Source organism: Fistularia commersonii, chromosome 4, assembly GCF_037954325.1.
Source record: "Fistularia commersonii isolate RoL2024-O1a breed Wild chromosome 4, RoL_Fcom_v1.0, whole genome shotgun sequence".
Lineage (NCBI taxonomy): Eukaryota > Metazoa > Chordata > Actinopteri > Syngnathiformes > Fistulariidae > Fistularia > Fistularia commersonii.
This window is the reverse complement of record NC_141287.1, coordinates 7922710-7994798: the sequence shown is the minus strand read 5'-3', so window position 1 is coordinate 7994798 and position 72089 is coordinate 7922710. Positions and strand designations below refer to the sequence as shown.

Below are 72089 nucleotides of genomic sequence, written 5' to 3'. Positions count from 1 at the left end.
GGAGTATTTTTAGACATTGAATACAATAATACGATGTCTTCCCTGGGCTAGCCTGAAGAGTGGTTAACACATTATGAAAACTGAGACGAATCTATAAGTATTCAAAGAAATAGTTAAAAGATCACAAAGTAATAATAATCAGGATTATTAAACATTCATTTTAGTATGTGTAGTTCAAGTGGGAAAATGAAATTATTTGTGTCTTAGGAAATATATTTATTTGTATAAGGAAAAAAAGCATATTCAAGACAATCATGAGTCAAATAGGTTTAGTAAATGTAAATGCAATATACAGGTTTTTTTATCTGGTTTTATTTATTTAGAATCTAAACAAATAGTTCTTTGAAATAATTTAATTGAAAGGTATTACAGAAAAGAATTTATGATCAAATAATAAACTTTGTATATGTTAATCAATTTAAAACACTTTAATCTCAACCAAGCCTGAAAAACTCAAATTGTTTGGGCTATAAAAGAGTATTCTGTAGTTATTATTTTATTACCTGCAGCAGAGTAGATATACTGTCAGTTAATTTGGTTTTGAGAGCCACCATCTTTTAAATTGTTGCCGGAGCACAGCCTGTCAGAGCATCACCAACCTTGAATTTTGCTGCTGCCACATTGTGGTCACTCCCAAGGCTCGACAACTACAGGCCTTAGCCAGCAGCTGGTCTCAGTTTGCACTCCCTCTCGAAGTCTCTCCTCTCTAATTTTTAATGACACACTTTGTTATGTGGGTCCACAGGGGGCCGTCAGTGGCAGAGCTTTAATAAAGAGAGTTTTAACTGCTTGTTCTCCTTTGAGGAAGCTTCATTAAACTTGTGATGGAAAAAGCCCTTTGAAGTTAAAGATTTGAGTCCATCCAAACTTTATATTTTGATAACCAGCTGTCTGTATATTTATAAGTGCATTTTGATTTTTACTTCAAATGAAAATAACAAAACTGATATTTAGGAGGACAAATGATGCAGTGCCCTAGACATTTCATAAGCTGGTGAGTTTGTCTGTGATCTGTGTGTGTGTGTGTGTGTGTGTGTGTGTGTGTGTGTGTGTGTGTGTGTGTGTGTGTGTGTGTGTGTGTGTGAAAATGTTGAGTGGGGTGAAGCAGATATAGTGTTGGCATGGTGAGAGAAGTTATATACACGTTCCCCAAAGGGTAAGCAGACTGCAAAGTGTCAATAACTGAGTAAACACCGAAGTGGTTGATCAGGTAAAGCTGTCGAAAATCCATCCATCCATCCATCCATCCATCCATCCATCCATCCATCCATCCATCCATCCATCCATCCATCCATCCATCCATCCATCCATCAGGGGATGCTGGAGCCTATCCTAGGTGTCATCAGGCGAGGGGCAAGGTACACCCTAGACTGGCTTGCCAGTCAATCGCAGGGGCAGTCGAAAATGTGATGTCGGAATGTCTTAATGGAGACAAGTTGAAGTAAAATGTAAATTAAGAAATAATAATAAAATAAAGTGCTGTCCCTGATAACAGATGGAACTGCAATTAACTTGCTACTTCTGTCTGCCTTTTTAATTTCCAGTTCAAAGAAATTACACTTCGTATTTCAATGTAAAGAGTAAAAATAGCCATAAAGTTGGAGCTGTGATTATTTTTCTCATGATTTGTCTCTGATTGCCATGTGGCACAATATAAATGCAGCCTCCTTTTTTCTGCAGCACGGACCACAAATCACACACAATCATTCTTTCCTTATTAATTTTCTCCTCATAAATCACAGAAATTTCAAATGTCATTTGAGGATATTACATCTGGAGTTTGATATCCCCACACAACAGGTGGGGTTCCACCTCAAAAACAGACTAGAACAAAGAAACAACAACAGAGCCAACAATATGTATCAGGAGTAAATAGCACAATCTGTGTTCTGCCAAGTCACATGGCAGAAGTGCGGATGGGCGGCTGCTTTGGCCGAGGAGCTAAAATCCACTGCAGTTGAGACACAAACACGCATTACAATGTGCAAACAGACAAACACACACACGTTTTGTGATCCTTATAATAACAAACAAAAAGTATTTTCTTAGTGGGCCCAAGGTCACCTTACAAAAATTAAAGAAAGAAAAGATAAAAGTTGGAATTAAGATTACAGAGTAGGCAATTTTGAAAAGATGGCTTTTGAGGTTTGACTTAAACGGAGGGTCTCAGATAGATAGATAGATAGATAGATAGATAGATAGATAGATAGATAGATAGATAGATAGATAGATAGATAGATAGATAGATAGATAGATAGATAGATAGATAGATAGATAGATAGATAGATAGATAGATAGATAGATAGATAGATAGATAGATAGATAGATAGATAGATAGATAGATAGATAGATAGATAGATAGATAGATAGATAGATAGATAGATAGATAGATAGATAGATAGATAGATAGATAGATAGATAGAGTAAGAAAATATGACTTTGTCCATGCCCCATATGAAAACACATTGCTGATCTTTTAACAAGCCTGTCAACATACTATTTTCAAGTGAGTGAGATGTATTGATGAACACTGACAAATAACAATCTGAAAATACTGCCTGTTATTTCATCCTGGCTAAAGGTGGAATTTTGACAGAGGTCAGAGCAGGCTGAAACAGTGTGATGTTGAAAAATAAACAGTTTTGATCCAGACACCTCATTTCTTTTCTTGACAAATGAGAGCGTGTGACAGTTTACTCTTCCCTTTTATCCTTAGTAGGATCCTCTTTAAAAATACACCAGATAATCTGGTAATGTTGTGAACAATGTAATAGCTCTATTTTTTGAACCTTTGTGGGATCATGCCTTGTCGGTATCAAACATTAAACTGAACCCTACACTGTAATTTTCATGTCAATTCAGACTTGTGGCTTGTCAACATGTGCTTGACATTGACTGGTTTATTAAACATAGCATATTTCACACGGCAATTTGGATTTCTAAACATAAATCTTGGGAAATATGTGAAATCATTCATACAATTTGTCACGAGAGTGCTTCAGAAGTGCTGACATGAATCATACACTTTTGTTTAAAGAGGAGTGCATTAGTACAATTTGGTAAAATGCAGGGGTCTAATCATATGCGCTGATGGCTGGGACTTTTTATAAATGAGCTCAGATGCTGGACTCGAATGTCAGGATGTCCTCTGCAAGTAAATGTTCATTTCGCTCAATGGTATTTAGTTTTGCTGCTTTTGGCAGACCACTTCATACTACCATAATATACCTGCCACTACTGTATATATGCTTACATTTTAGAGTTACAATTTAAACATTTATTGTACATAAAGTGAGATGTGGTGGAGCAGTGCTTTCTACCTATGAAACATCAACAGAACAAACACATTACATTATATATTCTGCATAGTGGGTGAAAATTTAGAAGAAGCCTTGTTACTTTCTATCAGTGAATGTAGCAGTTTTAATGTTGCTCTTTGCCAGCTTTTTACAGCTACTAAGCTTTGATTTCTAAACTCGTGTGCTCCTTATTCTTTCTGTCGCACTTCTTCAATGAGGTTCCCTAAGTACTTTTTTGTATCCCTAACTGTCTCTGCATTACCTACACATTTTATTTATTTGTTTGTATTTGTAAAAAGACTGCGGAATAATCATTGTACTATTTTATACCTTTTCAACATTTTTTTTTTTACTTTAATGGCCCTATTTCATGTTGCAAAGGTAGTGATTGGATGGAGCCTTAATGTTCTCTATTGACCAAGTGCAACTGGAAAAAAAAGCTTAGCAGCTCTACTGCTATATGTTAAGCGTGGTCCAATTACAAGAGGCTATGAAGCTATGCCTCTGTAGCTCCCTGACAACCCCCACCTCAACCCACCAAAAGTTCAGTTGTTCATTATGTCATTGCAGAGGGCAGCTAACCGCTGTTTCATCTGCTTGTTCACCTTCATCTGTCTACCTGTTGCGAACCTTTGCGCCGGCTTCTCTCAGCCTCTCTTTACTCTCCTTTGACATAGATTTAACAGAGCGACCTCCACTATTGACTACCAACCAAAGACAATCCGGAAAGCTCCAGGAATATCCTCTGTCTCCTACCACTCGGCAACGAGTCTGACTAAAGCAAAATAAGGTAAAGATAAGTGCTCTGTCAAATGTGCTGCAACCATCAACAAGCTTTTGCTGAAACACGCTCACATTCCCATGTTGTCATGTTGTCTTGCTTATATAAGGCTGTTATCATAGCAGGGCGATTAATCCACTGGATCATTAATCCAAACCAATAATTTTAAGAATGAAAACCAATTACTTTATGCCAGCTGCTGTGTTGCATCTTTGTTTGGCAGGAGGTCATCAAGTTTAGGAAGAGCTGTTTATCTTGGCAACATACATTATCCATGAATAATTTCAGTATTAATGGTGTATAAAAAAATGTCAGCTTTGACACATCCACATTTAATGACAAGTGGGAATGATTACATCTTCCTTAAGTTATAAGAAGGGATCCTTTTTGCAAAATACCTGAAAGGTCAGATATAATATGTTGTCTTTACATTTAATTATGCCCCACTAATACACATTAGCCATGAGATATTCAAGCAGAAAATAAATTCTCAGGTCTCAGGAGGTAACCTTAAGACGGGGCTAATATTTTGTGTTTGAATTGTTACAGTTTAAAGTAGTATGGTCGTATGAGTAGACTTTAAGAAACTGCGTTTTGAGCACTGTGCTTGAGCACACACTGATGATGTTTTCAAATCATTGGTGATTGTGTTGTTTTTGGCAACAAATGAATCACAATCCCCAACATTAAGATTAAAAAGAGGGCTACTTGTAAGAGTGAAGAAATTCTAGTTCTTTCAGCATCATTGCAAATAAACCTGAAATTTCTTAGTTTTCAACCAACCTCAGTTCTTACCTGTTACTTGCTGCTGCATAGTGTTGATTTTAAACGGGAATTGTGACTCTTTCTGAAATATAGATCAGTTTTAGTTTCTCTACCATAAGTATAACAAAGTCATAAAAATAGACTGATTAATGTGCTGTTTCAAAGTCGCAAGACTATTTCAGAACATGTTTCCATGGTAGCAATTAACCCCTGACAACAGAGAAAATGAGAAAAACATTCTGTAATCAGCTCCTCCATCAGATGAAGCTACATGGAATTATTTCAGTCTTGGACCCATATATGTCAGTGAATATGGTACAAGCCATTAATGTACCATTTTATGTTCATAGCTGAAGAGTAGACAAAACCATTCTTGGGTAAATACCAGAGAAATTTACTTTTGAACTGCAATTAACCTCAACCTACTTATAAATTACATGAGGCAGTTCAAATAATGTAAATGCTTTGGTAAGTAACCCCCCCTTTTTTAACATTTAATTAAGTTGTCATTTGAATCCACTTTGAAAGTCGAGAGTAATTTCAAAAACGATAACAACACAATTATTAAATTGTTGAATTGCAGATACACTCAGTTGAATTTCTGAAGACTGACTGCTCTCAGATGCCTCCGTGATTTGCAAGGCATATATCCACTGCCATGGAAACATGCAGGATCCTCTGAGGTGTGTGTGTGTGTGCGTGTGTGTGTGTGTGTGTCTGTGTGTGTGTGTGTCCAGTTATGCTAAATGTCTTCATGTACAGTGTGATAAACCCTTCATTTTATATACTCTGAGTCATAGCTATCATTCCCCATGTTTATTCCTGCTAAAATGGGCAGCTAATGACAAATGACGTATGGCAACTGCATGCCGAGGCACCATGGGGAATCTATGGCTTACAAAATACAGCACAGAGGAGAAAATTCTCTACACTTCGAAAAAAAGATTCTTCCCATGCATCTCTAATTTTTCCCTACATACATTTTATTGCCCCATTCATAATACCTCAGCACCCCCTTTTGATCTAAGACCAACAGTTGAAAACCACTTTAAATATAAGTGAATAAGGTACCCAAAAGATAAATCAGCAGAGCATCACAGCTATAAACACAAAAACTTGTTCAACATCCTCCACCTTGAAATCAATGTTGTCTCCTATTAAACCACCAGAAATTAAAGCTGTTGCTTTATTGAATCTCTAAATTTAATAAGGCTCATCCTAATTAGATAGACTTAGCCAGTGCTCCTCATAATAATACACACAATTTTGTTAGGATACACAGACTAGTTATTTCTATATTGCAATAAAGACTTGTACTACTGCTCCCTGCCAGAAAGAACATCTGGCTCTTGGTATGTTTCACTTATTCAGAGGAAAAAGGCAGCTGTGCAATAAGTTTATTTGTCAACATATAAATATAGTCTGGCTGCAACTATTTTAATTGCTGAAATTGATTAGAACATTTATTGAATCTGTCTCCTTCATCTACTCTCATCTGTGAAAAAATGTATTTTCAATTTCCCACATCTCTCAATGAATCTAATAATTACAGAATAGAGTCATGGAAAAACTATCTGAAGGCACTCAGTAATTTGGGGGAAAAGTCATCATCTAAGATTTGGTCAACTAATTGAGCCAAAGTAAGGCTCATGAATGCTTAAACTGCCCATTGGTAGACTTATTTTTTTTAATAACATATGTAAATCCCCAACAGGGCAAAGAAGAAAAAAGAAAGATGTTTGAGGAAATATCCAATTAAATTACTTTAATTCATTTCTGCTCCAGTTTGGAGCAATAACAAATTAGCCGGCTTCATAACTTCAAATCACATACAGTGAGGATACTATAAAGTCATATTTCAATTTAAAAATGAAATCAGAGCTTCATATGAAATGTCTGCGACAACATGGACTGAAAAGTGAAATCTAAAGTCTGCCATAAGTTGCTAGAATAAGGAGGTTGCTATAGTATGACAAATAATAAATAAAAGACTTAAAACACTTTAAAGCATTAACTTTGACACTTTATATTTTATTTGTTTTTCTTGTTCCCCCTCCTTCCTACTATTATCTATTATTGTTATGTTTTACTTGAAACTCTGGCACAACAATTTCCTTCGGGATAAATAAAGTTGTTCTTATTCTTAAATAAGTGTAACATTTGTCATATTTATGAGTTTGTGTGTGTGTGGTATGTTCCATGTAAAACATAGTTTGCATCATCAATGTTGTAAAGTTTTGAATTTTTAAAGATGCAATAAGTTCATTCTGTGCAGTTGTCACATCGATGCGGCTCGTAAAATACAGGGTTTTTTGAAATCCCTACAGTGAGAATGAGCTCAATGTACCAATATGGTTTAAAGTGAAACAGAGGATTTTGCCAGCAGCAGTGGGTCAGAGGAGATCAGACCTTGTCTTTATGAGTTAGAGGAACACACCAAATCAAGACTGCCATTCTTTGTCTTAAGCTATGCATCAAGTGGAAGCGCGGGCCCACCCTTTTTATGTTTTTATTGCAAATCGAAGAATTTCCAGCACCCTTTCACTTCAAAATTCTTTACTTCCTTAGTGTTCATGATTAACCTTCACATAATCACTATTTGCCTGAGCCATCAGAAGCATGTATGTTTTTAAATAAGATAGTGAGTGAAAAAGTGGTAGAAACCAGACAAGTTTTTTTTTTCTTTTTTATTTATCTTTACACCCTACAGTGTAGGGTATAAAGATTCTGATGGTGATGATGTATGGCCTACACCATCAGCTTCCTAAATGGTATTGTATACAGGGATTTTTTGAGCTAGTGTCTAATACTTGAAAGAAACACAATGATCTTAAGCACACCTCTCCCTTTGAACAAGTTGGTATGCCATCAAAATGAATTTCAAAACTTTATACTATAATTCTTGGACGTTACTACAGTCACATTTCTTGTACTGTTGTTAAACATATCAATTCTTTTAATATAAGCACAGTGTTTCATAGCACTACAATCAGTGTAAAAAAGAGCAAATATTTAACCTGTAATTTTTAATTGCACTTGTGATAGACACTGGGTGACATGCACAAGCTTTGTGTGTGTAGTCCAGAGGCAACGTTCTGAGTGCATTTATATTGTGATTTTGTACTCCCTCCACACAGAAGGGGAAGAGCTGATTACAGTGTTCTCGCTGTCTTTTTCAATAAGCCAAGCACTGTCACCTTCTCTTTCACTCAAACTCATGTGTGGAGTGACTGTCAACCTGCCAAGACTTATTCATTCCAGCACACACCACATCCCAACTCCCTGTGCTCTGTCTGCACAGCTAAGCCACAGCTCACTCTCAGCTCACAGTCACGTTCCTCAGCTTTGAACTTGAAATTAGCTCATCTCTAGTCTCTACCCTACAGTCCCCTCCCATATTCCTGTCCCATCTCTCCTCCCAATCCCTTCCCTCCAGCTCCACTCAGGGCTACACGATAACACACTTTGGAGGGAACCGCTTTTCCCCAGAGCACCCCAAACTGTGAGCATATTCACTCCATCATAACAGCACTGTAGCAAAACTGCTGTCACGCTGAGTTTGCCGTGCTAATGTGGCTCTAGGCACCACTACCCTGTCCTCAAAATACTGTGATGTAGGTGTGAAAGTGTTTTTCAGGTGGAGAGGAGAAGGGAGGGTTGCTTGAAAAGTATAGGCCCAAAACAGGAAGGAAATTTACAAAGGATCAACACCACCCGACTCCTCGCCCCCGAAAAAAATCAAGATTCTGGTGGATTTCTCAGTTGCATTTGACTGACCTGCTGTTGACCCTAATCTGTACTAAAAGGGGAAAGTAAAAGATTTTTGCTTTTAGCCTGGGTGTTTATAAAAGAATTAAAAGAGACTAGCTGGGCCTCTTGTTAAAAAGGAATGAGAGCTTTATCTGATTTCAGTCTGTCTCTGTTAAATCCTATATGAGTGTAGTGAACCAAAACCCTTGTACACACTTTCAAATGTGGAACACTCCCTTGCAATGAAAGTACCTTGTGTAGAAAACAAATAAAATATTAATCAGAAATTATTCTTGAGATTGAGCCTGGTCACTTTAAATTCAAATTTAAGTCAAACTTGCTCTCTTTATCTACTAACCAGTCATGAAAAATACTAAAATAAGATTTGTTTTGAGCATAATGTTTATCTTAGAAAAGTGGGGGCTCATTTGGGGAGCATCCCTCCAATTGGACGATTGGCGGTTCAATTCCCAGCTCCCCCATCGGCATGCCGAAGTGTCCTTGGGCAAGACATTAAACACAGATGTGATATTGATTTGATATTAGTGTATCAGTGTGTGTGTGTGTGTGTGTGTGTGTGTGTGTGTAAATAGGTGAGTGCTTACTAACCTAAAGCTCTAAAGGAGTGAAAGTGTTGAATAAGAGGTAACCATTTTGGTGGCAAAAACATTGATTCATTGATTAAACAAAATCAGTTCTTTAATCATGACAATTAATAATAAATCATAATCAGCTAATCTGAGAGCAAGGTGTACTTAAATATACAAATAATGTCAATACAATAGTCATTGTTTGATTTCTTCAAATTGCTCAAATCTTAATGGTCGTCTTATTATTTGCATGTTGCTGTTATGTTAATAACACCAACATCCCCTGTTATTATCTATGAACAAACTGACCATGAGCTTTTTCCCTTAAGTATACCCAGGACTGCCTGCACACCTTTTTTAGCTGAAATGCAAAGCCAGGGGTTGCAGAAAATATATTCAAATGACTATTAATTGCCTGGATCTTGTCACTCTCAGCCCCCAAGCGAACTCAAACACCCCGATCAGCACATTCTGGGTATATGTGAGCATGTAAAGTGAAGTCACATAACACCATGAGGCAAACTGAGAAATGGACCATGGAGTCCTCAGTCCCAGATGTTTTTCATTGAGCCTGTCTTTTGCGAGGAAGTGATTCAGGTTTACTTTTCCTTTTACCAAAAGCAATAGAATTGCGGTCCCGTCAGAGCTGAAGTGGACCATCCATCCTTTTTCTGTAATGCTTATCTTGCAACCAGTGTTGCTGGGGGTTGGATTCATTTTCAGCTGACTTTACAGGGTAGGTATTGTACAACCTGGATCAGTCACTAGGTGATTGCTGGGCTTCTCTAAGAGAAGTTCACAATGCAGGCATAAAAAGAAGCGACTTTTCATTTATGTTGGTTTACTTTTCGGTCCACTTTTAAACAAGTGGGTTTAGGTTCTTCTTCAAAGGAATTTTTGTGAGTTACATAATGGCTAGGCATTGTTTTGTTTTGTGTCTTTTCGGTGTGTTTAAATCGTGCATAAATGTTCAACGCAGCACACAGATTACTAAGGGCAAATCTCTTTCGCAAGCCCCTGACTTGTTGTGGGATCCAAGTGACTTCACTTTTTGCAGACAACAACATTTTTGCAGAGCCCTTTTTTTTTTTCCATTCAGTTTATACTAATTTCAGAGGAGCCAATGTTTTAATGGGGTTTTACATCATCAGCACAAAAGGCAGATAGTCCAAGATATTCTCCTTTCAATAAAGTCTCATGTCACCTCTCTTGGATCTTTCTTCAAGTTCTTTTTGGATAACAACTGTGAATGGCATTCCTTGTGCTTGTGCATGGTGTTAGATTTTGTGCACAGGGGCATCATTCTGTTCCCTCAGTCCTATTTTACCTGAGCCCTAATCTAACCCTAACTATATTCCCCGTTTCAAAGCACCATAAGGACATAGATTCTAATTTTAATGATCTTATGATGTACAAAAGATAGTTTTAATGATCTTGTATAATCTTGTGAGAGGAGATCGGGCTGTAGTGATGAAGAAATGACCCTGTCCTGTATTAAACCCATTAACCAACCACAGAGTAAAGCAGTTGAGCAGAAGCCCGTAACCAGCAAGATGACCAGAACATGAGGTAGGAGTTAGCCGGAAAGAGTATCCTCTTTTTTTCAGAAAGACTTGGCACAGTGCATACTGCAGCACTGTTGCACACAAGCAAAAATCACAGTTGAACACAATGGAACGGTGAAACTTAATAGAACACAGTCAACAAATATACAGCAGTTGGCAAAGAGGGTACCGTGAGCGTATGGAGGAAGGGGTGCTCGTGAAAATCATTCACATCAAGGATAAGTTTGTAGTTGAAATCGTGCAAGGCAAAATGTGCAAACAAGTTTAGTTGGCTCACTCCTCCTCTTCCTCCATCTACCCTTTTAAACGGGTGAGAGAGGATGCTTCAAAGGGCCTGACTGGCACCTGGTAAAGCTTTGAACCCTGTCCTTTGACTGTCATGTGAAAAGACAGACCCTTCCTTTAATCAGCCACTTAAATACTTGATGTATTGAGAAATACAGCACAGGTATATAGTCCAATACAGCAAACGACATTTCCATAACTGTTCAAGAGGGTGCAGGCTTACATACACACACACACGTGCACACACATGCACATACACGCACACACACACACGCACACACACTGCAAAGATTGTCAGCCTCAGGTCAGAGTATTGGGCATAATTAGAAAAACTGAATAAAGATCTCACATTCTTCTGACAGCACTCACACGCACGTTAGATCACTGTAATATCAGACACAAAATTGGATATTTGTTTGTTTTAATACTTTGCGTAATTAAGTTACCAACATGAATATGAATAACAACATGCTCTGCTGTTTCTTTCTTGATTTAAAAAGCACAAAAATGTTGATGGAAGTTATCCCCAGAATATTTGAGAAATATTGTGTGGGGTTGGTCCAATATCTGCAATTACCATTTCATCTCTTTTGGATAGGTCACAAGCTGAGCTTCTTCTAAAAAAATAACTCTGAACCTTAATAACTTAAGCATTAGAAGTCTGAACATTAACTCAAAGTCATCAGCTCAGCCATATCAGCTCTTCTGCTTTACTACTCTGTTGCTTAAGCCTTAGAGCTGAAGAGGGTTTATGCCAATATCCAGTTTAAATCTCTGGTTTGTCTCTGCTTATTGACTAGAAGAGCTAGAAATCATGCAGGATAGGTTCTTGCATGTGGCTCTTGTGTAGGGCAGGCTGTTGCCTCTTTTGATAACTCCTTTCTCTGTGGGCTAGTTGAAGTTGTCACTTCTTATGTTCTCATCATGTGTTTGCAGGATATAGAACCTAACCAGCCAAACCAGAAGCAGGTCAGGAGTGAAATTTACCATCAGGTTGATGGTGGGATGGAAAATGGATAATTTTTAATTCATGTTTCTGATGAATAAGTGATTGACTCCAGTGCTTGAAGCTAGGCTTAAAGGCATGGGGCATATGGGGAATGAGGAAGGGCACAGATGCTCCTACGGGCCAGAGGGCTGATAGGCAAACATAAGAGGGACACAGAGAAAAGGCACTGGGGCAACGAGGAGAGACAAAAAGGGGAAAGGCAGACCAAATGGGACATGCTTACCCTGCATTGGAAGCCAACACCACTCCCTCTATGTAGATCTAAACCCCCTAGTGAAGGCCCCGACCCTGCATAAAGAGACGCTGATTTAAGGGGTGCGCTTCTAAGCTTTGAGCCCCGTCTTTCTATGACCTCCAAGAAAAGGAAATTGTCCATCTGATGAGAAAGAGCATCTCCATTTTAATCTAGCCAGTTTTCACACGAGACAGAAACACGAAAAATGAAAAAAATCTACGAAACCCTGCTTGGAAGAACAACCCCTGGAGCATTGGGAGGATCTCAGCTCCATCTACTGGCTGCAGTTTGAACAAGCCGCTACGACAGACGAGGAAACAGAAACACCAACACAGCTCACTAACATTGTTTTCTCCAGCATCTTTGCCAAACTTCATTCCTCCCAAACCTATCTGACAACAGTGATAATGATCAGATCCAGTTTGCAAGTGAAATAGCTGCATCGTGAATCATCCAAACATCAGGCTACATGGCGATAAAGAAGTTCGTAATTAGTTTGCCTATAGATGCTATAGATCAGGCATTCAACAAAGTCATTCTTGTTTCAAAACTTACACAAAAACGGTAATCCTATTGATGTGCTTCGTGTTATTATCAACTTCCCTTTAAAAACTTGCAAGATATGAGCAGAGACTATACTCAGAGTACATACATATTTAGACAAAATACAGTATTTTTCTATGGCATGAATGTAACCATCGGCATGCTGGAGATCATTTTCTTCTGTGATAAATTTCAAGGCAATTTTCAGTCAATTAATTCTAAAATCCTTTGGATTTCAACAGTTTCATTGAAAAACAGGGCATCTTTGTGCCAAGTCATCACAATACTAGGAAGCATATAATGATCATAATTTAAATGAATATGCATTAGCAGAAATGCTGATCATCATATGCTTCCGTATTTGCATGTATGACACATCTGCCACTGGTTTCGCCTTGAAATGAACTCCTCCGTTATTGCGAGAACTCTGTAGATGTTCCGCTATTTCTAGTTAGTGTCAGGAGGAATAGCTAAGAACAAAGCCTACAAAAAGAAAGAAAAGAAGAGGGCCCATAACCGGGAAGACTAAAATTTTAGCACTTAGTGGCAAACAGAAAAACACTCAGCATAATCGAGATAAAACGTTGATGGATACAAAAGACCCAAGTGAAATGCAAAAATGATTACACAACACAAGAAAATTGTGCAACATGAGGACAGCCAACATTGTGATTGGTTACAAATGAAAGCAACAGGCAGCAACAAGGAATATTTACTGACAAGGGATAACAATGAACTTATGGATAAGGACAGGACATAAACACAAAACACAAACTCTCTAATATAAACCTGGGATGCAAAACAAAATTCAATGTGACACACAAACATTCAAAACCAGCAGCAACTTGAAAACGAAAGTCCACAATAGAAGGGCAAACATACGTCCAGAATGGAAAATCAACATTAAATACTGTGACAGATTCTGCCGGCAGTGCTTTTCTTATTCTTATCACTGCCGAAGGCTGAATAATAAACTGTATTGTGTAGTTACTTGTAAAATTCTCTCCCCAGAAGCAAGAGCTGGCAGAGCATTTCCTGAGATTAAGTTTTTTTCAGTTGATACAAGGGAAATATTACTCTTTACAATATTGAGGTTTCTGATAGTAATCACTAAATATATACACAGGTAAAGTGAGGACAAAAAAGCGTTCTCTGAATCAGCAAGCCAGTCTTGTCTCAGTAAATGACATGTTTTGAAGTTGTCCCCTCTTAATTATTACAGTTTGACAAATCAGCTTGTTATCAAAATCGAAGTCCTTGAAAAATGGTAATAAAGTACACTGAGTACTAAAGTGAAACGACAAATCGTTTTTTGGGGAGCATCTTTTTAGAAAACACCACAGGGTCCCCCTCCGTGTCATTGCGCACCCAGATCAGAAAATAATTCACTAATGTAGAATGGATTCCTTTATTCCTCTGATAATTCACCTTCAACATAGAACAAAGAGTACAGAAATACACTGGTGGTTATTCACATGTAAAGGGAAAAAACACCAGACATTCTTATGGCATTGTGCGTGTTGTTGTTTTCTTTTTATGTAGTTATATCTTAGCTAATGTGTGTGCACAAGATGTTTTTGTTTACCGATGAAAAGAGCATAATGTGCTGTTGAAGCAGTAATAGTCCTGATAGCATTAAACTACATAGACAACACGCATACTTAGTTACAGTGAGAGGTTATGAGGGACTAATAACCCCTTCAAGGATGAGATCTGACCTAATTTGCACTATGCAAATTCTGAGTAGCAGCTTCACCTAGAAGACTACAAAAAAATCTTAGCCTGTGTTCATATTAGGTTTTGTGAAAAAAAAAAAAAGTATATATGGCGAGAAAAAAATGTGAAAACAGAAATTATGAGATTAAGAGTGGCTAGTCTTTTTGATATTCAAACGGTGACATCCTGCATGAGTGTGAAAAGCACCAGAATCATTCTTTTCGTCTTTTATTTATGAATTGTGGGACATCATGACTTACCCTCTAACTGCTCTGCTCCTCATCAAACTCTTTCTCTGCCTCTCACTAACATTCTTACTATTCCCTCATCTCTTCCATTCCATGCAATAATTCTGATTGCACTCATGCATTCATTTTATATGACACTTATAACGATATATATGTGCAAGATAGGGATTAGCATACATTTCGTTATGATAAGGAATGCTGGTAATTCATGGCTGATAGTAAAACACCACTATCTCAGGAAATTAAGTTTGAGAATTTCTGTCTCTTTTAATTTAAAAAAAGCTTGGGTCCATAACCCAGAGGTAGAGTGTAGAAAATTAAAAATGATAAAATGTTTACTGCCATTTAAACTATGTGAAACTTCTAAAATGTCTAAAGAACATCTGGATTTAATTACATTACATTAAAAAAAGCTTACAAACACATTGCAAATATCAAAAGGATAATGGACTTGATGTTGGAACTTGCTGGCCTTTGACATTTGAAACTGCCCCAATGAGCTGAATGGAAGTGGCAGGAAACAGGGGTTCTTTATCCCATAACTGCTTTGGGGATCTGAGAATAAGCCACTGTCATGCTGTGCAGGACACGGCCTTTGGGACAAACTTCTTCCACGATCATGTTACAGGTCATCCGGTCTTGTTCATAGTTCATGGCATTATAGTTTGATTTGCTCAGTTTACTTTTGGCTCATGTACTCTAGGTTGTCATGGCATACCTTGAGTGTTGATGACTCTAAATCATGTCAGACATAGAACACTATGTTGGTTGATAGCCATTGGTTAGCTGAACTTGTGTGAGTGAAGACTGAAAATTTATGCAATGAAATAACTTCTTTCTCCACATCATTCATTTACCAATTGTTGAGAATTCTTTATGTGCTTTTATGCCACGCATTCTTCACATCTACAGAGCCATTTACAGGTTTAAGACGCAGTTAGATAGTTACTACAATATGCTATCAGGATTGTTAGTATAATGTGGAACAGTCCTCAGATCCTGACAGTGGAAGCCAATTCTTAATTAATCATCTTTGAAATATTGGTATTGAGGTTTAAGATATTTATCTGATCTTAAGACTTATAATAAACTTGCGACACTCTACGCTTGGATGGTTTGGAGGTTCTAGTTGTTCTAAGCAACTTCAACTTACTTTGACAATTTACAAGAAGACTTAAGAACAGAGCTAGAAATCCGGCAGCTTGTTTAACCCATTTTTTGTCCACAATTAGTTTATTTTATTTGCATTCTATTATTGCTGCTAAGATTTGTATCGAATAATTTCTATCCATCTAACCCAGGTTTGAAGAGAAGCACGACTGTAGCTGTGTCTCAATCGAGGTAGCCCTGACCTTTTAATACACTGAAAAAACAACATATAATCTGAGGAGTCATTTGGACAAGATGTTGTATCCTCTAAACTGTCATTTCAGCTTCAGCGCAATTTGCTGAGTAGCCTTAAAGCTTTCATCAGGTGAAGCTTCACCCATGTGGTAAGACAGCTGGCGAGGTTGACAATAACTGGGAACAACGCCATGCCTGTATCTGCTCTGCACTGTCTTCTGCCTAACCTCTAACCCCGAACACATCAACAGGACAGCACTTACTTATTTATCCCCAACTGTGACTTAAGACACAAAGAACATTAATTTCTTATATTGACATATGAGATTTCCATTATGTTAAATATAGTGGTTTCCCTATTAATGCTTCTGAATATTTCATATAACCTTAAGTCATGTATGTATAAGCAGTAACATCCCATTGCTTTATAAGTGTTTAGAATGCAGCACATCTCTGCACAGGTCAGGCTAAGCCAGATGCTCATGAATACAGTTGTAACTTGTAGGCCTGAGAAGTTATCTGTTGTGAAGTTTTGAACAGCTCAAGGTCACTTCCTGTTTATTTGCACTAAGCTCCATCCTCACTGTCTATCCTTTGCCTTCCTTGCTGACCTAGCTGTTCTAGTTGTGGCAGACCTCATTATCACATCTCAATGTAAAGGTTAAAGCATCATCAGGTGACGATTAAAAATCATCTTGCAAACTCACAAAAAAATAACTGTTATCCATTGCCCAAGGAACAATCATAAATTGTTTGCTGCTTTGGAATTCTTGGAGCCACTAAATCCAGTTTGTAAAATACAATTTTATGCTTTTCAACGAGTCAAACAAAGTAGTGGAATTCAATTAAGTAAACATCTTTCATTCATACTTTATTTTTCAATACGTCTGTTTCCCCATGCTATTCCATTAGAAAAGCACTTGTATAAAAAAGAGAAAGGTAAAAAAAAAAAGGAAAATAATTCAATAAAGTCAATTGATCAGGCATGCCATCGAACAAGTCACGTTGGGCGTCTCCCTACACTGTAAAGGAGGTCAAATGGTCATTCATTTCAATTTGTAAGCCAATTTTCAACATTTCAAATTTTGTATCATGATCTCTGTGCATTTTGAACTAAAACTTGTCTTTGGCTCCCTCTAATCATTCACATAGTGCTAGCATTTCTTTAGATATGCTGTACTTTAATGCAGGCAGCTTAAAACACCTGCAGGTCAGATGCTTTTAAACAAATTAAAGCAAAGTTGAACATTTTGGAAAAGTAACTAATTTGCTTTGTTGTTGTGAGGATGGAAAAACTACTCTATCCAGAAATTATGAAACTACCACCTACAGCTGGAGACAGCAGGCAGCCTCGCTCTCCTGACACAAAACCTCTTAAAAATGTATCGCAAATTCTGCTTTAAAAACAATCTGTCCCTACAACATGTTAATGAAAGAACTGATTTCCTTCTTAAAACCAAACAGCAGTAACAATATTGCAGCGATTAACGAATGTTGGGGTTTATGTCGATGCTTGTTTTCTATATGATTTTTGGGGTTGCTGGGAATTTTGTGGGTGTGATTTGGGATGCAATGAATTCAGTTTTTGTTTGTTTTTTTTTTTTTACCTGGACTTGAGCGGGAACAGGCTTTCTGGCCTGGCTGTGGCAAACAACAGCTAATGCTCATTAAACAGACATTTTACTGTCACATGTGTGTTTCCCTGACTAAAACTCTACAGTATGATGAATCTACATATACAGTATGTAGAATACCGGTATAATGTGCCTTAAATCGTCACATAATGGAGAAAAATAAATATATGCTCAATATACAGTGTGTGTGTGGGTGTGTGTGTGAGTGAAATTGTATTTAGTGTTCAAGTAATTGTAGAATAACTATATGGTGAATGCGCTTTACTTTTCCTTTTCTCTATTATTTTGCAAAATTTATAATTTCAATGGAATATTTGCTGTATCAGTGCATTTGCTGCACTGTATTGTCCTGAACATGCATATCTAGAATGTAGTTAACAAACTCAATAAACGCTACTTACTTCTGAAAATTGTTTGTAACTTTTCCTTGAAATGCATTTTGGTGTCATACAATGGAAAAAAAAAAAAGTTCTCCTGTTCAATTATTTCCAAGTGTGTCAAAAAATAACTTTTTACGTTCACGATCACAGTTCATGTCCCAATTTATATATTGATTGATCAGTTTGGTAGACAATGATTGGATCAATTTATTAACGTTCCTAAAGAGGTAGAAAATGGCCAACGACTGTCTTATATTTAGTATCATACGAGACAGTCATTCATTCATATACAAAAGGTTAAATAGCCTGCTTATTGATGTACAGTATCTTCTCGGAATGGAAAAAATAGTATTTTCGCAGAATGGGGGGAAAAAAAGTATTTTTGCGGATTGTACGGTTTCAGCATGCTGCTCTTGAACACACCATATACACGCGCTGCCAGGAGCCGATTTCATTGGTCAGTTTCAATCTACGTTCGTCTTCGAGGAAAATGGGTGACGATCTGGGAGAAGAGTGGTGGAAACACGAGTCGGATTCAGGTATCTTGTCAATCTCCCGTGTCTTCTGCCTCTGTTGTGGCTGACAATCGTGCGACCTGGGTTGTATTTGTATTTGGATGAGCGGACACTTAATGTTTGCATGTAGCTCTCCTGGGACTGATGTTGCGAACTGCATGCTAACGTTAGCCTGCCGGTACCAGCCAGAGTTTCAGCATAAGTCTGGTAAAGCCTACGTATCTGTTGCCATGGTGACACGTCCAGTTGAACAGAACCAAACATGCGCTATGTTTGTTCTGGATTTGTTGGCATGCTAGCTTTGGCATTTCGACATGTGAGCAGAGGGTGTGTAAACACGTGGGTCAGTGTCGACCAAAAAGTAACCGTCTCAACAATACTTTGAAGGTAACCAAGCCAAGAACACAACAGTTGTGTTACTCTAGTATCTTCTTTCCGCCTTTCAATAATAATACCATTATCTTGTTTATATGTTAAGATACATACAAATAACGCAGTGATTTCAGACAATGTCTTTCGCTGTTCCCACCAATAGAGGTCAGACGTACGCACCAATTACTAATCATATGTATTCGAACGCCTTTTCCAAGGCGGTATGGAAACATGTTTGGTACAGATACAAAATATATCCAGATTGTAAAGCAACAGCGAGTTCCTTCATATTGAACGACAAAAAGCAGGCTTGGAACAATTGACACAGTTTGTATCCTCCGCCTGTTGGACTTACGTGACCGCGTTCTCCGCCTCCGTGAAGGCAACACACAAGTGGCGCAGACTCTGAGGTGGCAGGGAACCCAGCATTCACCTGCTGCCTGGAAAACCGGAAGTCCGGCTCACCTTGCCTCTTTCTCAGTCATGGAAAACACATTGGAATTAAGAGAAGGGCCTACGTTTTGTTAACCATTTAAACATAATACCCCTTTCTTATTTTAAAAGGCTAGGTCACGTTACAATACATACATGGGGTAAAATCGTAATACTAGGTAAGAGGAAGGAGCCTTTTAAATTATGCTTTTTTCTGAAAGCAGAACCAGCCCTTTGTTGTGTGTTGTTCCATTTAAAAGACTTTTTTTCTTTTGTTTGTATTTTCTATTGATCCAGGGTAAGGCTTTAAAACTCAACAAAACTGACGCAATAATCAGTGAAACCCAGACCTTCACAGAGTCTGAAAAAAACAATTTGTTCAATGTCTGTTGTATCAGTTTTATTTTTCAACCAAATGCTGTGGGAAAAGATTTTGAGATGACATGTTACAAGGACACCGCATTTTGTCTTTAATCTTAAATGCAGCATTCTCTGCTCTTATTATATAGACAGAAAAAAAAGGTATACAGAAATCATGGAAGAAAAATTAATACTATGCTACAGTAACATTCATCTTTATTTTCCATACATATAACAGTGCTTAAGAGTCTTACTGCTCTAACGATGGTAAAATTGTCACATGTGCTGTGACTAGAACATGTAATTAAAATCAACAGTCTAAGGTAGTTATGAGTAGTGGCCACAATAAATTAACACATCTTCTATTTCCATTTCCTTTCATTTGAGAGAACAGCGATTATATGCTGATTTCCATTTATTTATGTGGAAAAATAGTAACTGTTAGTTCCTGGCAGCTGATTCTGTTGTTAGTCACACCAAGAAATGTATTGTATTATTGAACTTGTCATTAAGAAATCCATGTTTAGGTCATGGTCCAATAGGCATCTGAATTTCATTACAACACTTCTTTGTTTGTATTTTTCGGTAATGAAGATGAATTTTCAGAGCCTAACCTTGAAGTAACTGCCCAGGTTTGTAAACATCATGTGATACAATGTAATGTTTGATAGGGGTGGTGATACAAACTTAGTTATTTACAATTAATTATATGAATGACCATGGAAAGGTATGAATGTCTTTTCAAAAATCATCTCTCTGAATGAGATATTTTTCACATTCCAAGTAAAACCCCTAAAAATTAGAAATGCACTGATCCCAAATTGCTTCATATACTAATCATCGCTGCCTGAGAAGACGTTTCAATTAAAATCAAACACATACACATACAAATGTCAAAAAAAAGATTATATTAAAAAAAAAAAAAAAAAAACACATCCGGCTATGGTGTGCTCTTGCGCTATCAATGATCAAAGCATTTAGAACTTTCATTAGGCTTATCTGTTTGTTACTTTGGATCAACACTGTTCACAAAGGAATTTGTGGCCTATCATTTCTTCCCTCACACACAAGTGCCTGTTACTTTCAAAGGTATTTGTGAAAATAAAGTTTTATAATATGCACTGAATCTTGCATAGTCTTGTGGCAGCCAATTAACTAAAAATCCCGAACAACCAACCTTGCTTGTATTTTCAAGTTACATGCCAGAAACATTGAGCTGCATTTTCCCGCACACACACTCACACACATACAGATATGTGAGAGGAAATTTTGATATAACTGTGACTAGCTGCTGAACTACACCCATTAATTTTCCCATCGTCTCATGACAAAATATCTTTGTATTTGTTTGTGTGTCTTCCTGCTAAGAGAAGAGTCAGTGTCATGAATCACCATATTTATATATGGCGATTTATGTTGGATATATCTTATAACCATGCATATCAGTTTTCAATGTTCTTTATTTCTATATGTGTGTGCATGTGTGTGTCAAAATTGCCACAGTTCTTTAACTGGGGGAGTGTGAAATAGGGGAGGTCGCAGGAGATATAGTAATGCTACTGGTGACCCTGCCAGCACCTTTGACACGGCAACCATCTGTGAGTACGTGAGTCCTTTGCTCATGTCGAAGGTAGCACGGGGCCACGGACTCTGGAAGACTGTGTGACTGGAAATATGGGGTTCCGAGATGTATATGGATCTTATTGTCATCTGTGGTGATGATGTTGGGGCTATTGTTGATTTGACTATTTGATCTCAGATGTTGCCAGCTACCTTGCCGCTCAGGAGTCTTGCAGAAAGGAGCCTCATTAGCAATGTGGCTTACTTCTGGACAATAAGTTCCGACGGTTAAAATCTGAACAGAAGAGTTGTTTTGGGTGGCTGCCACAGAACGTAGTGAATTTAGGCTTAAAATTTGCGAGACTTGTGTTCCGTTAAGTGCAGAGGGTTTAAAGTCAGGACTTGAATCGTGGGTTTTACTCATCGAAGGTGATGCAGAATTCTGGATGATGGTGAGTTTCTGGTTCGGTTGTGCTCCACTTGATGGAATGACTGCTGTGCTGGTGTAAGATGTGGCTGCATCTGCAGTTGGCCCACTAATCTCTAGTGTGGCCGTGTTCAGAATATGGTTTGGTGTTACTTTAATATGCAGGGGTTGCCCAGGTGTGTGTGTCATCATCATCACCTCCCCATTAACCGTTTGCTGCATACTGGTGCCATTGGTTGAATGGCTGATCTTTTGGCTCACAATGTTGTTTGCACTGTTTAAGCTATTAAGGTGGTTGACTGTTGGTAGGCCTCTCTTGTGTTTCATTTGCACATTGTGATTCGCATCCTTCTCGTCTTTCTTCCCTTGTAATTCCTCATCATTCGCACAAGCAACTTGGCCACTGTATTTATAGAATAGAGTGTCACCTGCTGGTTCAGTTTGTACCTCTTTGTCGGTCTGATGAATATTTGAAACAGGCTCGAGATTATTAGTTGACAGATTTTTGATCCGTCTGTATCTGTCAAGCTCACTCCTCAGTTCCCCCATCTCTATGGCCAGCTCTGTATTCCTGGCTTCCTGTTGGGTCAGCTTCCCCCGCAGAACTGAATGATCTGCTTGGATCCTGCAGATTGATTCGTTTGTTTCCATCAGAGTCTTGAGTTTCTCTTTCAGAGTTTCAACTTCCCTTCCTAACAATCTGGACTTCACCTGTTCCTTCTGCAAATGACAAAGAAGGAGGTGTTCTTGATTTACCTCCTCCTTCTCTACCTGTTGATATCCAGAAAGTTCTCTCTTGGCACCCTCTAGTTCATTTGCAAGTGCATCAGACTTTGTTTGTTCATCCTTAAACTTCTTTTCCAGTAACTTAAAGTCCTCTTCTACATTAATAAATTGTTTCTCCAACATTTCTTTGTTCCGGAGTGCTTTTTGCAGTCTGTCTAGTTCCTGAGTTAGTTTTTTGACTTTGTTTTCCTCTTTTTGACATTGATGATTAATGCTGTTGAAGGAAGAGCATTGAGTGTACTTCTCTTTTTCTTTCCAGTTTTCCAGGACCTGTAATCTTTTCTTCATTATACTTATTTTACTCTGTAGCTCATCATTCCTCTCCTTTTCTGTTGTTACTCTGGCTCGTAGGTCATCATTTTCCTTCACTATGCCCATGATCCTTTCCTCTAAATCTGCCTTAGACCGTAGCATCTGCTGCCTCTCTACTTTCAGTTTTTCTGTCATTGTCAAATTGCTCTGCTCATTTTTCTTGTTCTCATTCCTGCTGAGTTTTTCCTCAGCCTTTTGCAGTCTGTCAGCCATGTTATTTCTGTCCTCCACTAACACGACTGTCATTGACCGGAGCTTGGCCATGTCTTGTCTAATAGCTGCCTCACTCTTTTCCAATTGGCCTTCAATAGCCTCCAGCTCCATCACCCTGACCCTTAGACTATCTACTTCATCAGACAACCTCTTGCCCATTTCTCTTTCTTTTTCCAAGCTGTCCCTCAAAACACAGCCTTCTTGTTTGCTTTTGCTCAAAGCCTCCTCTATTCTGTCTAATTCACAGATCCTGCCATTGAGTTTATCCACCTCCACTTTCAAGCTGCAGCAGTGTTTGATCTCCCTTGCAAGTCTTTGGTCCAGCTCTTGGCACTGGTCTCTCATGTGTATAAGATCCTCATCTTTTCCCTCCATTTCTATCAGCCGTCTCCTCAGTACTTCCACTTCTGACAGCAGCCTTTTTGGCCCAATTTCTCTCCCGTTGTTTATTTTCCCCTCAAGGTCAACAAATTGTCTCTGACACAGATTTTGAGTCATTCCATCAGTAAGTGTATCGCTCATTGTATGATGGATTTGCCAGATGTTAAAAAATGGATTATGTTGTTGCACCTCCGTGTTCACGGATTCCAGTCCCTCTTCTTCTGCAGCAGGGAAAGTGACACTGGTAACCTGCCTCAAATGGTCAGCAATTGCAGTCAGTTCTTCAACTTGACACCTCTGTTCTTCAAGATGTTCTCTCATACGTTGCTGTTCCTTTATAACCACTACAGCAAAAGCCTTGAGTTTTTTCAACTCTTCTGTTAGAGTCAACACTTCTTCCTCATGAATCTTCTCCTTAAACTCTTGGTATTGGTTTTGCTTTTCAATCAGGAGCTTGAGTCTGTTGAAAGAAAGAGATGACACTTATGCCCAGAAGATTGGTGTGATACTTGTTTACTGCTGAGTCTTATGTTGCTAACTTCAGACACATTCTGCACAGTCATATTAACACCCTTTAATTGTTGCATTGCGATCGCTGGTAACCTCAGTCCATGAGGATGCAGCCTGTGTTGTAAGCATGCTGTTGCACCTTTCTCTCTAGGAGGCATGCTTGAGGATGTTTTGACAACCCTGGCAGATGGTCCCTTGGCAGGGAGTATTTGTTAATTAAGAGGTCTCATTACCCTGGAGTACCCCTAACACTGCATCCAATCACCCTCCTACTGTGCTCTCCGTACACCTCGACATTACCCCATTTCCAGTCAAGAAACGGCTGGAATTCCCCTGTTGGGGAGTAATTCTAGACTGTCAACATTAACCTAGTATGCCAAGTGCTGCCTCTCCTCGGTTGTCCCCAGATACATAACAGTATGTAAATATGCATTTAAAAGGGCAGTTCATCCTAACAAAAAGACTTCCCCTTGCTTCGCCTGCAGTATTTGTATCCACCTAGATGATTTTAGCCATAGATTAGTGGACCTTCACTAAAGTGAGACTGAACCAAGTATCTTTTTTGATGCTAATTATGCCAACATGTTACAAAAGGAAACTGAGCAGATGTATTCCTTTACAAAGATCCTGCTCCAGTTACTGAAGAAAGTTCATTTTTACTATTTTCATGTTGAAACTTCTTTTAGAGAGAGCAGTCTTAAATAATCTACCGACAAATAAGTCTCTAGAGTTGCTTGTGTAACCAGGCCATGATTTATAGATTGCAAATGTTTTTTTTCCTGGCTCTCTGAGGACAATAAAATAAACTCAATTCACTTGAATCATAATTTACAGATATATGTATCTTTGTGGCTAGATTTCATAAGACCAGTGACTAACAACCAAAGATATAAAATCACAAATTGAATTGCGTTAGGCAAATAAGATCAAATGTGTTACAATCATCCTGTCTAAGTAGGTCACTTTATGATGCACCTGAAATGCTACCACACTATCACAGAAATTAGTTGCGCAAATTGTCAAAGGGCTATCATAGGTATCAAAATAGCCAGAATCAACTGCAAGAGAAGAAAGCATTAAAATCCATAGAAACAAGATCAAAATCAAATAAAGGTATTTAAATGGATCAATGTTTTTTTTTTTTTGTTTGTTTGTTTGTTTTCAAAGACAACATTAAAACATCCATGTTGGCTGGTTTTGACTGACCTTTTTATGAGCTTGGCAAAACAGGTTGCAACCCCTCTAATGCTACATTCAGGACAGTTTTACACAAAGAAATATTTTAGCTGCACTGTAATTTTCATTCTTATTGAAATATAGAATGTTGTGATGTGTTGGCTGGTTTAATCACTCATAATAATTGCTAGTTCTCAAAAAATGCAAAATACATGTATCCTTGGACATGCCTGTTCTTTTTCCAGAAGTAGTAATTCTAAAGTTACTGCTACTACCTTTTTTTTTGTGAATTACATCTATGTAACATCCATTGATCCTATTTCAGGATCAAATCAAACTTGGTGCAAATATATCCATTTAATCCGGGACTACACTTAATTTTGATCCCAAGACAATCTAGTTACATGGATACATATTATATTCAACTTTAAAGTGTATACAACTGACCATGCAGCAGAGTTTCCAATTTTTGGAAATTTTTTATATCATGTAAATCTGTAACCTTGGCATACCCAAAACTGTGCCCTTTTCTGTTGTTAACAGATTTTTTAATGTCTTAAAGCCTTGCACATATCAATAATATGAATACAAAAAAGAGACATCCGGGATGTGAAGAAAAAAAATAGTCTTAAATTACTTTAAAAATTGCAATATGGTTATTGGGTATGTCCTTACAACTGTAACCATCTATTTTTCCAGATTCTAACAACTTTTTTTTTTTTCCTGTGTCAGCTCATCTTGCAAAGTGACTTACATTTCCAAAGTTGTTCTATTCTTGGGTTCACAATTCTTCCGAATGTTCCTACCTGTGTTAAGTTGCTGGACTCTGTCGTTTTGCAATCCTCTGAGAATAAATTGTCTCTCGTCTTTTGCCGCTCCCTTTCTCAGAGAACCCAATGATGTGGACATTCCATCCGAAAAACCAAACATTATGTGAAGTACTCCGACACTGAGTCTCACTCGTAGTCAGTGGCACCCATGACATCATCTGCAAAGCCTTATATGGGTACAGGTTCTAACTGCTTTGCGTGTGTGAGTGAGTGTGCATATGTGTTTGCATTGACATTTTATTCCTAATGCTGTGAGGACCCATATATTTTGACACAACATTCCTTTTTTGGCCAACCATATTTTTCTTTTTTAAATTAGTTTAAAGAACATTGAAGAATTATTTGTGGCAAGAATACCTTAGGGTTGCATTTGTTCATAATGACTGTCGTGGATCAATGTAATGTTCCCAAAACTGATGGAAACACAACTGTGTGTGTGTGTGTGTGTGTGTGTGTGTGTGTGTGTGTGTGTGTGTGTGTGTGTGTGTGTGTGTGTGTGTGTGCGCGTGCGCGTGTGTGTGTGCGTGTGTTTTACTGGAGTGCAGCCCATTCCAGATGAGATCATTGCAAAGCCATGCCAAAGAGGCTAATGGGAAGCACAGAATGTGTTGGCATGTCCAAGGAGCTCAAGCTCATCTAGAATCTGTATTATATTTTGTGTGGGTGGGTGTGTTCAGGGGCTCTCACAGGTTTTAAGAAGTGACATGTTTTGTGTGTTGTATCTGCTTTGCCTGGGGCTTGATAACCTGACTGAGGGATGACATCAGCCCACAATTACATCCATGTGTCTTTTTTTTTTTTCTTCTATCTTCTTAACTCTTTAATATTTAATCCCACTGTCATTCCACACTCCACCTTCTTATTTTATTGTATTAATTACAAATGCTCATTTCTAGTTGCAAGTTCCCTTCCTCTTGGAGCAACATTAATTTCTTCTGTTCTCATTTGATCTTTAGTGTCTACATATTTGTCCTCTTTGTGTGTTACAGGGCTGAGAATGGGAAAATATTGCTTGCAGCAACTCCCATGCCGATGAAACCTTCCCTATAATGACAAGAATAGCAAAATGATTGCTGGGGAAAAAAAATGATCCCATTTCAGTACCTAGTTCCCTCTGGGAATCATCGGACATGGCATTTTTAATATTTCCTTCTTTTTTCTAGCCATATATTTCTATTCAATTACAATGAATTTCCCAAAGGGATTTTTTTTGTCATGGCTGAAGTATTTACAAATCTTGACACTTGTTAGACCTCGTTATTCGGACATGTATATTTGCCAAACCATATATGAATTAATTTTGAATCATTATTTATTTATTATATATATATATTATTATCATTCCAACCAATAAAATATTGAGGAACACAAGTCATTTTGCTGCAAAGGAACTGTGGGCAAGGTCTCTACATATTTGTTATCAACTGAAATAAGACATTTTAAGCTCCCAGTGGTTTATTCATGTTTATTATAATTTAAAAAATCAATGTCTTGTTATAGGTTTTATCTGCTTATGAAGCAGATTGTATTCTGTCTTTTTGATCAATGTTTTCTTGACATTCAGCATTTTAAACATAAAAACATTTTACTTCTGTTTTTTCATACAGAGGGATACAATCCTAGATATGTCAACACCCTACTAATTATTACATACGGGTAGAATGTGGGATTGGTGCCACACCTAGAATATTAGGACATTGGTCTTATCCTTGGAGTCAGATAGCTTTTCTTAAACTCAGAAGCTATCAATCAGAATAGGGTATTTTGTATAAATCAACCATCTGGATTGTTCTTCCTTGCCCCCGAGGACCCCTAAAGGGGAAAGGCTCAAAATTAGGTATTTGTCTTGTGGAATATGAGTGATTTCAATATTCCTTGCAATTCACACACACACACACACACACATAGCAGCAACTCCCAAATAGAGTTCATGAGGTCCTGTTTCCCATAGAGGAGGGGCTGGTGCATTGCTTGTCCTCAATTACAACCATGCACTGATCCCTCAAAGACATTTCCAAGAAAACCCTCCAGCAGTGCCAATATGTAATACAGCCCTTATGTGAGAGTACTGCTCTCTTCTCTGTCAAATGTCCTGTTTTAAGCCATGGATATAATTCAGCAATATTGTGTTGTTTTTTCGTTGCAATCATGACAGAAGAGAATGTTATAGGCTATAGGCTAACAATAGTAAAGAGTACCAAAGGAGTTTGTATTTGTATGACTAAAGTATTGAATGATATAAGGTCCTGATGAAAAGTTCCAGTGTTGGTGCGTAAGTAATGTATAATTTCACATCTGTGAAACAGATCTGCTAACATAATCCATTTTTATTGATAATGTGATCAATACATTACAGTTAGCCCTAAGGTCCACAGATGAGAGCATGGATTACTTGTGAAGTATAAACGTGTTAGTGCTTGGTTATTGTTGCTATTGTGACAATTTAAAGAAAACATTCACAGCCGTACTCATATTCTGATCGCTGAAGTTGAAAATGACCAGATCTTAGATATCAAACTCAAGGCCCGCGGGCCAAATGCAGCCACAATGGGATTATCTTTGGCCAGCAGGATATTAATAGTAGCTCTAATAGTGTAAATGAAATGGCCCTACCTTGCGGTAAAGTTGCGGCTGTGACAACAGTTTTAGAGCCCGCAATGTTCAGCCAAAAGAGTGGCCTGGTGGGCAGAAATCTGTGAGAAACTGCTCAAGGAATTACTCGGAAAATTTCTCAGGAAAAGCTGCTTATAGCAGCCCATTCTCATCCCAATATGTCAGCTGCCTGACGAATGTTGAAGGCTTCCTTTCGAGTTACATGCCAACGCATTAGGAACCTCTTTCTCATCACTTTTTTTGACGGACCTGGAGCGTCATGTCTTTCTCTTTAAACATAATGAAAATTAAAGCAGAGTTAATAGCTTGCACATATTTGTGTTCTAAATGAGAAATTGCGTTGCTCCACTGACTCTACACCCGACGAGAAAGGGGTGCCTAATGCGCCGGTATGTGAAGCAAAGGGAAGCTTCACCATTTGTCAGGCGGTTGACATACTGGGATGAGAATGTGTTGTTTATAGCGCCATAAGAAATAAATGCAACAGATTTTTCTCGTATTTAATGTTTGTTTATAGGCAAGAATTTATAAGCTTTGTCAGTTCCAAGTTAAAGTTTCTGGCTTAGACTAGAGAACATGAGAGAGCAGAAGACTGAGCTGTAGTATGTTTTCTTTTTGTACTTTTTTTCTTGCTACCACAAGGCATGTTTGATTTTTCTTTAAAGGAAATTCTTTTTTTTCTGTGGAAAAATATTTTCATGAGAAATTACCCTGGAAATGCTGCAGATAGAGCCATAAAAAATTGTTGCAACTGATCGTTAATTTCTTTAATGTTATAATAGGCAATATATTAAAAGCTTTGTTGGTTTCAGGGTCAATATGTGCAATAAGTTCATTAAAATACATTTTTCAATAAACATTGAATGACTCCGGCCCTCGACTTGTGCCAATTCTAAAATTTTTGCCCACTCTGTATTTGAGTTTGACACCCCTGGACTAGATCATTGCTTTGTTTCTTGCCGGTGTAATCATCTTTTGACATGCAACACAGATCACAGTATGGTACGAATGATTTTATATTAAGCGACTTGAATTCATCAAATACTTCTCCACTTGAACAGGTCATCTGCTTTGTACAATGGATCATGTGGAGCTGCTTCTTCTGGCAAATGAGGAAGGGGAGGTGTTGATATTAAGCCACGTCTGGCTAGGAGTATTTAGTTAACGAAATGCATAGGGGGATTGAAAAATACATTTAAAGACAAACTGCCCCAGACCTTCAATTAAAGGTTGAGGCTATAGCAGGGCAAAGTATAAGCAGGAAAGGATGGAGACCCACATGAAAAGGACCGCATCTAAGATCAAGTGTGATGTTTTGCATTTAGAATCTCAAACGTTAAGCAGAGACTGGAAAATTCTCAGTTTTCAAGAGATGCCGATAGAATGAGCTACAGGCGGTTTACATCTCACCACAGATATGCTTTCCACTCATGTTAATCAGCGTTAGGTCAGGATGAACCATAAAGACTACATATGTACATATTTAAATACTCCTCCATTTTATTTGAGTAGATCTAATTCTAGTAAAAATAGTCTTTTATGGGGAATGACTTTTTTGTTTGTTTTTTATTGCCTGTGTGCTTGTGGTGAATCAACAAAACATTTGTACTTCAGCCCACAAATGCAGAAACAGGTCCCTTGGTATTGCTGCAGTCCCACTGCAGGTTCGGCTTGTGCAGCAAGATTACAGAGCAGACTTTGGTGGTACATGAGCTGAGACAACCGTGGACGTTTGCAGGACAATCCTGTTCTGGGCTTCAAATAGCACAGCAGTACCTATGACCCTCTAGTCAGGCCTAGTAATACCCATAGGCCACATCTGAACATGCTTTTACTTAGGGGAGATGAATCTTTCTCTCCACCAGCAATCCATAGTTCATTTAGTTTAGAGAGTTTTATCCTGTGCTGTGAAGTATTACTGATATTTACGGGTTGAAAGATGCCAATTTAGACTTTAAATGTAATTGCTCGTGAGTGCATGAATGCATTCAAAACTGCAAATAGACCAAGCCAAACTGTCCACAAGGCCAACCCAGTCCAGGATGTAATGGACTATGTCTGAGAGTAGTAACTTTAAGTAGACTTTTAAGGTCACATACATTCAGTCAGGAAGGGGTTACAAGCCAATAAAGAATCTAAGTCTGCAGGAGTTTATATCTTAGAGCTGTAATCTGATTTGTTTCAGTGTGCTGGAATTGCTGTTGTCGCTTTACACTTGTTCAAAATCTGTATCGTTTTATCTATATCACTCATAATACTGGCCGTAGTTCAACATAGTGCTGATATTTTTATTGGAGCTATACATTTGGATCAAGTATTTTTATGATCATTAAAGGATGGCAACACCAACCTCTTTCTGTCCTCCTCTAGTACAGTAGTAAGGCAGAAATTGTCATGGACAAATTCCTCGTGGTTTCTCTGCTGCTCCTTCAGCCTGTGAAGGGCATCACTCTGGGAGTTTGACACCTGCAGAAACTGGTCATGTTCCCATGTAGATGCTTGCATCTGGACCGTTATCAAATTATTTGGCTGCAAAGGAATGGCAAATAACAAAGGGAGTTGGAATGTGTTCACTCTTTGGGGGAAAGATAACACAACATTTTCATAATAGTGGCAACTGATGATCAACTTAAGTTTTCCTTTTCTGTTAATGGAATAGAAAAATGTAGTTTACAAAATGTGTTTATTTAGTCCGACTAATACTAATTGCTATGTAATTACAATACCATTAGACCAAACAACTTTTGGTAACATGTTCCATGCTGTGCCTTTACAACCTTGTAACGGTCAACAACTGTATAAATAACAATTGCTACAGAGATTGATTGAAAATAATGATTTATTTTTTTTTGCAAGTTAGAATTTGTAGTCTAAGATGCAAATGCTGTGTTCACTAGAATTACACAGTTTGCCAGAAAGGTTCCTCATGTAACCTGCTTAGGGTTGCTCGTGATGTAGTTGGTACAGATGAAAAGATCTAATTACTCCAATACTTGTTGAGCAAAGCAATTTATTTTTGCAATGGTACATCAGAAATATGTGCCACTCATGACAGAGAATAATGTTTTCAAAAAATTCAAGTGTTTTCTTTATGGGGTCTGGTTTCTTACTTTTGGTACCTCAGCAACTGGCGTTGTGCACACATCTTGCAGGTGTTCATGCTGTGTGTGCAAGGAATCTCTCTGTAGAGCACGGAGTGCCTTGTGTCCATTGGAACTATAATGGGCCTCAAGCAGAGCAGGATCTGTCTTCTCCAATTTCAACAAAGTGATTACCTCATCTCTGGCCTGGTGTAACAAGAACACAACAATGGACATGAACGATGTGTTTTTTTTCTAGCTGCTCTTACGACACTGTCTTACCACACTGTCATCTAAAGAATTGTATGTGACTTAAAGACCTACCTGCAGCTCCCCCTCCAAAATACTCAGCAGAAGCAGCATGTCATCCCGGGTGAGGTCGTCTTTTGCATGCCTGCTCTTCCTCTTCTCTCTCCTGTCTTTCCTGTTATTACTCTGCGTGGGGATTTGGAGGGGTGGGCGTGGGTGGATGGAATGCTCTGAGTTTTGTTTCTCCGCATCTTCTTTCCTCCATTTCCTGCATTTACCAAGGGGATGCATTTCTAAAGGGGACAGAATGGAGACATATTATAGTGAGTAGGTCAGATAGTTTTGTTACTCAGAACCACCAGGACAGAATCCCATGAATAATTTGCAGAATGCAGAACATCATCCAAAGTGTTTGTTGTATTGCATTTCAAAGAGTGAAACCTTTTTTTTTTTGTTTATGTATATTTGTAAACCTCTTGCATTTGCAGTACTACTAAAACATTAATCTTGCTCTTTGCATGATTTTGTATTTTGCAATTGCAATTTTTAAAAATTACATTTTAATCCTTCCCTTCTAAAGTCACTTTAAATATCCATGAAGCTAAAATAATATAAATAATCTATCCCTGGGAAAATTAAACAGTATCTCTTAAATGCACATACATAAATCCAATAGAAGAAACAGTGGCATATATCTAGTGGATTACAATTATTGCCTACTCTTCTTTTTATCTCACAAATACTTCCACACAAACAGACTTTGCATCTGCTTTAATTTGGCTGTTAGAATCCATAACAACCAATAGTAGGGTTAGTACACAGTAAGCAGGGACAGACATTTATGGGCCAAAATTTCAGAAGCAGACTGAAACCAGAGTGGGGGCCAAAGCATATAAATCCGCAGACGTACTATTTTGAAGGAGCAACTGAGCAAATCTAGTCAAAACCAGAGAGTATTTGTCCATAAGGAAAGGGTTTAGGGGAAAAGCTTAAGTCTGCATGCAAAATTAAGACAAATAATGTCAAAAGATCCCCATAATATAATTTTGACCTGTCATAACTAGGTGCTTTAGTCTATCCTAAAGATCTCTTTGACCTCAATTTTCCAGGGTTAAGTTGGCATTATGCACTGTCATTTGCTGTCTAATGGTCGATTGTATATTTTGGCAGGAACAAAATACCACATGCATAACTGGTAAGAGAGAAATTATAAAAATTATAAAGTTAGAAAGCCAACTACCGAAACATAACTACTGAATGGCCTACGAATTTTGTTACCTGAAATCAACTATTGTATTTTATGATTATGTGCGTGATCCATGTGGTGGCATAAACTGATAAATGATTCACCAAGTGAAGCCCTTAAGCATAAAGACAAAATCCATTAGACAAAAATAACCTTTTTGTTATTATTATTATTGTCCCAATGTATTTTAAATTGCAAATGTATCCATAACATTAATTTTATTTGTCTTGACCATTTCAAAAAATATAGCTACAGGACAATTCAGAATGAAATGTATGATGCATAGAACGTGAATGCAAATTGGCATAATGTGGGAACTGCAATTAATGTTTCTTTGGCACCTATATATCATGTTCAGAAACAGTTTGAAGCTGGCCTTAAGAGGACAAAGAATTTAAAATTGGAAAAGATTACATGTAAGCAAGAGAACATGATTTTTACAAACTGCCCATCTGATTTGTGGTTTAACCTTTGGTGAAAAAGATGGCACAAATCTGCAAATCTCACTAACAAGACTATGATTAAGCTCCAAAATTGAAAAAAAAAAAGACTTTACATGGGAATTTGAAGGCATCAGAATTTTGGAATTCTTTAGAACAATTCTTCAATTGTTGGAAATAAAAGGTTATGTAAGCGATATCCCTGTGTGACAGTGAGTAACTGAACCTGCAAAATAATGCAGAATTGTCTTGCGAGTGGGGGATTTCTCTCCTATCACAAAGATACTTTTAAAACATAGAATTTTCTATCTGAAACATCAGCCCTCATTGTTTTCCTGCGATTTGTTGGTTGTGCGTGGCAGATTTACAAATGACTTAAATACCGCTTCGGCCACTTACAAATGTGAGTGGCAATAGTGTTTATCATCATTGTTGCTCAAAGCTATCAGTTTTCATTTCATTTTTGTACACCTACTGGTTTTGCCCATTTTTTGAATGGAATCCCACACCAGTAAACAAATGTTGTGTTACAAAGATTCTGCGACAGCAGATTGGGGAGTTATTGAAGATCATCCAACAATATGTGGCCTACGACTTGAATTTCTTCACTTCAAGGTGTTTCACCCCTCATCCGAGAGGTTTCTTAAGTTCCAATGACCTGTGAGGAGTTTCCAAATATAATACAAATATATACACCCGTTACATTTGGAAACTCCCCACAGGTCATTAGAACTGAAGAAGCCTTTTGGATGAGGGATGATATGTATTCAAGTGGAGAAATTTAAGTGCAGTTGCCACGACGAGAGGATTTCAACAGGCGTCTAAAGGTGACTTGTTCAACTAAATTGAATAATATCCATTTATATGTAATTTATTTCCACATACCAATGATGCCTGAAACTAATGAAAGACCATTGGATTCCATATACTTTTTCCCCCACTAATAGGATTGCAGGCTCATGACGTATATGTGATGTTTATCAAATGGGAAGGGGAAAAAAAATCTAAAATTAGGTCACTAGAACTGTGTAGAGTAAAGGCAGCTTTGGTGACCAAGCTCAGACACAACGAGTGTTAGACCTCTGCCAAGACTGCTAAGCGGCTTTCCTGGCAGACATCTTTATTTGTCAGAGCAGGAAAAGAAAAGGTGTAACCACTAACTTTAATAATGGCCCCATTCCACTCATTGTCCCAGTGAGCCGTATCAGTGAGCAGGCATGTACAAAACCAGAGGCCAGGGGTCTCGATCAACTAAACCGACTGCAGCCATCATTAATGTAATGAAATCCATCTGTGTTTTTCCAGCTTTGGCATTTCATATGGTCTGCAAGAAAAAGCATTTGTCTGCAAATGTACAACCGAGCCATCATATTCCTGGGTGTTTTTCTACCTAAGATATCAAAACATAGAAAAACAGGAAAGGTTTATACAGTGGTTAAAATGGGAAATAAACTATATATTGCATATATATATTAGGCGTATAAAACATGTTTTTGATATCACAAAAAAATTAATCACCCAATCCATGACTGTTATTACATTAATGTAGACATGGAAGCCCACATCCATACCCCTGTATGCTTTTTGATGTATTTATGAGGGACAATTTTGACCTAAGAATTGTAAATGTATTATGTGCACTTGGACCAGCATTTTGTGTTTCTATTTGCTTAACCAAGTTGAGATAAAGAATGTATTGTGACGCTTCCAAAAATTTGTAAAGCATTTAAATTGTATTAATATGTACTGTAGCTTCAGTGAGCAACTGGTTATCTGTTAAACTTCACAATGCATCCAATGCTCCGCCTGCTGGTGATAATGTCTTCCTACACTTGTTCATGGCTAATTTACATTTTTTAATAACATTTTAGAATCTAACATGCTTAAACAGGAGACAGGAAACTAAAATTACACTTTAGGCCTTCAAATTTTCCTCAGTTGACAAGTTGATCCATATTTGATTTGTACCTCAAGCAATGAGGTACAAGCAATCTGAAATATGTGAGGGGAAATAAACAGATTTTGACTTAACTCCAGCAATTAGGACTGACATCTATGTCTTCAATACAAATGAAAAATAGAATGTAAACAGTTGACTTAATGGATTGTCCAATACAGAAATATGAAGCATACTTAGTTTTGTAACAAGACCTCTACTGAATTTAGTTGTACCTAGTTTTTACCTAGAGTTTTACCTCACCACAAGTTTTTAATTTAGTTTGTCTGTTGTCCATTGATTAAACTTTCAACACATTCATATGTTTGGTTCTGAAGGTTATTCCACTTACCGCTAAACAAACACCCCTTTCTCTACTTTCCAGAAGCACACAGATTGTGTCTGTGTGTATGGCACTATATGTCTATAGAATATACAAACACGCAGTCTGCATCAGTGCAAGAGATTGAATGGCCATGACTGTATAATGGATCCTTTTGGGTTAGATTCGGTATCATGTCCAAGTTGTATCGATGAGACTTTACTTTCTCACAGCACGGAGGCTTTCTGATGTCTCTTGGTGACCCCGTGGTCAGGATGACCAGGTAGTGACGCTTTAGATAGTATACATAACTATGTGTTTTAATCATGTTGGTGTTTAAGATTTTACTGGGACCTCATCCAGGATTATGTACAGTGGTTGTATCCAAACAGTGGCAGTGTTCACTTGGGCCTCATCGTGCTTTGAAAAACATTTTGGTGCTCTTTGTCTGAAACTGAAACAATTATCCTTTTCCAGGAACTGTTTGATTGATTTTCTTTGAATCCACTAAGGGCCATTAACCATCCATTAAGCCGGTCACTCCCATTGATCTTGATCATAGGTGACATTTCTGCCTCATATTGCTACATTTAAATCCCTACTACTGCCATTGACATTCATTGATCTTTGTTATCTGAGTTGCCTCACTACACACCCACCATCTGGAGGTCATGAGTGTCATAGATTGTTTCAGGTTTACTCATTCTTTTATTTATGTGTTACAAATCAAATCAGCCACTAGCCTAAATATCAAAGTTTCTCTCAGGATAGCCAATAAATATGAGGGCCAAGATTTACTTTTATTGTTGTAGGACTTATTACCAATTAGAACGCAAGTATGGAGTTTGAGTTGATGTATGCTGCTGGATCGTTCAGGACTTTGTATAGAAATGCAAAAAAAAAAAAGAAAAAAATTAACAGAGATAAGGTTCTGGGATTGAATTCTGAAGATGCCTTTCCCTTCCTTTGTCCTCAACAAGGAATTTAACCTCATGGAATTAAACCCCATTGAAATGAACCTGGGTAATTATACTCTAAAACAAAGAACCTTTATCACATCCTCCACTTGTTCATCAACCCATTTTGAATGAAAAAAAATTGTGAACATTTGGCTAGAACCTCAGTTATTGAAGTCATTTTTTCACACATCAGTACAGCATCGAAAAGCAAAACTGTTTTGTTTGGGGTTTCTTAAATTTTCTTTTAATACACCGGTTTACTAAAAGGACCATAGCTGTCTTTGTTGAAATGCAATGCTGTCTGTTCCTAATAGAAAACCTCTGCAGTTTATTTATCTATGTGTTTTTAACTTTAGTTTTGTATTCCTATTATTCATTTCAGTTATATTTTACGTTCCTATTTGGCGGCAATCTGTGAAAACGATCAGTATTATCCAGGGGCCATTACTAATAATGACACAATTTTTGGCTCCCTTGGTTCAGCACAGCACATCCCATCCAGTGCAGTAATGTTACAAATCATGTACTTAAGGAAACTGAAATACAGCCTCTTTTTATGAATATAGGTGTGCAGCTTGGGCCATAACTCCGAGTCAGAGTAGAATATTACTATTGATTCCTTGAGTCTGTTTGACCGTTTTATGAAGGCCTCAGGTTAAAAAAAAAAAACCCTTCTTAAAAGTTGACTAAATCATGCCAGTTTTATAAAGGCATCATCATTATTTCAAAATAAACTTCAAATATTGTGCAGAGATCTGGGAGTTAAGATGTGCAAACGTGTTAATTGGACATTTCCAGAGAGTTGTTGGGGGAAAATGAATGATTGAGTCTTTAAGGAGGGCCAGTGTAAGACTCTTTGTCTTGGCCACGGCTTTGTCGCCCTTGGTGAGAATGTGGCTACAATTTCTATACAGCTATACTGGGTGATCAAATTTACTCAAAAAATTCTATTCTAACTGGAGATACTGTCTGTAGATGGACGAATAGGTTGTGAATACAGTTTGTTACAGTTTGTGCCCACTGAATAGTACCCACTTTAACAACTGTACATGGAGTCACTCATTGTGCTGTCTATTTTTAGTCTATGTTAAATGTAGCTTATACTTCCCTTTTTCAATGTTATTTTTATGCACATGATCTGTGATCTTCTACCACCTGAACATTGATGAATACTTCTTGCCTCTGCTCTATGATGGCATAAATTATTTCTCAAAGTAAAATCAAAATTGTGTTGCAAAATTGAGCACCTACCTAAGTCTTTGATATCTGAATCATGCAGGTGAACTACCCTTTTTCTCTTCTTAATTCACAGTTTTACTTTTCCCATTTATGCCAAATGAAGAACAAATAAACTACTTAGGAATACCAGATGTGGACTATTTGCACCAAGCTTGAGCAAAGCTGATTTTACACACAGGAACAGATAAGCAATTCCATTAGACAGAGAACAAACTGTCAGGGGAAAGGAAAAAAAAAAACACTTACCCACTGCAGGACAGGTGGCCCACTGATCGATCACTTAAAGCCTCTGGCTTTGTTTTGATTATGATCTGTCTATCTTCTACTGAAATCTTCAGCTCTTTTATTCGTCCTTATTGGTGCCTTTATCCCATTGTTCTGATGTGATGTCTGTCGTTCTGGGCACCAATGTATATTCACTCTCCCCTTGCGGTCCGGCATGACACTGAGAGCTTTGAGTACTGACAAGAGTGAGAGATACAGAGAATGCATGGGGTTATTGACTTTGTCCATCCATGTGGAGGGGATGTCTTTCAGCAGTGGGAGTGTGTGGATGGACGAATTATTGTAACTAATCAGAAATGGCCTGTGGAATAACATATCAGACAATGTATTTTCAACCACAGGGTTAAACAATTTGTGGCATGGTTGAGTCATTGTATTTGAACTAAATAAAGAGCAAAAATTACCCGATACATTTCAATGTAGCAAAACCCAAAGGACTATGGCAGTGAAATTGTGGGATGAAGTTTGACAATTGACAGAAAACACAAAAAACAAGTAAAACCAACAAATGTAAATCCTACGCCCATCAATCCACAAAGATATCATGAGTATGTAAAAATTTAAGGCCAATGTAAAGTTATTTAAATTTCTTTTCAGGTTTACCACTGTTTTGCTGAAAGGAGAAATAGCTTTTCCCAGCGGCCTCATTGGAAGCCATCAAAAAAATGTATGTGAACGATGACTGAAAAAGTTACTTCACGCTCAGAGTTTAGGGCAAAAATTTTCTTTTGTTAAAGTTAGTGTGGTAGTACACAAGGTTTAGTTCCAAAAAAATTATCATAGGGGTGTGAGGAGGAATCGGGAAAAGGAGGAGATATCTAATGTCTTATGCTGGATGTTTAATTTATCTTTTGCATCAATGAGACCTTGATGAAGGACAACACTGACATCAGGTCCTTCACTTCCATCCGTGTGATTTTCTTTTTAGTAAGTTCAATCAACCTTTTAAAAGCAACTGGAGTTGGAAGCTAAATGTGCAATCCTACTATGTACCCGCACCAACTGTGGTCAAGTCAGTCATATTCTTTTTCAGATTTAGTGACAGCAAAATACAACTGTGTAGACAACTCATACAATGGTGACAACTTCTGAAGCGGTCAGTGAATTGGCAAAATCTTGGTATTTTGGCGCTGTGACAGAGTAGCGGTACATAATACCACATGCAAAAGAATGTCCTATTTGTACAAAATGAATTTGGAAAGTTGATGATTTCTGTAGTGAATGATAACACTTCAATGTAATAATGAATTAAAAAGGGTAATTTAGATCAGGACCAATAGACCAGGAACAAGAGTATTTTTCATTTCAACATTGAAAATGAAAATCAGATTCAGTCAGCTATTTAAATCCTGTCTGACTGGATGTCTATTTTATATATGTCAAACCATTATCAAAATTAGAATGGGTCAGTAAACTTTATATCTTTCATATATATATTCCTGTCTTGTTAGCAAAAATAAAATATGTCTTATTTTATTCATCAGTTAGATCAGAATCAGAGAGGATTTCTACAGTGAGAAACAAAGAAAAGAATAGCTCTGAGGGCTTTAAGGAAAATAATGTGTTCTGCTCTCCTCCTGATGGGCCTCTGACGGATTATCAAACTGGTTGCGACTGGCAAATGGTTCATCACTTGCCAATGATATATTTTTTTTAAAGTGGTCAGAGAAGCTAATCTTTGCCAGTGGTTTTAACCAGTTCAACCATATTTATCATCAGATTGGATTACCGTACAATGGGTTAGACTTTTGATCTTAAAGGCAGCAATTCAGCCATCGTGGCCACTGTTGATCTACTACACATGTGCGCAACATGAACTCCAAAAATTACTAAAAGCAATAGGCATCAGTGGATAACATCCATTCAACATATAATATCAGCCTTATAAGCACATAATTTAAAAATCCTAAATTAGCTACCTTTGGGAGCCCACAGTCATTGTGGTGCATTAAGAATTCGAACCAGATGCAAACTGACGTTCCGCCCTCTCAAATGAACTGAGATGATTGAACTAGTGAGGTTTGAGCTGCCATTTCACAAACTGTATGTAGACACTTCTTTCTTTTCACCACGCGGGGGATATCATGGCAGAAATTACTGGTTTCTCTGATTTACGACTAGGAGGCTGGCATGAATGTTTGTTTTTTTTTTAATCTTGACTTGGTTACATGTGTAATTATGGTTTTATCATTGTCATATGAATTCAGTTTTGGCCACTGGCAACTTCATGCAACTATGTTTATACTCAAAGGGTCTATTTAACACATACCTTTCATACTCTTAAGTGGTAGAAACATGCAGCTGCATGACACTCTATAGGTTCCGCTCAGAGCCTCAATTGATCCTGTCATGTGGTCAATCATATAATCCTGTAGTGATGAATCAGAATAGAATCTGCTAATAAATGCAGCATATGTGAAATTTCACTCTGCACCCAGATACAGCTTAACTCTCAGAGAAAAAAAGGTATTAAAAAATCATTAGAAATAATAACTATGTTCTGGTGCAGCAGCATCAGTCAAAACCATCCCTAAGACTCTTACATTAGAAAGCAAAAAAAAAAGATAATCCTTTAAAGCCTTCTCATTTCACCTTCTCCCACAAAGTCCAAACTGAGCAAAAGAACTTATCACCCTGAAAATATTTATTAAATGTATTTTGCCAAAAGTTCCGTGCTCACCAGGGCGTATGTAGACCATCCCAAAAAGGCACAAATTAAAGAAACTGCATATTCTCCTGCACAACTTACTCATCATTATCACGATGGTATGGTGTTTCTATTGAGCCTGCATTGAGTGAAATTTATATACAGTTTCATGTGTGTTTTTGGACCCTCTACTTTAGTCAGCATTTTTTGATACAAATTCTTGGTATTTAAAATACCAAGGGATAGGTCTGATTTTTGAGTATCTGAATAGTTAAATAAAAAAAAAAAAAAATACAATTATGGATTTAATGCCCCATCTTGACTTTAAAATGTATTTTAGTCGTTTTACCACACGCTCATTACTGGATCATGTTGCTAATCTCATCAGCATTTCAAAATATATATATATTATTAAATAAATCCGCATGTCCAATTCTCATTTCACAGAGCTGTTCAATTGCAAATTTAGATAATACTTGAGCACACATCACTAATCATCCTTAAGGGTGGTAGCATGGTTCTTATTTTGGGTAATTTCACTTGTTTCTGTAGTTACTGCAGTTTGTGCTGGAGAGTTGGCTGAAAGCCTGGGATGTCATTATGCCAAGTCGTTTTCCTCCTCTTACTCCATGAGCTCATGACCTTAAACAAGCTGGAATTTGCTCCATTCTCTTTGTTTTTGCATTAAACCAAGGTGTGAGACGGCCTATGAATGGAAGATTGTAATGAAAAAATGTCTGCTTTAGATTCGTCTCAGTTGGAGGAGAAATCGGAGAAAGATCCGTCAGGAAAACCACCAAGTAAAGCAGAGAAGAGGAAAAAGGTTACAGAAAAAGCAGAAATAGCCGCAAAGAGGAAAAAAAATGAACAGGTATCACATTAATATTACAGCATTTCTCACTGCTGCACTGCAGATTCTCTTGTGTTAACCGTTAGGTGTTTTCCTGCTTATAGATTAAATTTTGTTTTGCAACATGAAAAAAAACAAAAAAAAAAAATAATTTGAATTATGGTGTGGTTTTGTTTTTTACCTTTAAATATTTTAACTAGCTGTTTAACTAAGGTTCAGTCAGAATTTATTTGTTTTTTAACTGAATTCAAACCGCTGATGTGTTTGTCACAGACCATTAAGACGACGGGGGCCGATTGTGAAATGTCAACTAAATCTCCCAAGAAAAGGAAGGTGAGTGAAAGTGTTGCCCAGGAAATGATTTTTTTATGCATGCTGCTTTGGTCACACATAGTTGTACCCTGATTTTTATTTGTTGCAGAGCTTCTGTTGAATTGAAAAGCAGAACAATACACTGCCTGCAAGTCAGTTTGTAAAATAAAGTATCTGCTGTTTGAGAGCAAACCAAACGTCAATAAGGTGGACAATACCAACGTATAACAGTCTCACACTCTGCAGCCACAATCGTACCAGTTGATGCTGACAAAGCTGAAAATGTTCAATTTCATCATTACTGACAATTTCTGGACCCACAGATAGGTTTTTTTCTGACAATACACAGTTTCGCTCTTACACCGTCACTGCTACGAGTCGGCAGATAAAAGGGGGTATCTGTGTCAGCCAGTGAGCCGCTGGACTGTTGTGTATTCTCCATCACTTCAGGAGCCAAAGCCCCAATCCTGATCCCCAGCCCCATTCCCTTGCTAAAACCACAAATCACTCTAGCAGGGAGCAACTTGCAATTCAGGAGTCCTGCAATACGCTGCTGTCTTGAAATGAATACAAGTGGGAGAATCATTGTCAGAACCGATTCAGTGATCTGACTGCCTGCTGATCATTTGGGAATTCAAATTGCCGCTACCTGAACGGTGGTGAGAACCAGCACTTACAAAAGCGTTTGTTTTCGTTTTGTCAAAACAGTTTTCTGGCCACCGGGCTCTTTTCTTCAGTAGGAAAAGAAATATATATTATTTTCCCTTGAAAATTCTCACCACAATGTCAATAATTCCTTTTCCAAAACAAATGAGTCACGAGTCCCCGACCCACTTTGGAGAACTTTCCTAAAGAGTTTGGGTTTATTCAGAAATACTTTTTCATTTTCTAACTATTTTGCAAATAGAGTGTTTGATCATCATCAAGTTGAGTTAAACGTCTAGTGAGTCCTAACAGTTCTGCTTGAAATCTGCTCAATGTCCTCACTGGGCCTTTTAAGTCACTATCAGTAAGCATATTTGTTTTGCAGATCAATAAGCATATTTGTTTTGCAGAGGAAGAAGAAAACCATTTCAGATGTTTTGGCTTCCTCTGACCCAAAACCAGCTAGTCCTCCAGACCTGCAGAACCTGATAGCACAGCATTTCTCAGATAAGCGCTCTGTTATCGAGATGGAGGAGCTCAAATTGCCTGGTGAGATGTTGAAGATCCACTCCTGTATTCAAAATTTCAATCAATAATCAGATTTTTCGATGCACCGAGTACAATGTCTGACTTCCCTTATATTCCCGCAGATTCCTGTTTTTTGTCTAGCAATGACTTGACTCACAGCCTCTCTTCATATCTAAAACATGGTAACCCTTGTTCTAAATTGAGTGTAAAGGTTGTTATTAGCTCTGCATTCACCATTCAAACTTATATATTTTTGATTTTCTCATACCTTAGTTTGTCCCAAATGGGCAAAAATTCAAAAGCAACACACAGAGAAGAGTTCTGTAGTTCTCCTCATTGCCTGCAGCTCTGCTCTCCGAACCATCGAGCTCATCAAGTAGGTTCAAACACAAAGGATTTTAATTTCTACGCAAAGAATCCAGAAATTAGTGTTATCTTTTTTGCTCTATTTACAGACAGCTGACCACCTTCAAGGGTGAAGCCAAAACCGTTAAACTTTTTGCAAAACACATCAAGGTTGTAGAAAGAGCAAAACATTTCTCAAGCTTTTCGGCGACTACATTCTGTACAAAATGATCAATTCTGTGTGTCCCTCCCTGCAAAGATTGAGGAGCAGGTGAAGCTGCTGCAGAAGGGCATCAGCCATATTGGAGTAGGCACTCCTGGAAGGATAAATGCTCTTATTGAGAAAGGTTAGTGTCGACATGACGGCATCACATTCATCACATCGCTGATTCTTATCCAACTACAATTTTCTTTTTCTTACCCAGAGGGCTTAAACCTGCAGTCATTACGTTATGTGATTCTGGACTGGAACTGGAGGGACCAGAAGCTGAGGAGGATGATGGACATTCCTGAGGCGAGCTACAGCCCCCTGCTGGGCTAAAAAAATAATTCACTTGTTAGGACTTGTCATTTCATTTTTTTTTTTATTTCTAACAGCTGTACTTTCTCGCTTCTTTGTTTCAGGTGAGAGTGGATCTAATGAGACTGCTGGAGAATGGCGTCATCAAGGGATGTCAAACAGAGTCAAAACAAGTCAAAATTGGTCTGTTTTAAAAACATCATCTTGGCTGTGTATAAATAAGTTGGAGAACATCTTTTTGGTTGCAGCAAAGAGCAGACTCACAACATGCTGCGCAGTCTCGTTCATTTTCCTTTTTTTTTTAAACCTGTGTTATGTTAAGGTTTTTTTTTTTTGAGCCGTTTTGACAAATGCGTTGTGTTGTTTGTTCACTGTTGTTGTCCAGCACCATATCCCGGTGTGATAGATTGAATAAACGGATTCTGAATAAAAACATCCCTTTGTTTACTCTGACCTTGGGAAGTCCCTCCGTAAGTGTGTGATTTTGAGTTTACTTGTCCAGCAGGAAGTCTCATGTGTCATAACATCCTTTAATGCATCATTGTAAAGCTGCACAAAGGTTCCCCAAAGTATTGTATTATCTCCCACTGCAAATAAAAAAAGAGGGCGGGGGGTGATTCGGTCATACTTAAGAACTGCACACTCTTAGAATTTTCTGATTTAAATGTCTAAATTGCTGTAATTGGCTGGTGAGCTGTCCAGGGTCAACCCCACTTCTTGCCCAGTTACATCTGGGATAGGATCTAGCCCCCTGCCCCTTATACCTGTACTGGATAAGTGGTATAGATAATTATTTACATTGGTAAATAATATTTTGTGATCATGAAAAGCTCATCTTTAATGTGCCAAATGATATTTTCATACTTTGCAGATGGAGAGACCATTTCATATCATTACAATAAGCTAGTTACTGAGCAGTTGGTGATGGTCAAAGAAATGTGTATCAAATTATTAAAAGCTAGTGGCATATACAGTTATACATGTGTATATTAAAAGCTCTACCAATTGTAATAAATGTTTTATAAAATACTGTAATTTTATTATTGAGCTGTGTAGAAACAGTTTAAAGCAAGAAATATTTATTCCTTCAAAAGCTGTCACGGGGCGTGGGGGCGGACTCGGGCAGGGAACCACACCTCAGAGCAGGAATCTGGATTGAAAGCGCTTTATTTGGATTGAACGGCAGGTAGGGTGTCGCTGGTAAGCCCCTGGCCCCGAGACGGAGTTGCACAGGGCTGGGTCTCACCAGGACGGGTGGCAGGCAGGACAGGGTCAGAGGTTACACCGGCAGGCTGGGTCCGGTCATAACGGGGTTGGGGTCCGGTCATGGCAAGTTAAAAGCAGGGCTGGGTCTGGTGGCTCACCTGGGTCAAGGCAGGATCTCAGGCTGGGTCAAGGTCCGGTGGTCCACCAGGGGGTCCCGGTCTACACGCAGGGTCTGGTGGTTCACCTGGGTCAAGGCAGGATCTCGGGCTGGGTCAGATGTTACACCGGCCAGCAGGGTCCGATCATGATGGGGTAGGGGGCGGGGCGGGGCGGGGCGGGCCGGGGCGGGCCGGGGGCCGGGGGCCGGGGGCCGGGGGCCGGGGGCCGGGGGCCGGGGGCGGCCGGGGGCGACAGGGGTCCGCTGCGGTCTGGGACACAATCCTCCGGCCGCAGGCAGAGCGTGCCACTGCCCTTTATAGGGCTCTTGATAAGCGGCAGCTGCTGCCGCTGGCACCGATTGCGAATTAATCCCAGCCGTGTCTCCTCTCGGCTGCCGGCCTGACAAAAGCACCTACAAATGAAACAGGCATTTTGTGGCACACTTGCTAACTTTTAATGCATGACTGCTTTACATGTAGAACTGCACGTATTAATTATAATTTACTTATTCTGGATCACTATCAAACTTTATTTTGAATCGATAAATGGGGATATTATTGAAGAAAACCATAAATTTATAAAGTACGTACGAATGTTTGAGCAGCAAATGCTTAATAGCATGGACTTCTTATGAATTGTAAACACAATCGTGTTTTACTTTCTATTTCATTGCGAATAAAACAAACCTCTGTGCCATCGGACAGGGGTATTTAACAAAAAGGAATCACAACTGCAAATGAATAATAATAGATAACAGAGGGAGGTAGTTAGGAAATGGACTACAGTTAATAAGTAACAAGCTAAAACGGCTTTCCATCCTACAAGGCACGCTGGGAAAGTCAGGTGGTTGGCAGAGCTGTCCGTGAGTGAATGTGTGTGTTTTGTCCCTTTTTTTGGTTTGTTGTTTTTCTTTAATCTGTGCGCATGTAGAGATATTATAGAACTACATAGCAGAAACCGGGCAGGGCCTCGATCATCTAAACCCTCCGAGTCTCTGACCGTCTTTTTCTCTTCGAGCCCCGTCAGAGGGTCTCTGTCATGGGCAAAGTGAAGGCTAAGACGGGCCCTCTGGCTCGGAGGCCTGACAACTCAGCCTTTAAACAGCAGAGGCTCCCTGCCTGGTCCCCCATGCTGACCGCTAACACCGTCCTGCCTTTCTTCTACTTTGTGGCATTGATATGTTTGCTGCTGGGAGTCTGGCTGCTCCTGACCGTCCAAAGCACACAGGAAATAAAGGTAGGTGTTTGTGTTTGAATATTACACTTTCTTCTGAAGTATTTTTTTATTTGTTTGCGAAACTATTTAAATATATGAATAGACGTGTATTAGGGTGCAGAGCTAGCAGAAGCCTTTATTTGAAAAAAAAAAAAAAAAATGGGAGTGGTGAGGGGAAAGGTCGAAGACTGCTATTAATAGGCTATGCAGTGTGTGTGTGTATGTTTGTGTATGTCTTTGTCAAAAAAAAACAAAAAAACTCACTAACCCAAGCTTACTGTTCTGTATATTTCCTGTGTATCTTGTATTTGCAAGTGTTATTTGCAGTCCCTATGTCCTCTATTGTAAGTCGCTTTGGATAAAAGCATCTGCCTAATGTAATGTAATAAGGAAATGAGGGAAACTTCACTTCCTAGGCATTCTGTTTATTAATTAACTCTTTCCTGTCTTTTAGCTGGACTATACTGACACAGAGAATTGTCGTATGTGCTTCGAGAAACGTAAAAATGTGAGCAGTGCAGCAGAAAAATGCATGTGCACTGTGTCGTTTAAAATCGATAAAGCCTTTACGGTAATCCAACACACACACACTCACATTAATTTTCTTCAAGGTTACTCTTTGTCCTGGGTATTCTTTGCTTGAGCTCCATATTTCCAGAATTACCTGAGAGGATGAGGTTTACTCAGGTGTGGAGATGGTCATTGTAAGTTAACTGACCAAAATTTTCTTGAAAGTCATTCAAGATTGTTTTGTGCAATTATGTTTGGCACAACACGGGGGACTTTTGTGACAGATAACCTTTGAAGGAATAATGGGAGCCACGTTGGTTGAAATTTTAGTTTTGGTTTTGTGATATGAAATTAAAATAGACCTTTTCTTTAAAGACCATCCAGAATTTGCATCATTACTCGTTCCAAGAGACTGAGAGGCATTGTTTTCTTCATAAACATTATTAAAAAGTATTTACCATCGACTATCTGTTTTGCACAGATCTATTGACAAGTGTTATAACTAGATGGAAACAAAGCAAGTAAAAGTAAACATACCAGATAATCTACACAGATGTACTCTGATGCCATTTCTTAGCTACGCCTGCTAAATATAATATAATTCCCTTATACTGACGTGTTAAGAATAGAGGGATTGTTGTATCAGCAAAGAAAGATGAGGTAATTATTGTATTCCCAAACATAATAGTATTGACTTATTGTCACACTTACCATGACAGCTATGACAATATGTCTTCATAATATAGAGCCAATGCTGTCATCTTTGTAAACTGATTTATTGTAAAAATGAAAAAATTGACATCATTTAACATGTTTTTTGACTTGAATAGTCTCAAGATGTTCCTCACGCTTTGCAGGGAGACGTCTTTTTCTATTATGGTCTCCAAAACTTCCATCAGAACCTCCGCAGATACATGGACTCAAGAGATGACGGGCAGATGGTTGGCAGAAAGAACAATTTAAAGGTGACTTTGTGGTATTTCCTTTTCATTACAAAGAAAATGCATGCATTATTACAGGAATTAAATATTTAATGCTAAATGTGAATTCTGGGCATCTGAATAAACCTTCTGTCTAGAAACCAAGCCAATATTGCAAGCCATTTACACACGGCCAAGATGGACTCCCTATTGCTCCCTGTGGTGCTGTTGCCAACAGTATCTTCAACGGTAAAATAAATTTCCTTCATTATCATTTACTGCATGTTAGCTCCATTCTCAAGTTTTTAACTTCTATCTGTTCTCCAGACTCCTTCACTTTGATGTACCATAATCCCAGCGGGTCACATCAAGTCCCTCTCTTGCGTAAAGGCATAACTTGGTACACTGACAAAAATGTCAAGTACCGCAACCCATCGATTGGAAACTTGACGCTCGCCGACGTTTTCCAGGGTATTGTAATTCTCTTACATCGAACCCAGTTTCTCACTTGTACAGTAAATGAGTATCTGATGTGTAACTTCTCAGGCACAGCTAAGCCACTGTACTGGCAAAAACCAGTGGATCAGCTTGATCCCCGCGACCCAAACAACAACGGCTTCATCAATGATGATCTGATCGTGTGGATGAGGGAGGCGGCCTTCCCAAACTTCAAGAAGCTCTATGGGGTTTTACACAGATTCAATGAACCCTTTACAAATGGGCTTCCAGCTGGAAGTTACAGCATAATGATCAACTACAGTATCCTTCCCTAGATGCATGTGTCAGTAGTTAGTAAAAGGAAGTAACACATGTCCCATTGTGTGCATTTTTCTTCATAGTATCTATTTTAAGACCTGGCCCCCTTTTGTGGTTACTTATTTTCAGCCTTGACCTCTACCCTTCCAGATTTTCCCGTGCAACATTTCCGAGGCAGAAAGGAAGTTGTGCTGACCACACTCAGCTGGTTTGGGGGTCAGAACCATTTCCTGCCCATTGCTTACTTGGTAACCAGCAGCCTTGTCTTACTGACAGCCGTCACCCTCACGGTAATCTGGTGGAAGTTTGGGAAGGATGGGAAGAACTTCGAGGAGTGATGGGTAAGAAGGGGAGTTTAGCAGTGAAGCACTGACTTTAAAAATAAAAGCTGCAGGGAAACAATAAATGTAAAGATGCATCTGGTACAAAGTTTACATCAGCGGATTGTTTTGCTTTATCCAGAAACCTTTGCAAGCTTGTCAAATGGACATTTTCACCCCAAAAAAATGTAAAAAAAAAAAAAAAATGGAGTGATTTTTACTGTTTCAGTTTTATACACCCTTGTATTTATTTACACAATTGTAAGGCATTGGCGTTCAGTCAAAATTGGGTTAACTGGACGATACGTACAACTAAAGGAGGGAGTGTGAGGTTTTATTCAACAGATTTGCTTTCATGGATGATTCAAGGCTCACATTGATACACAACTATATTTAAGAAGACTTAAAATGAACTTAAATTTTTAGTTATCATTTCTTGGTTGTGATGCATGTTTGAATATTTAATATTTCTTTTCCAATTCAGCAGCAAAGTGTTGTGCCTTTTATATTTTAATGTCGGTGAAGTTAACACATGTCCAATTACTTGAAATTGCAATGCCATTTTTTGAGTTTCGTGATGCATGCCAATTTTTGATTACACGGTGTATCATTAAACACGAAAAAGTGGCAGCCTACTTTCTCTATCATTTTCTTATTACCTAGGACAGCTAGTCTTGATTCACAGTATGGTGTTTTTACATGTTAATAACCACATAAAAGCCCAACACCCCCTCAAGAGCTGACACTTTGGTAAAATGAATGTCATAACATTGTTTTGCAAGTGCGGCACTGAGATTTTTTTCTTTAATGAGAAAGAAAAGCTGTAATACCAAAGCCTCTCTGAGGAAAAAGCTACATGTTTATAAAGATGGATAGGAAGTCATTGTGTTTGCATTTTTTGACCGCTGATAAAACTTGACAATGACATTGAAAAAAATGACGATGGTCCACACACTCTTTTAAAAACTCTTTATTTCTCTATATACAAATCAGTGTGAGCCACATTAACAGCCCCCATTTGACCAGGGTGCGCCAAAACTGTCTGATTGCTTTGGTTATGAAGCATGATTGGTGGCACAGCTCTGTAGAATTTAAGCAGCTAATTATGGTTTTCTCCTCCGTCTGTGCTCCTGCAAACCAAGTGTTTGGTCAAATCAGCACGAGAGAAGAGGAATGCAGTCTACTGTGGACTCTACCACCATTGCTACAAGTACATGTCTGTCTATAAATCTCAACCAAAGACACACACACACACACACACAAATACACAGAAGTATTAAGTCACACCCTGTCAGGACATATATAAATCACCCATTCCAATATGTGACAATCAATACGATGCAAATCCAACCAGAACAGTTCAGATCAGACATACAGGACTCCAACGGCACATGGTGTGTTGACTGTAACTGTCGGAGGTAACCATTTTCTCTGTACCTTTTGGCTGGGAAATTTCTCTCTACTAGATAGCTATTTAAAATCATTTCATATTTAAGACTGTTTTGATTTGGCTGATTTGCAACGTTGGCACAGTTTTACAAGTTGGATGTGTTGTGCATTTAAGGTCAACATTTGGTCTTCAGTATTAAAAAGCTTCTCTTTGGCCAATTTCTTCAAACTGACACTTCGGATCAGGCATTAGAAGAACATCTCTGACAGGGTTCATTAGTCCCGAGTGGGTCATCACGGTTTAGAGACAACAGTGTTACAACAGTGCACCAACGAGTCTATAAACTGTAATTCAATAATTGGGGTGTCGGTGGCTGGCGAATTCTTTGATTCCTTTTCAGCAGGATGTGAAATAAAGAAAAAATAATAAATATCAGTAAATAATTTGAGAATTTTAAGAGATTTGATGACATGATTAAAAATACACACAATTTCAAGTCAGGCTTTTTAGACAAGGTAAGACAAAACGTACCATGAAAAACCGGTTTTAAGAAGAGGGATCGTTTGACCATGTGAGGGCTGCAAAATGCATGCACTTCAATATTCAGTAAGATAATCCTCAGATCTGAAGAATGTAAATCATAGTGTACATTTCAGCTGAACCTGGTTCAGTATGTAACAGGATGATAATGGAAATCACAGTTTCACATGATGCAAGAACTACCAAGAATCACACAACAGGGACAAAAGTCTAACAAACAGTAGTTCTCTCTTTTTCTCTCCCATCCCTCGATCCATCTCCAACTCTAAAGCACAAACACATTCATCTTTGTGGTTTCAGTGATAGGACTGTTATGGCACTAACACAAGCGGATTGTGGCCATGCAGAAAAGATTTAGATGATACAGACATCTCCAAATTAATCTAAAGCTAAGGTAGTGTTCATTCAAGAATCAAGCACTCACAGGTTCACACCTCCTCCGACTCCATCAACCCTCGTCGTCCGCTGGGGTTGTGTTTGCAGTGAGGGGCAGATTTAGGCCATGTGCATCCTGACTATCCACTCTTCAGGTTTGTCCCACCGGCTTCTGAGGGCTACACTGTGGTACCTGATAGGTGAGGTCCTCTGTGGGGGTGACCTGTCCAGTGGCAATTTTGGGTGTATCATACGCAGACCTCCCTGACAGGCCGCTGTCGGTCCGTGCGAGCAGAGCGTTGGGCCCGTTGCCCATGAAACTACACACTGCGGAGGGCTGGTTCAAAGAGGCTCCCCCGGATGGGTGACAACCCATATCGACTACAATGGGCGTGGCGTATTCGGCTCCAGACGCTGGCAAGGGCTCTGCGTAGGCGTGGTAAACGTCTGGTGAGATAGGGGCGTCGTACAGGTCTGGATCTGTGTATCCTGGGCTCAATCCCTCATCGGGTTTAAAAGTTGACCGTGCGCCTAATGTTGTCACGCCGCTCACCAGGGGCTGAGCATATTCTGAAAAGATAAGTGTGTCAGAAACAGTTTAAAACTTACTCTCTTCATATTTCAGATTAGAGTGTAAAACACAGGTTCAAAGAGTTGAGGTTATTACAAAAAAAATAGTGTGAATGCGTGATATCATTGCAAAGGACTATGTATGACACCGAATAGATGGATTTGGTCTTTTCTTGTGTTAAGAAGTCTTAAAAAGTGCAGCAACTAAATGAACAACTCAAAACCGAGAACGCTACCTCACTAGAGATTGGCAAGTAAGTATAGTACAAGGTCAGATGCCTCAGTAACATGTCCCCATGAAAATGAAATAACTGTGTGATACCGACAGTTCTGGCATGAACCTGAAGCTACCTAGCTGAGCAACTAATCCAGCATCACGAAAAACGGACTCTGGTATCTCCACCTTCTGCAGCATAACGGAGAATGTGTCTCACTAACGCTAACAAATTTCTAAAATTCTATCCAGTTATTTTGTGAATAATGATGTGTTGACCTCTACATTGTGTATCGCTTCACGTGCTGCAAATACCCAGGGCTGGATATAACAAAAAAACTAATTTCTACGTTTTAAAAAATAAATCTTTGCAGTAGAGGAGTAAACAGCAAAATTATTCCTGAGCAAGTGAAGGACGTGACTGGCAATCACAAGGTCAATTGTGTAAAAGGGAGAAAAACTGTTACTTTGACTTTATCATATTCCATTACATGTTATTAAACGTTCAAAGCGGAAATGTGATCATAAAGAAGAAAGATGAGACACGAAGTCAACATAAAGCAGATCTACCTATGTATTCTAGTGACATTTGATCAGATTGAAAGCAGAAAGAGCACCTTAAGAGACAATGAACACGTCAACTCCTTGTCAGAAAATAGAAATCAGGGGACATTTACCGGGAAATTATTATCCCAGGAAATGGACTTCAATTATAGTGTTGACTCATCCGAAAGATTTACTTCTTCAACTAAGCCGCCCCTCGAACATTCACAATAATGACTTCAATCATTTTCAGTGCCTCTGTGACAGATAACCCTTGTGGGGTAATGTTATTAGAATGGGTGAGAGTGTTTTAATTAGAATGCTGCGGAGTTGGTGAGGCCACAGTAATTCTGTACCATTCTGGACTGAGGCGAATGTGTTTACAGAATTTGTTTGTGTGCAAGGAATGCACACACTGGCATAGTAAAGAATGAGGGGTAAATTTTAATTGCAGATCGGTGAGCCAACAAATACCTGTGACAAATGTGGAGACACGAAAGGATCGAAAGCCTATTGGTCACTTTCTCACAGACGAAAAAGACAGATGTTGATTTTATCCATTTGTTTAAGCTTGGAAGATATCGCTGATCTGACCTTGAAATGCATGATGTCAATGATAAGAAAAAATAAGGGTAATTACCTGCGGGTTCGGCTTGTAGTCTGGTCACAGCAGCTCTCCCTGTCAGCCGGCCCACCTCGCTGCTGCTGTACCGAACTGTATCTTCAGCCTCCATCATCTTGGATGGTAGCAGCTGCTTCATACTTTTCCACCAGTCTGCGGGAATACACTGCATTTACTCAAAGGAAGCCAACGCGAAAATGAAAACTCATCCCGCCGGACGATTATATACCTGTGCGATCCCAATGAGGAAGGTCATACGTTCCTTCAGAACTTTTCTTCCTGCAGAGATAGGGATTACAGATTAGTTTATAGATGTATTTTGACCGGCTGCTTTGAATTCTTGGGAATGGAGTAATTACAACACAGTGCTTACACTCCGCCTGGTGGGATTTATAGGGCAAAAAACCTAGGTCTATCTTCAGGAAAATTTTATTCAGGATTCATTGAGAAAAAGTATTTTAAGCACAACTAAGCACGACTTAAAAAGTTGGAAAACCTCAAATTTCCCTTGAGTCAATTTAAAACAATATTTGAGCATGTTTTACAATTTGTGTCAAATGTGCCATGATTTCACAAAGACAAGGTATAGAACTGACTTTTCACGACATCAAGGAGATTTAGACAAAGATTTGCATACATGAGCCTAAAAAGCACTTTAGTCTTCATTTCCACAAAGAAATTCATTCACTTGACATGTCTACATACCTGTTCCTCCAGTGCCAAGTACAAACCACAATCACGATGAGAGCCATCAGGACCATGACGAGCACTGGCACCAGAACGGTTGCCAAGGCCACATCTTAAAAGCGAAACACTCAAGTAAACACCAGTGTTTCTATGTGGTTAAAATTCACTGTATCAATTCAGTGACATACCTTGGCCAGTGTGGGGGGGCATAGTAGTGTTTCTGATATCCGGTGTGTGTGTGGTTTGACCTCGATGGGTTGGTCCTCGAATCAAAGGAGGACCATGGTTGACATGAGGCGGTTTAATAATCCTCGGCTCAGGTCTCACTGTGAAAAAGAGAGAATCCAATATAATGGAATATCATTATTATGGTGCATATTATTAGGAACGTCCGGTTCCAAAGACGATTCCTCTACCTCCTGCGCCACGCCGCCCCCCTCATTGACTTTTATTGCTGTACCAGTTGTCAGTTCATTTCATGTTTCACGATCTTACTCTAGAATATGTATTCGTAATACTCTTGATCAATTCCCGTGTGATCCTAACTCTGCGTAAGTCATTTTCGTGTCTCCTGCTGTGGGTTGCATGCATACGTATGCCAGCATGAAAGAAGGATTTTAAAAGTAATTGACATTCTTCATCCACACCAGAGCTTGAATTCAAAGATAACACTGTGGTCAGATATTTCTTTGCATGGAAACCACCTGAACTTACCATGAGGAATTTGGCAGCCAAGCAGTTCCAACTTGAGTGCAATTCTCTGGTTCCACAGGGTTGGATTTATCCGCACATATCGGGCTACGATGGGGGGAATGAAATTATTCCTCACCTCATGCAGGTAGTTGATGTTGCCTTGGAATATCTGTCATAAAATGAAAACAGAGTTTGCATGTGGAATTGGACTTCTTTTTTTTTTTCAGAAAAATTAAAGCTGCATTAATTTGGACTGGAGAAAATCCACAATTCCAACTGAGTGTTGCTTTTCAAACTTGCCAAACTGAATATCTCTCCTCGGCATAAAGAGCGTCAGTCCCAGAAGATGACAGGGGCTGACAGTCACACACAGAGAGCCGCTTAATCCATATCCATTCATTATTAATGCCTGAGTGTCCAGATTTGTCTAGCAGAGCACTTAATGCAGACCACTGGCTGCTCTCATTTCCTGCCATAAACCTCCTTTAGTCGATACCAGTCAGGACCAAAATCATCCCTGTGTTTGACCCTGCAGTCCTCTTAAGCTGACTTTTTTGTCAATTTGCACTAAATGAAAGCTGATTACGCAAGCGTTGACCAAGCAGGGTCTATTGATTTCAGTCTTGTATTACCATGTCTTGTGTGGAATTGTCTGCCTTGTAGCTGGACCACTGCTGGCTGTTGTTACTGTAGAAGACTCGGTAGGCTGAGACGTAGTACTGGTGCTCCTTTAGGGCGGAGCCGGTTGTAGTGATGCCTGGATGGAGACGGGAAACAAAGATCTGTGACCTTTATTTGGTGAAACGTGATTGTACTTTTAACTGCAATGCTTCCTTTATGGGTCCTAATTGCAGGTAAATATTACGTAAGGATTCACCAAATGATGTTTTGTTGTATTTATTTTTTTTGTCCTCGATATCCTATTTTTCCAAAGGCATTGTAGAACACAACCCCCTAATGTGGTGGAAGCACACGAGTGTTAAACACATACTTCTTGATAGGTGCGCTATAAAACTTCTAAATTATAGGCATTACCGCTTTTTACATTCAAATATTTCATATTTCCCTTTTTTTCAGGTGGTTTTAAAATAACTGATGACTCATCCTGTGAGTAAACCTCACTTGATCATGAGCAGTAATGGTTAATCGGCGAAGGTAAGTGTTTGGGTAGAACGCATTGGAGCAGCCATGAAGAAACTGGAGTAAGCCTTTACACAAACATGCACTAACTTCTTCACACGGCCCTTCTATCTGCCTTGTATTTATTGTATACAAGACTTACGATCAAGATAAGCTATTCCTGGCCCTAATTCGTCATCGCTGGGATTTGCAAAGAGTAATGAAGCTATATGCTGCGGATTTACCCGTGATCCTCGTCTCCCTCCTCAAGTCCACCTGCAACCACTGATGCTGGTCATTGTGCAAAGGTGCCCAAGGGAGACCCTCCTTTTTCAGTCGTGCCCCCGACTCTGCCCACACACTGTGGTGACCAAACCCGTTACTCCACTCCCACACTGTCGATGCAGACAGTTGTGTGTCGGGGACACTTCCAGACTCCAGTCCCAGTGTCCCGTAGCAGCCTGCGAGAACAGTTAAACCACCGGCACCATTAAGGAGCTGAATAAGATACTGTTTTGCATCCAATCTAGGAAGGTTTTGACAAGAATCGGAGGAACGGGAGGTAAGAACTTGTTCCAGGAGGTCTAATCCATCAGAAGGATACGCCTCCGAGTTTGTCGGAGTTTTTCATTTTTGGGATAGCTCTTCACGTCCCACATTGTAAAAACACTGTGTAATGGCAGCAGGGAAAAACTGGGTTCGGTGGATTCATTTAGGAAAACAGATGAGAGCAGAGACTGTGTGGGCTGTTCCAGTAAATGCTCGCTGCGTCTCCAGTGGCATGTTGACATTCCATTTAATCTCTCACTTGATTCATGACACATCATTTGCCTTGAAATAAGTCGACAAGAATGTCTTCATTCTGATCATTTAATTTAGCTCATATTTTAGTGTATTTTAACTTGTTTGATTTATATAGCAATGCATGCCAAGCGACATTACAGGGGCATGTTTAAAACGATAAAGAATATAATGCTAATCAGAACCCAGTTACCAATTAAACATATAGTATCCAAATTAAAATCTGCACGTTTGGATGGAAGACTATGGTCAAAGGTGCCATATTTTAACATACGCAACCTTATATTTTGATATATATGCGTGTGCATGAAAAACACGTGCACACATAAATGTCCATGTGATAGAATTTGAAACTTTTCAGTACATGCAATGTCTAACTGCAAATAATCATGGCATTCACATTCACAGAACCTCCCCTTGTGTCTCTCACACAGCTCATGCAGTCGCTTAAGCCTGAGAAAACACTCACCATTTGTCTTGAAGGTGAAGAGACTGTTTGACAAAGTTCCTCTGAGGAAAAAAAAGAGGTGTGGAATGAAAGGGTTGGACACGCAGTACATATAAAACTAACTATTATCAGTTTCACTGTTCTGCCTGTAAAATACACAGGGGAAATTTAAAAGAAAATGAACTCAGAATGTATCCGCCCTCAATTTAGGAAGGATCAGAAACTAGAATAAGTTCATTAAACGTTATTTTGCCAGTGCCTGAAGGTCCTACCCAGTGGAAGTGACATTGTTTGCCAGTGTGCCCTCATAGTGAGGGATGCCTTTGCTGATGACCACGCTGATCCTCCCTCCCACAGTGTTGGACACAACACCTGCATGGATGGCTGCCACGCACAGAGAAGACGACTGCAGAAAAGTGGGCGGGAGAAAGACGAGACTGTGTTCGTGCATCGTTTCATTGGTCACAGAAATGTTAGCACATTTATTGAAACATCTGGAGAACTGTGAGTATCATACTGAGAGCGGACCATAAATGAATCTGTGCAGAGAAATTCTGTCTACCAGAAGCAAAGATCTGCTTGCTGTTTTGTGTGTGTTTTCTAACAGCCACTCCACCCTCTTCGGTCTAAATCGAAAGATTCCAACAACTCCCTGGTGGAATGGCATGGAGAACTTTTCAAATATTCATAGAGAGACCCAAGGATGTTGCTTGTCTTTGGCTAGTTCTCTAACTTCTTTGTGAGGTTAACTGGCTGGGATGGCTTACATTTTGTTGCCATCATTGGAATTAGAATTTCAAACACAATATACGACGAGGGCTAGCATGGTAAAGATTATACCGGCTTAACATCTGCATAGTAGTGATGTCCAGGTGATAAAGTTATAATTTTGTCATTACCATGGTAAAGCTGAATCTAGAGCTGCTTACAGCTTTTAATGGCTTTTCTCTGAGTCTGAAAAGTTAGTTAAATTGTGTCCTATGTGAGAAGTCAAAATTTCCCCTTTTTTATTTCCCTCCTGAAAATCCTGCTGAGAGTTGACCTTAGATATCTGGGGCACTTGGTCTTTTGGTTGTGAAACAAAATATTTGGAAAGTTACTTGGTGTCCCATAATCAAAATAAAACAGATTTGCATACATTTTGGAAATATGTACATATAGTTAAGAATAAGATCGAGTTTAATGCTTTGATGATATCTGACATGATGTCACCTGATCTAGCTCCTGACAATTCTGCAACCTAAATCCTGCAATGTTAATGCAAGGAAATAGAATCCTAAATCCGTCCAGTGAATCCCATTTGGCCCTCCATGTTTCCACTCTCCAGGTGCTCACTGAAAATAAACCAGCTACTTTTTGCGGAAAGCTGCCTATAGATATGCAACTGCGAGAAAAAAAAGGAGCAGTGAAAAAAGCAACAATTCTCATATTATCATTAAATAAAAAAAGCAGTTGCACAAAATGATTCAGGTGTCCATCTCTTATTGGCATTATAAGTTATATTAAGTTAATCCAGGCCTCCAACTCAGTACTTCAGGCATTTTGCACATCAGGAACACAAAGGTCGAATATCGACCAGAGCTTTTATTGTCTGTTGAGCTCATTTACAGCAGGTTCAGGCCTTTAGATTGATCATTGTGAGCTGCTCTGCACAGATGAACTGTTTATCACTGGGCAGCAATGTTTAATCAAAAGCAGAAGTTGGGTAATTTGCATGTAAACAGAGGATTTAGGAGTTCAATGCTATCTGAAAGTACACTCTTAACCTTCAGACTGAGGTAGATACAAGCTGATGAATCAGCATGATGTCACTTCTCTGTGGACAGAATCCACAGGTAATGATTCACAGCCAGCTGAATTCCAGTCCAAATGTGAGGCTGAGAAATTGACAGAGGCCCGATTCTACTCCGACCACAACCTCTATCCCGTGAACAGCTGGTAGAGTGAGGTGGAATTTTGTTACTGGAAAAAGGCCCACTGTGGAATTCGCCACCGACAAGATTGTGGAAAAAAACCTTGGTGACCCTCAGAGTGACAAGCACACAGCAGTCACTGTGTTTGTCACAGCCAATCAAAGCTTGTGCCGTGACTCTTAAAAGTCCCCAAAACACACACCGCAACCGCGAGCGCAGCACTGCTCCAAACCGCTGCACCCCATCCTCCAACAAACACACACATACATATGAAAAATGGATTATAATATGAAATTCCAGAGGCAGATCTGGGCACTGAGGCAACTGTTCCTTGACAAGCATATATCAACCAAACGCAATCATCATAATATTACAATGATGTGATCCACACAAATATCCATCCATGCACGCACAGGCGCAAGCACGTGCACACACGCAATCCAAGGTTTTCTGTAACCTCTCAACTTTTATGACACACTTATTGCACCCTGCACCCTCTTGCAGCTGGACTGGATTAGATGGCTCTTATTTTTGGCCAAACTATTATCTCACCTCCCTTTCACCCCCTGACCCAGCCCCTCCTCTGTTCCTGTGGGGCAAAGCGCTCCCCAAAGCCCAACCCTCCACTCCTCCCTGTCCTCTCATCAGCCAGCAACACCCCTCCCTCTTTCAATGCAGCGCATGAAGTCAGCAGGCAGAACCTCAGCGCCTATGACCTCACGCACAGCAGGGGCACTGTGAGGTCATCAATGCAGGACTAACATACCAGAGAGCAGGGGCCCATTAGCACGAGGAACAAAAAGAAGCCTCGTATGAATCACACGGAAAAATATGCAAACCTGTGGCTGTGTACGGAATAGTGACAAAAGATAAAACAATGGACCAAGGTCATGAAAACATGATTAGGGGAACGCGGCTGTTGTGGGATTACAAGTGGGAGTTATGTAGGATATGAATGGACTCCGGGAATCATTGGGGTTGGCACGAAAAGAAGTCATATTTCACTGAATTTGAAAGCCACCTTTTATAGTGCTGGAGCAGGGTGTTACACTTAAACACACATGATCACACATGTCTAATCTGCCAGTATACTTTAAAAAATTCTATGGTGTTGTTATACACATCCAGATCCAGAGCAGACATGCAGAGCAAATTATTAAGTGAAGCATATCTATCTATCTATCAATATTACAGACACACTGGCTGGTCCGGTTCACAGAATTTTTAGCGGCACCTGGACTGTACCTGCGTTTAAAGTAGTTATCCTCTAAAACTACAGGTAACTTCATCTATATGGCCTCCTCTCCCTCACAAATATGTAAAACTAGCATGTTGTTTCATTTGTGATGCTGTACAACAGATAAATCCTTCACGTTCACTGCTGAACCCCAAGTCTCCTCTTGAAAGGGTAGATAGGTCAATCTTGATGATATTTTACTCATACACTGTAGAGCTGCTAAAAGCAATGGCTTTTTGCAAGTATAGATTTTGTGAAAATGCAAAATCAATACTTTGATGATGTATGATTGATGTATTGGTCTCTTTCTGCCTGTGTGTAGTTTCTTTTTTGGGTGATTTTATTTGCTACACCCATGATCACAGAGGGTGCGGACAGAAAAGGCTACTAAGCCTTTTACATATATTGCCTTTTTTGATTGATTGAATCTACATTAAAAGGATTCAACGAAAATAATAATAGCCATTTCAAATGAACTCCTGTAACATTCATCCATCTCCTGCCGCTTATCCTGCACTCAGGGTCACGGGGGATGCCGAAGCCTATCCCAGCTGTCGTCGTACACTCTGGACTGGCCGCCAGTCAATCGCGGGGCCACATATAAAGACAGACAACATTCACTCACTCATTCGGGGTTATTTTCCAAATTTTTTAAACCTCGTTTTGGAATGCGGGAGGAAACCGGAGAACCCTGAGGAAACCCAAGCAGACACAGGGAAAACATGTAGACTTCACACAGAAAGGTTCCCACGTCAGAATCGAACCAGGGTCCTCGTGCTGTGAGGGTGAAGCACTAAGCACTGCATCACCGTGTCGCCTCTTTAAACATTCAGTGTTTTCTCATAGGCCCACAAAAATTCCAAATAAAAACTGAATGACTCATGGGACAAGAGCTGGGCGATATGTTTTTTGTTTAAATACAAAGCATACACTTATTGCTATAGGCACAAAAAGGTTACTTTCAATCATGAGGCAACATTAATGAGAGCCGGCTACATCAGGCATTGTGAGTTATGATATTCCAGCACACGGACACGAGAAGTTGCACTACATGCTGTCAGGCTGCAGTTTATGGGCATGTTGTGACACTAGAAAACTAACTGGCTCTCACTGCCTCAGTGACTACAGGTCTTGTGTGCGTGTGTGTGTGTGCGCGTGCGTGTGTGTGTGTGTGTGTGAGAGAGTGTGAAGGACTAAAACTGTGCCAACTTGTGTTTGCTCAGGAAATAAAGGATGACGAGCGTCAGTACCTTAGGGGCAGCTGAAGGATTTTGTTTTGTTATTTTTTTTTTCTATTTTATTTATTACTTTGAACAGTTTCATGCTGATAAGGAGTTTTAGCAGATTTTTCTGCTCCATTTTTCATGAAAGTGCGAATCGGAAGGGACACCAATACACTTCTTAGTGGAGGCCTCAATATACAATGTATATTGCATGCTTTTTCAAACTGATTAAAACATTATGTTTCAGCTATGTACTATGAAGAGATTCAAGCACAATCTCTGAACAGACCATGATTGAAAGCACAGTATTAATCAGAAATGAACAGAAGGAACCTATCTGGTTTGTGAAATGCAATGCTGATGTTTCGTAGAAGTTAGAGATGCTACCTTTCCAACATGATTTTTTTTCTCCCTATCCTACATACTCTTTTTCACTTGAAGAAATAATGACTTGCATCTTATACATGTATTTGATGAGAAAGTTTTGCTGGACGTGAAGAAAAACAACATCCAGCAAACCTATCACTATATGACATTTTAACAGACATAACTAATAACTGTCAATTAAAATTAAACCCACAAATCCAACCTAAACCTACTAAATACCAGTCTGTCCCTAACGTAACTTTCTAACGTAGATTCTGGTTACATCGATGTTCGCTGAAAACACACTTTTGATCAATTAAGAGTATGGATGACCCACTTCAGGCTTGTGCTGAAGTTGTTGACAAAAAGAAAAATACTATCAACTAAACTGCATATGTATCAATACCTATAATCATAATGGTGCATTGTAAAAAAAAATAGTCAGATAGGGCTGTGCTGCTGTTTCAAATATTTAAAATATTTGCTCTCAAACAAGATGTATGTACACTGAGTGTGGCATTGAGCGAAAGCAACATAACTTAAAACTGAATTCCCTTGAATCTCGGAAAGGCTGAAAAGTGTCGGCCGGACATTGTGATGAATCAGTGTGGTGTGTGGTGGTTAACTCGTAATAGTTATTTTCTATAAGAAAATGTTATTCCTGCAATAAGCACAATTATTATATATTTATTTTGTTACTATGAGAGTCCTGATACGCTCAGGTATACATAAATTCAATGTAAAACAATAAATAAATAATAAAACATATCACAGTACATCAACAGCTATAAAGTGCACAATCTATACTTGGAAACTACTTTTTAGGAGTAAATCAAAGTACATCCTAAATTGTGTTTACCAACAGTTTAATTACAATTACAGTATAATAGCACAGATTTTCCGTTACAACAACCCTTAAAGTAACTATTCTGAAACACACTTGTACCTTGTATGGATGGGTTTGCCTTCATATACATTGATGTTTACTTGGATATTATACATTAAGTCTACTTTCTTTATCTTAATATTTATTCAATTAGAAATTTGATGAGTTAACGGATTTGAAAGAACACACCCGGGACATGTACATGCTTTTTACTTTACATTAAGCATTCTAGATACTATAGGTGCCCCAAAGCTAATTCATTTATAAGGTATAAGCATAATGGATCAATCCCTTGCCCGCAGTGTTATAAATGCATCGTTAACCGAGTAAGCGAGTGTATCTGATGAAAATTTTGTATCAGCAGATTCCAAAGGACGTAGATCAATGTAAAAGGAATGGAAAAAAAAAAAAAAACAGACGACGGATTTCTTTTTTAGAAGGTACCAACCTCTCTATAGCCATTCGGTATAGTTCCAGATATCTCCACCATAGACGTTAAGCACCCCGCTGGACAGTATTTACTAGAGAGACATGCAGTGAAAATCAGACAGATTGAAAACTACACAGATATGATATGCTCACTACGTGCACACCTACCTAAACTCTGCCTCAGAAAAATCACTTCCTTTGGCCAGGCAGTTGATTAGATCTGGAAAAGACAAAGCGAAACATAATGGGTGTCACAAGACATTTTCTCTGTTCTTTCTGTCAGAAAAGAATTAGTAACATTTCCAATATGTTAAATTCACTTTAACAGCCATGCACACACCGACAGACCTAAAAAGCGTTGTTAGCTGCAGCCCACAAGGGTAAATACCTCTCTACCACATGATAACCTTTCCCACTGGAATGTGTTAGTTCCAGGGATCCTTATGTGATCCTCAGTGTTTTTGCTGCTATAGAGCTGTGTGTGTGCACATAACCAGTATCTAACCCTCTCTGTATGACAAAAGCCTTTAATTTAGTCAACATTTTCAATGAGTGGATTTTCGATTTGAATCTTTGAAGTGAGCCAAAATACTAACAGTTAGGAACTGGAAGTGTAAATGGTGCAGGTTGGCAGTGTTATCAGGTTTTGGAAATAGGTGTGTAAAACCAAGTGTAACAAAGTTCAACAATGAATCCCCCCCCATTTTTTCCTGGTCGTAGATCTGGCGGTAAATTTCCAATCACTTTTTCTATAAACATCGAGCGAAATACTTTTGCTAGGGTCTATAGAGGTTTCCACTTATCCAGGTAAGGGTTAATCCTTGTCAAAATCTTATCACGACATATGGACTTGATTTCTTCTCCTCGACATTTCACCTCTCATCCAAGAGACTTCTTCAGCTCAATTCTACAAAGGGTTTCATGCCTTGGACCAAGACTTTCGTAATTATGAGACATCTGATTCGATGCATTAAATAAGAAATATACTTAAAAAATAAAATAAAATAGTACACCACTGTAAATGGTAGAGTGGACTGAAAAATACTACGGTCCCTGTATATCACCATGAATAAAAACATCAACCCCTGAGTCCATTGTGATTTATTCTTTTTCCCCTTGTAATAATACTCTGATTCTCCCCACTAAAATAACTCAAAGTATAAGAGCAGAAATCCCAGTTACTCTGAGCAGATTAACATAACACAAACATTTGTACATTTTCTTTTATTCTTTTTTTATTTGTTTATTGTTTTTACAGTGTATAAGTTTGATGAAGCAGCTAAGACAACAGCTGACATTCACGTGGGTGTTAGCGAGCTCCAAGCAGACAACACTGTTAGAGACTGTGTGCAATGTATTTGTGTGACAACAATAGAACAAGGATGAACTCAAATGGACATTTGGCTTACACAGGAGTTGATTCTATTGTTTTAAACTCTTGTGTAGCCGGCTCATTATAAAAATCCATATGGAGACAATGAGTTAGATTCGAATATTCTGCAACAGGGTGTGTTTTCCTGCTGAACTCCTTGCAGCCCCAGAGCATGACTTCAATCCAAGGCATCATATGTCACACAAAACTAGTGTTTAGTGCCTTTCCAACATTATGCTTCTCCTTGTTAACTGTGTAGTTGTCTTCTGAAGCTTCTCTTTTGCGACATTTGGACAGCATCAAAATAACTTGCCATTACATCTCTAATTATTTTATCCAAAGTAGCCAGATAGAAGAATGGTGCTTTGGAAAGGTGTGACCGTGAGGGCGAGTGGCGACTCCAAATCAGGCAACACTCTCTAAAGTTAAATAATCTGCCAAACTCAGATCCTTGATATATTTATCTAACAGCCTAACCCTTGTCCACTGGCTAATGTGAAACAGAGTGGATTAATGGTTGTTGAAAAAAGCAGAAAAACCGCACACCCAATAAAGTTTGGATTGTTGGACATCACAAAGTCCTTCTTGTTGAAACACTTTGCTCAAAAATGATGCAATATTGGATGACTGCAAAACATCCAAGATGATTTATTGTATTCAATGTGTGATTTCATTTTTTAAAAATTCAGCTTGATATGTTTAACCTTTAGCAACCTGCCACATAATTATACACTTCTACTTATCTACACAACTATGAACAATATCTGGGACTGTGAAACAAATTGAGACCACAATTTTATTATATTTACAGAAAAAGAATCGTGTGTGAGTGTTTGTATGTGTGTGTGTGTGTGTGTGTGTGTGTGTGTGTGTGTGTGTGTGTGTTGCTGTCATAACAAAGCCAAACCTATCAGAACATCAATTGTCAAACCTAAACTTGTGAAAAGGTCTAACAGAAGGTGATTGGTTTTCGTCAACACCAAAGTTTATTATACATGAACAGTTTACCACAGTTGCAAGTGACCAATATGCTGTAAAGTTTATCAACTGCAATATGAGCTCTATTATGATAAATTATTTCCTATGAAATATATTTTCTAAATCTGGGCAACAAAACGTAATGAATGATAAGGTGATATGGTTATTCACTTTGTCAATCGTCAAATAAATGACAAGAAACAGCAATGGAAGAAAACAGAGCTGCAATTTCTTAACCGCTATCCGGGTGATATGTCATTTCACTTTTGGAAAGAAATGTTATATAATCATCATGGAGGAGGTTTAACTCAAAAGTGTTGTCATTATTTCCTGCATCTGTTTCATTTAGGATGGACCATTGTTTTGGATTCTATTACCACGGACTATGACCTATAACCTAGATAACTAAGATTTTTGTTGGTCAGAACAAGAGAATTTAGTTTTACATGCAGGTTTCAAGACACAAAGCAATGGCTGTTCTGCTGGGCAGGTATGTCTGTATTTAGTGTGTGCCTGTATGTGTATGGGGGAAGTGGGGGGTGGGGGGGCAAGAATCTTCTCACATGGTATCACACTCACATTTGACATTTGCACATACGGACATTCACAAGAGCAGCACTTCACACTCTGAACAGAACAGTGGCCAAACGTGACATTCTGACTCTGAGCAAAACATCAATACAGCTGCTGCTCTGATTTCGCATACCTTTCCCACAGGGCGCTGACTAAAAGGAAGCTTGACAATCGGCGGATGAGACGCATTGACAAGCCCAGTACCTGTGTGCTCTGTGGTGGAGTAGGACAGGTGGAATCCACGCCCGGTGTGATGCGTCCCACTCATGAACTGCACGGTGACCCGGTTGCTGGTGGACTCAATGGGCTCTCTCAAGTTCAGCTTCAAACCACAGTACTTCCCTGCAAAGGCGGAATAAGAGTTCAGGTTAGTGACTCTGAACTTCAGTAACCTAACCACCAACATGTCAACCATAAAATGTATCTATATTAAAATACAAAGAATACTTTTTTTCTCTCAGTAGTGCAACTAAAATTGGTATATATCATTTAATCTAATGCTTATTTTCTTCACATAACCAATCAGTTTCTTTTGTTTGTTAGAATGCTGAAAAAAAATAAGTATGCAAATTTCAGGTCAACTTCAATTCTGGCATTTTTCTCACACATGAAATGGATCTTGTGAGTTATGATAGAGTGAGGAAGAAAAAATGTCATCTGAAAAAGGATATTTTCAGATGTTTCAAGCCTCATTTATATTTAGAAAAAAAAACCTGATGCCTCTCAATGGGTGTCACATAAGCAAAAAAGAACACCGACAGTGCAATTAATGCTATAAACACTATTGGCAGTTTAACTTGGATTTCTTAAATTCTTGTTTCTTTCCTCGGCTGGTAGCCAAACCTTTGCTTTTTTATCTTGTAGTAAAATATAGTTAACAGATATGAGCATGATTTAAAACTAGAAGTGAGCAGATTGATAGAGGCCAAAAGAAAAAACAATAAATCAGAAGTGGGCATCAAGGCCTAGAGTATTAAACTAGCCTCAGAGAAGCAACAGTCCGAGATTACTAGCGACACAACTGTGAATTCTTTGAAACCAAGTGTATTAAGAGACATAAATGCCTTTGGCAAAAATCAATGATAATCTCGTAGCAGCTGTCTTTCCATTTAAGGTATGGAATTTACAAATAATGCCAACCGTGCATTTAAAGAAAAGATTTGAAAAGATCATCTCACACTAGCTTACATCTCAAGACTAGTTTTTAAGAGTTTTATGGCTGACTAAGATTTTGCTAAAACTGTGGATCTTACATCGAAAGACTGAAAAGATTTGGAAAAGACTTGTGGAAAACTACAACTAGATTCTTTCAGCAATTTTTTCCACCATGCAATGGTTTCACCAGGTACTTGCAGAGCCTCTGCTATTTCATTTTGTTTCCTTCTCCACAATTGTACAAGCTGGGCTTTTCTGCCCACAGCTCCAACATCCACTCCTATTTCTGGACATTCCATATTGATCAGGCCGTCCTTTGCCATTCACGTTCATTAATACCACAAAGAAATACCGCCTCTGCCGCCAATACAGCTCTGGTAATTTTTAATTGTGCTCTCATAAAAAGTGAAAGATTTGCAATAATATCAATCTCATTTGATACTGTCATAAGCCCAAGACTAGGAAAAGGCTTAGCTTGAACTGTGCTAAGACTTGAGATTACCACCTCACACTTAAAAATCGAAACGACAGGAGTGCACTGCAACTCCAATAACTAAGTTCTTTCTGACTTTCAGTTTTAAGTATGTGGCTGGGAAAATTGTAACGTGTAAAACCAGCATAAGTGAGAGACCTGTGATTTCAAACCTCAATTTTCACCCACTTTACCGAGTTAAACTCATTAAAGCAAAAACAAATCCCGGAAACAAGACGTAAAATTTCTCATGCTTGCCCTGTATCGCATCACACATCAAACAATGATGTTGTTTCTACAGGTGCACCACAAGCTTGTTATCATTTAATTACAGACAATTCACTGGAAGCGTGTGTGTGCCTGTCAGCACTGAACACATACCGTGTGATCAACGCATTGTCTCTGTGTGCCTGGTATTATTGGCTTGCTGCAATAAACTGCCTGTTTTAAGCAACATGTGAGTGAAAATAGAGCGGCATGAGTTGCGATGACATTGAGGAATCAAAGAAAAGGTCCCAATTTCCTGCCCTTTTCTTCCTGTCAACCTTTTTTCTCCTTTAAATAAATTCGATAAAATCAGTTTAATCAAATTTAACACATAGAAATAATGCAAAAAAGTCTAGATCAGTCGGTCTGAGCAGTAATCTCTTGTTGTGTACACATATTATTATTTACTGACCAATGCCAAAACCATGGTTGGGGTGGGGCTGGAGAAAAGTGATTACTTATCAGCTGTATAGTGTGTGATACAGGTTTGTAAAAACAGTGCAAGTTGTCCAGTTTAACTTGATTTATCATTGACATTAGTCCTATTTCACTATGTGCATATAAAGATTAACAGCAAAGAAAGAATCAACCAATGTAAGGATACATTGATTTTTCCACTGAACACTGACTTTCAACTGATGCCCCTTAAACTAGTTCGATCCTGATTGTCCTGTCACTGCTGGTCACTCACCAATCTCTTTTCTCTCAGGTCCAATGCCATTATAGAGGCGGAGGTAGTTGACCTGACATTTGTTGTCTTCTATGTCCAGCTCGGCGATGCAAAACTGAACCTTTTTGCCCCGAGGCACACTGATCTCCCACTCACACACTGTGTTGTTGGGGTACGTCCAAGGGTAACCCAAAGACGACAGAGTCCCGCTGCTAGGGCCGAGTACACTGGGGCCACAGCCATCACCTGCAGAACAAACATATCGGGACATAATGGGTTAATCATGGTGTATGCATTGCAACAACAAATTTCATTAACAAATGTCAACTTGCATCACCAGCCTTGAAGCAATAAAGCTGTGCATTTGTGTGTGTTGCTGTCATTTATTACAGCATAGTTTGTTTGCATAGTAATATTCTTTGTGCCCTGGTAACATATGAACACTTCTGCATAATGGTATCATGGAAATAACTGCACAAAATTTGTCCGGACTTCAAGCACATACAACATTTATTAAAAGATGGTGGGAGCTGTTTTATGCCCCATGCATTCATTCATTATCTCGATCATATATTCTGTATACAGGGGGCTGCGGCCAATTCCGACGGATACGTTTTAACCTGTATTTTGGGATTACTTGGGTAAATATAATCTCGAATTAAAATGCAGTAAAATAAACCCTCCCTTGCAAGGTTGAAATGTTCAGTTTAATCAAAGAGGTGATTTTTAAGGGTGTTTTGGAAGCTGTTAATTGAGGTTATTCTGAGATGCTAACAAAATGTAGTCATCCCTAATAAATAGAAATGGGGGGTATGATGTGTAGTGTTATCAGTACATCAGTATATTGCATTTCCCCCCCTTACAGGATTCAGTCAATGTCCCAGCCCCTGTCAAACTCTTGGAGATGTTGAGTTGTCTCCTCACTGAAACTACCAGCATTGGAAGACGCAAAGCAGACATGGAGAAAAACATTCACAAAAGGACCTGAAGTGTCAAAGCTGAAATCTGGGTGCCCTTGATAAAACACATGCACCTTGCTCACTTTGTCCTGCTACAGTGTAATATTCAGGTAACAAGCGCCTTGAGATCTGGCTCAGGGAATTTTTACATTTACATGAATTACATTAAGCATTGCAGAATCAATTATTTTGCCATATATTATGAAACATGACACTGTACCCTGTGTATCATGGTGGTGGGGCTTTTGCAAATCTTAAGGATTTGCATTTGCTTTAAAACTTACATGTAGTGATTTGGAATATAGGGTAACAATCTAAAATGCACAGCTGGCCAATATAAAACAAATATAAATGCCATTGAGAATTTGATTTCTCATGTCACTTACAATTCTTTATTACATGATTCCTATTAATGGGGATTAGGATAGATGGATGGATAAGAGTGCACTACACCTGAATTCTGCTACGATCTTTCTGTTTTGTGTATGACTATATTTGTGTTCCCAGTCTCAGGAAGTTTGCTCTATTTTCCTCGAGCTTTTCAATTTTTCAAATAGTAGTAGTGGTTCGATGTCCGTCCTCCAGTTGATTAAACATGTAGGACACTGAATCCCACATTCTATGACCGTGGGGTAAACAGTCACTTGAGTTGTTATTCAAGTACATCACTTCATATTAGATTTTTACAGGTGGAGAGGAACAACAACAGCAAACAAAATTGATGACCTAAGACTTTTTAAGAAGTTTCAGTGTTACGCAAGAGCTTCTCTGTGGACATTATCCAGATGACCAGGGACAAAAACACAGCTGCTTCTCTCACTCTGACTCATGAACGTTACTGAGCTGCTACATGGTGTTCAACAGTTCACGTTGCCCTCCTCAAATCACCCTCTTATGCTCGAAAACAACTCTCAATACCATCCCCTTTCGCTGAAAGAATTATCTTACAATGTTATCATCAAAGCAAATCACAAGAATGGCATTAAAGTTCACAAGCAATGAAATAAAGCACTTCATTAAAGTGATGAATTCTGACAATCCGTCCACGTGTTTACGGTGGCACCTCCGCTGCTTCCCCACCCCCAATCTTCAACCACCTAGATTTCAACGTAATATTACCACTTGTTTGTTTCGGTTAAAAACTAGTATTGAAGTCGAAACTTCTAAAACTGTCAAACGATGCTGTATGTTTGTCTTGTGTGACGACAACATTTATGTGGGGTAAGAAAAAGGCCACAATGCCAGAAACGTGCTGGTGTCACGTAGTTTACGCACAGGGCCGGACTACATTAGGAAACTACACGGTTAAAGAAACCTGCTTCATTTAGAGGCGCAAAGGTGTCCAAGACTGCTATTACCGAATTTCAACAGCTACTCGGGGACCTCGGAGGGGTTCCGCATAAGATTGATTCATCGGGTAGTTCTCGTTACCCGTCGAAATCAGATTTAAGAAACCGGTTCTCCTGGTCTGACAAGCCTTTTAACCGAACGTAAAGGCGGCAAGAAGCGGCAGAAATCAAGCACAATTCCACGTACTCGGGGCCATGTAAGGTAGGTTTTGGCCCTTCGGTGCGAAATAACAATACTTGGCGCTCTAAAGCTGTATAAGTCAAACATCATGCCCGAGTCCACGCTTTTAAACCCGCCGTGTCCCCGCGGTTACACGCCACTTTTTCCGGTTGTCACCGCAGCTGTACGTTGTAGCACCAACCTCTCTGCGCTCCGCAGCCCTCCGTGGTGAGAATGATGAGAATCGACAAAACGAGAACCCCGGCCCCGGTCGGTCCCCTGCCCACCATTACCGCTCTGCCCATAGCAGCCTGCAGTCTGAATGCATACTGCTTGTTTCTCCACCGGCTGCACCGCTTCAACCTTTACGGGGAAAATTCACAACAAGCGATCTTCTTGTCCTCGGGGGGTGAGTCGGCCTGTGGTTTCTACCTCCGAGATATTATTTTGCTTCCCAATTGAGTGACTCGCGGATTACTATGGAAGTAACTGCTCAACGCGCACACACACACACGCATACACACATCCAATCTGAGAAGCTACTTCCTTCAGTCAAGCTCCGCCTCCCGAGCTGGAGGCTCAGATACCCGAGTCCCCCAAGTGGTCTGAAAAGCCGAGCTGAGCCGAGCCGAGCCGAACCGAGCCGAACATACCAGCACCCACTTCCGCACTCCGAATAGCCCCCCGAAATTTGAGTGCGTCCATATTATGACTTTTACGGTAATCCCATTGCCCACAAACGCATCACCTGGCATAGT

At 39.0% G+C, this 72089-nt stretch overlaps 4 protein-coding genes across 4 annotated transcripts; 2 read left to right on the top strand and 2 right to left on the bottom strand.

Moving 5' to 3' along the window:
* Window positions 1-18628: 18628 nt before the first annotated feature.
* On the top strand, window positions 18629-45187 carry cmss1 (cms1 ribosomal small subunit homolog). The gene is made up of 10 exons (XM_086144546.1): window positions 18629-18683; window positions 41781-41905; window positions 42158-42217; window positions 43252-43390; window positions 43492-43551; window positions 43643-43745; window positions 43825-43885; window positions 43974-44061; window positions 44140-44228; window positions 44339-45187. The coding sequence occupies exons 1-10, from the start codon at window positions 18635-18637 to the stop codon at window positions 44426-44428; spliced, it is 864 nt and encodes a 287-aa protein (XP_086000672.1). The 5' UTR covers window positions 18629-18634; the 3' UTR covers window positions 44429-45187.
* On the bottom strand, window positions 19860-40738 carry LOC147234547 (filamin A-interacting protein 1-like). Its single transcript, XM_086146034.1, has 5 exons — window positions 40657-40738; window positions 32036-32253; window positions 31742-31918; window positions 30982-31160; window positions 19860-23962 (listed from the first exon to the last, which is right to left on the bottom strand). The coding sequence occupies exons 1-5, from the start codon at window positions 40736-40738 to the stop codon at window positions 21331-21333; spliced, it is 3288 nt and encodes a 1095-aa protein (XP_086002160.1). The 3' UTR covers window positions 19860-21330.
* Window positions 45188-46411: 1224 nt separating the features above from the next.
* cdc50c (Cdc50 family member C) lies at window positions 46412-50191 on the top strand. Its single transcript, XM_086145061.1, has 7 exons — window positions 46412-46835; window positions 47269-47385; window positions 48182-48289; window positions 48403-48493; window positions 48572-48715; window positions 48791-49003; window positions 49151-50191. The coding sequence occupies exons 1-7, from the start codon at window positions 46638-46640 to the stop codon at window positions 49336-49338; spliced, it is 1059 nt and encodes a 352-aa protein (XP_086001187.1). The 5' UTR covers window positions 46412-46637; the 3' UTR covers window positions 49339-50191.
* Window positions 50192-50275: 84 nt separating this feature from the next.
* dcbld2 (discoidin, CUB and LCCL domain containing 2) lies at window positions 50276-71865 on the bottom strand. The gene is made up of 15 exons (XM_086145060.1): window positions 71534-71865; window positions 68885-69109; window positions 66504-66641; window positions 63545-63596; window positions 63396-63468; window positions 57595-57728; window positions 57344-57384; window positions 56319-56534; window positions 55587-55711; window positions 54976-55123; window positions 54450-54587; window positions 54280-54373; window positions 53804-53853; window positions 53593-53727; window positions 50276-52195 (listed from the first exon to the last, which is right to left on the bottom strand). The coding sequence occupies exons 1-15, from the start codon at window positions 71634-71636 to the stop codon at window positions 51777-51779; spliced, it is 2091 nt and encodes a 696-aa protein (XP_086001186.1). The 5' UTR covers window positions 71637-71865; the 3' UTR covers window positions 50276-51776.
* Window positions 71866-72089: the final 224 nt, after the last annotated feature.

What these genes read in the sequence shown, in the direction of transcription:
- cmss1 (XM_086144546.1), top strand. Translation starts at nt 18,635, where the DNA reads ATGGGTGACGATCTGGGAGAAGAGTGGTGGAAACACGAGTCGGATTCA. An exon ending in AATCTCCCAAGAAAAGGAAG is followed by an intron (nt 42,218 to 43,251) that starts GTGAGTGAAAGT and finishes TTTGTTTTGCAG; the next exon opens with AGGAAGAAGAAAACCATTTC. An exon ending in AAATGCTCTTATTGAGAAAG is followed by an intron (nt 44,062 to 44,139) that starts GTTAGTGTCGAC and finishes TTTCTTACCCAG; the next exon opens with AGGGCTTAAACCTGCAGTCA.
- LOC147234547 (XM_086146034.1), bottom strand. Translation starts at nt 40,738, where the DNA reads ATGACAGGATCAATTGAGGCTCTGAGCGGAACCTATAGAGTGTCATGC. An exon ending in ACCACTTAAGAGTATGAAAG is followed by an intron (nt 32,254 to 40,656) that starts GTATGTGTTAAA and finishes TGTCCCCTTTAG; the next exon opens with AAATGCATCCCCTTGGTAAA. An exon ending in CAGTTGCTGAGGTACCAAAA is followed by an intron (nt 31,161 to 31,741) that starts GTAAGAAACCAG and finishes ATTCCTTTGCAG; the next exon opens with CCAAATAATTTGATAACGGT.
- cdc50c (XM_086145061.1), top strand. Translation starts at nt 46,638, where the DNA reads ATGGGCAAAGTGAAGGCTAAGACGGGCCCTCTGGCTCGGAGGCCTGAC. An exon ending in AAAGCACACAGGAAATAAAG is followed by an intron (nt 46,836 to 47,268) that starts GTAGGTGTTTGT and finishes CCTGTCTTTTAG; the next exon opens with CTGGACTATACTGACACAGA. An exon ending in CAGCATAATGATCAACTACA is followed by an intron (nt 49,004 to 49,150) that starts GTATCCTTCCCT and finishes CTACCCTTCCAG; the next exon opens with ATTTTCCCGTGCAACATTTC.
- dcbld2 (XM_086145060.1), bottom strand. Translation starts at nt 71,636, where the DNA reads ATGGGCAGAGCGGTAATGGTGGGCAGGGGACCGACCGGGGCCGGGGTT. An exon ending in TGGCTGCCAAATTCCTCATG is followed by an intron (nt 54,588 to 54,975) that starts GTAAGTTCAGGT and finishes TCTTTTTCACAG; the next exon opens with TGAGACCTGAGCCGAGGATT. An exon ending in GCCCCCCCACACTGGCCAAG is followed by an intron (nt 54,374 to 54,449) that starts GTATGTCACTGA and finishes TTCGCTTTTAAG; the next exon opens with ATGTGGCCTTGGCAACCGTT.